Source organism: Rhea pennata, chromosome 2 (assembly GCF_028389875.1).
Source record: "Rhea pennata isolate bPtePen1 chromosome 2, bPtePen1.pri, whole genome shotgun sequence".
Lineage (NCBI taxonomy): Eukaryota > Metazoa > Chordata > Aves > Rheiformes > Rheidae > Rhea > Rhea pennata.
This window is the reverse complement of record NC_084664.1, coordinates 145,157,059-145,229,147: the sequence shown is the minus strand read 5'-3', so window position 1 is coordinate 145,229,147 and position 72,089 is coordinate 145,157,059. Positions and strand designations below refer to the sequence as shown.

General features: G+C 39.2%; 2 protein-coding genes across 2 annotated transcripts; both read left to right on the top strand.

Annotated features, from left to right (window-relative positions):
- The first annotated feature begins 3,598 nt into the window (after positions 1-3,598).
- On the top strand, positions 3,599-14,080 carry LOC134136487 (carbonic anhydrase 3-like). Its single transcript, XM_062568372.1, has 7 exons — positions 3,599-3,673; positions 4,016-4,213; positions 8,837-8,955; positions 10,893-10,985; positions 11,778-11,843; positions 12,356-12,511; positions 13,309-14,080. The coding sequence occupies exons 1-7, from the start codon at positions 3,637-3,639 to the stop codon at positions 13,426-13,428; spliced, it is 789 nt and encodes a 262-aa protein (XP_062424356.1). The 5' UTR covers positions 3,599-3,636; the 3' UTR covers positions 13,429-14,080.
- Positions 14,081-35,826: 21,746 nt separating this feature from the next.
- LOC134136486 (carbonic anhydrase 3-like) lies at positions 35,827-51,693 on the top strand. The gene is made up of 7 exons (XM_062568371.1): positions 35,827-35,872; positions 36,989-37,186; positions 45,013-45,131; positions 45,973-46,065; positions 47,906-47,971; positions 49,073-49,228; positions 51,574-51,693. The coding sequence occupies exons 1-7, from the start codon at positions 35,827-35,829 to the stop codon at positions 51,691-51,693; spliced, it is 798 nt and encodes a 265-aa protein (XP_062424355.1).
- The last annotated feature ends 20,396 nt before the right edge of the window (positions 51,694-72,089 follow it).

Here is a 72,089-nt window from a genome sequence, read left to right as displayed (position 1 = left end):
TACTCGATAACTCTGTTCTTCTTAGATGTTTAGAATATTGGACATTTTTAATCATAATGGCTTTTCCACGACAGAAGTGTTTACTTCCTAAAGAAAGAGATGTTATGAAACTTACATAATAATGTTAAGTACTACATTTTCTATTTTTGTTCTATCTTTGATGATGAAAGCAAAAGCAAAAGAATAGCAGCAAAAAGTCAGTGAAACACTGTGATATGACTCAGTGTCTGGGGCTGACTCCAAGTAATTACAGTGCTGATCCTAGCATTTGTCACTCGTATGTAAATCAGTGCCTAGAAGATGCAGTGTGCAAAAGCTGACAAAGAGCTTCCTCTGTGTGTGCAATAGAATCAGGTAAAGCTCACTGGAAAGCTAAATTATGAAGACTTTTGCTGTAGCTGTGGGACTCCTTAGTAGAGAAGACTGCAAATTCTCATTCAGAACAGCGAATTGAAACATCAGTGAAAGAGCTGGCTTGCATCTTTTTATGTGTAATACAAATCACGTCCTTACCTCCATAAATGGCTGCAGTAAGCATTTTTTGTATATATGAAATTGATTATACGTCCCTCTGAGCCTTCAATAAACAAACCTACTAAAGCTGTCTGTTTATACAGGCAGAAAATAAGCTGCTCCAATTAGAATTTCATGAGCTCATAAATGTTTCTGTCTAACAAGATGAGGTAGAAACCATTTCAAAAGGATTAATGACTAAGCTTTCTGAATTAAAATTGCAACAGGTGTCAATTTTATATGCTTGTCCTTACAAACAAATGTGACATTATTCATTTGATTGATGACAAAGAGTACTTTTGTTTAAAAGAGTTCTCTTTTAAAAGCAAAAGTTATTTTTCGTACTGTCATTTCTAAATCATTTCGTATTATTTTCTTAATTTAATTCTGCCTAAATAAGATATGAGGAACTAAATTTTATAAGGAGACTTTTACGATGAGCATGTATTTGTATCTTTAAAGATGACAAGAAGCACCTCTGTGGATGTATGTGTTTCAGTCTGATAAGATACACAGTTTTATATATAAAGACACTATATAAAACCTTTATAATTTAATTTGGTGAAGTTTCTTAATGTACTTTAACTCATGTTTGCAGTCAGCAAGCAAGGTGAAAAATACCTGCAGACATCAGGGAAGTAGTCACAGCTATAGCAGTAGGGCTCACTTTCACAAGTTTTGTGTGTTTACAAGAGCACTTCAATTCATGCACTACTTTGTTTTGGCAAATGGTTTGTGTCTGGTTGTGAATAGGATTTAATATCTATGCTACTGCCAAATATAAAAATCAGCACATATGTATTATCTGATATTTCTAGATCTGATATTTCTATTTTCTATTTCCCTTAGAGGCTTTTTGAGGTCTGCTCTGTGTCATGTTCTGCCTGGTCAGCCCTAGAAGGGCATCAGGCCATTTGTCCACAAAGTCTCACACAGCTTTCATATGATGAGCATCATTTGAGGAAAATATGTTTTACTTCTGATTCACTCCCAAGCAAGAAAAAGACAGGGTGTATATAGACGAGATGGTTTACTAAACAAGTAACTTCCAAGAAGCCATTGTAGCTACCCTAAATAAAGTCCAAATTTAGTTATTTATTAGAATGGCAATATAACTAGAAGTGTAACCCTTGCCTTCCAGCTGGTTGTGGGATATAAAACACAACTAGATTAATCCTATGATCTATGCTGTAGCTTCTGAACCTTTTCCCTATACCCCACCAATAGATGGGGTACAACTTCTGGAGTCTCAGAGCTGCAGATCTGGTTTCATGCTACTTTCTGGTGCTGACAGGGAACATGGAGCATTTGAACAACTTTGCTGCAACTCACAATGCCTCTTGGCAGACTCCAAAATATTTAGCTTGAGGTACTATCCAGCTCAAGGCAAGTAGTTTGAGGTAGATTTAGCTTGAGGTAGATTTGACTGTAGTAGCCATAACATGGAGTGAGGAAGGCATGGGAGATTGTGGTGAAGTTAGTATTTGAAAGAAGCTTTGACTATGTACAGATACAAAACCAGCTATCAGAGCTATAGTGATTACTACTTCTCCATCACCTGAAAAGCAGCTGTTTTCCTGACTGAAATACAGATTTGTAAGCTTACTAATATGACAAATGCTTGCTTTTGCTCAGGGGGATGAAATACCACCCTCTGTTCTGATTTCTCTCCACACAAAGACATATTCTATGATGGATCCAGTCTGAATTTCCACCAGTTATGCCTCATTCACATTCTTTTCCACTGGATGCTAGCAGACTAAACAGTTGTAAAGAGTTGTACTTTGGAGTTCGGCCTCAGTGTGGGTTTAGGCTCTGTGTGCCCACATGGGTGAATCACTTGCAGGATGAACAGCAAGCTAGCAGATGTGTGTAGTTTTGCACTCAACTTGTTGTAAAGCTCCCTGAATAAATGAGAATCAGCTCAACAAAATCAAACCTGAATTTGACGTAATAACAAGGTATGGTCTTCTCGGAAGCTGTTAAAGGCTAGCTTTACATAAAGCATTGATTTTGGAGATGAAGAGATAGCCTTTTAGGCAGACATAGTGTCTTTATGAGTTGCTAATATGGGAATTCAGGCTATACACGAAACCAGTGAGACAGAGCTCTGTAGTGCATTTGTGTTGGGTGCTCATCCAAACTCAGCTTCAGAACAGCTCTGCTGCACATGAAGAGGGGAAAGTATTGCAGGCTCTGCCTTGCTGGGGTATTGCATTCCCATCTGGCTGGCTCCTGTGGTTTGCTGGGCAGGTTAACTCCCCAGGAGGTAATTCCAGCACTGCATGCCTCTCCTGCCACTCGAGCCTTGAAAGGCTGGAGAGGGACTGCCAAGTGTGACAAACAAACAGAGCAGCAGTCACACCCTAAGCGTGAGCAAGCTCCTTGTGCACTGCCCCAGCCCACGCAGAGGGGCAGCTGCAGCCAGGCCACTGCGTGCCCTGGTGGTGGGGCTTCAGAGACCCACAACAGTGGCAGAGCGGGGGAGCTGTCATGACCCTGTGTCAGCGACATCACAGTCCTGCTGCCCCTGGAGCCATAGCCCCCTGCTCCTGCTGGCCACACCAGAGTCTGCTGCCTGGCCCATGTCCCTATCTCTACCTGTGGGACCTCGAGGCAGGTGGGCGAGCCCCTCGCCCTCTGCAGCGGCTGGCTGGTGCCCTGCCGCTCTCGCTGGGGCATCAGTGCAAAGCAGTCCCTTCCTTTGGACTCCTCGGGGCAGGGCAGACTGAGACATTTTACAGGACATGGATAAAATGACTATTGAGTGACATTAGCATCTCTCTGCCTCGCAAATGAGCATGAGAATTTGGTTTAAATCGATGGTTATCTCCTCGTGTGGGATTAAACGTGCTCCTGGAGCAGGAAGGGCCCGGGGGACCCCAGCTCCCTGCCTCTCCCGACGCCGGAGGCAGCAGGGCGGCGGGCGGGCGCAGGGCAGCGCGGCTCAGCCTGCCCCCGGTGCCTGCCCACCTCCTCACAGCCTCCTGCACCGCCCCCCCGCCCGCCGCAGGGGAAGTCGTGAAGCCGCGGGAGTCTATAAAAAGCCCCGGGGGAGGAGGGCGAGGATACCGCGCAGCGAGAGCCGGTGAAAAGAGGTGCCGAGGCGCGGGTAGAAAGACCATGGCCCAGTCCCTGTGGGGCTACGACAGCGACAACGGTGAGCGGAGCCCTGGGCTGCCGCCCTCCGTACCCCTCTCTTCTCCTCCCCGCTGCCGGCCCGGCTCCTGCAGCCCGCGCGAGGCGGCCGTTGGGCAGCGGCCGCTGGGGCGGCGGCCGCTGGGGGGCCGTTGGGAGGCGGCGGCCGTTGGGGCGGCGGCTGCTGGAGGGCCGTTGGCGGGCGGCGGCCGTTGGGGCGCTGCGCGCGGCGGCCGTTGGCGGGCGGCGGCCGTTGGGGCGCTGCGCGCGGCGACCACTGGGGCGGCGCCGTTGGGGCGCTGCGCGCGGCGGCCGCTGGGGCTGGCGGGGGGTATTTGTGACATTCCCTTGCGTTTCCAACTAGGACCTGAGCGCTGGCATGAAAACTACCCTCTTGCCAAAGGAGACAAACAGTCGCCCATTGAAATCAACAGCAAGGAAGTGCGGCATGACTCATCTCTCCCACCCTGGCATGCTAGTTATGATCCTGGTGCCGCTAAAACCATCCTGAACAACGGACGGACTTGCAGAGTTGTCTTTGATGACAGTTTCGATAGATCAGGTCAGTTTGTGTTTTGGCTTTTGGGAGTTTCTAGGAATTAAGGTTTGCAAAGTGCTTGAAACTGAAACACATCCTATAGTTACTAGCCTACACATGCTAGCAGAGAAGGATTGTTTGGGTATGGAAAAGAGGTGGCCCTGGAGTTTCTTTGGGTAGATTGAGCCATTTTTAGATGCACTGTATGTGGGGTAGGGAGGCTGCAGCTGCAGGGACTGCTGTCAGGTGCAGATTCAGCTGGAAAGAGGCTCTTAGTAGTAGCCAAGCAGTGTCCTTAGCTCTGGGTTGGAAGGTGGATTTCTGTTCCCCAAGGAACCTCCTTCAACGTGGACCCCGAATCCTGAGGCTTTGTGTAAGATGAGAGGATTTAATGTGGAAGGTTTTAATGTGCTCTCTTAGACACTGTGTAAGCACAAAACTTGCCCTCATGTTTCTTCTGTTCTCCACAATCAGGTTGATGATTATTTTGTTTGGCCATATGGCTATTTCAGGCTTGGAAATTTGCAAATGGACACTCCAGTGTATTTGAGTCCTTGAACACCATGGTAACTTTCTCCAGTGAGGTATCACATCCAGATGCAAGGTGTATCTTAGGTATTACAGTAAAAATTATACATATTTGATTTGATCTTTAGTTCCTTCTGGGTGCTTTTGCTAGTGCTGCAAGCATCTATTATTTTATCATATGAACATTAAATCACAAAAATCAGCCTTTGAACCTGGAACTTACTCCTACAAAATTTTCCTAAATCCTTTTGAACTGAACAGTTATACAAACCTGAGGTTTTACTGATTGTTCCAGGTAGGAGAAATTAATGAGGTAGTCAAATCACCAGTGCAGTTATAATTAATCTTAAGAATCTGGAAAGACCTATTTCCATGAATACAGAAGGAAGCAGCCAGCTAAAAAGAACTATTCACATTTCCCCTTACAAAATAGGGGCCTTCTCTTGACCTTTCCTGACAGTCATATTTACCATGCTTGTTCAAATAGTACTAGACTTTTCTCTGTTTTTTAAACTGTCACTACTTTTCATTCCCCCTTTTCTTTCATACATACAGACTATCTCTTCCTAAAACAATGCTAAATCAAAAATCTTGACCCCTTTATAAGGATCCTTTATAAACCTGTTCTTCAATGGCAGCTATTTCAATCCCTAAAGAAACTCAGTACACTTGCAGCTCTTCTGAATGCAGCAACTGTACCCAACATCCACTAGAGCCTAATATATATTTCTATGTACTATATAGTATTCTGTTTTCATAGTATGTGTATACTATGTGTGCTATAACAGTATCATGTGAAGACGTATATAGCCATATTAGTTTTGATAGAACAAACCAGCTGCACAGAGCCCAAGCAAAATGCCATAGACATACAGAATTTTTCACTTGAGTATAAACCACAGACCTAGACCTATAAGTGCAAAAGGAAGTCTTAAACTCTGACATTTTTTGATGATTTTTCTGCTGCACTTTATAGAACTCGCTCATGAAAAGCTAGGAAATGGTTTTGCTATTTAAGATCAGTCTTGCGTCTCTAAGTCAAGTTGTTCAAAACTTGATTCCAGAGCTATATCAGTACATAATTCTGGGTGCAGATGAGCAACAGCCACCAAAATGAAAAATAAATGTACAGTATTACGTAATGTGGAGACATCTCAAGAGCACACACTACTGATCAGTTCCTTAGCAAGAAGGAAAGCAATCTAATCTATGGAAAACAGAGTTACCTTCCATTGTATTTTTCTCATCAGCTTTGTTGGCACTTGTATTGGAATTCTATTTTTAGTAAGCTATATAATTAGTGACATATCTGCAGCCTATTCAAAGATCACGATCACTATTGTTTATCTTGATGAGCTCATTGTTTCCTTGAACTCCTCCACTTACCATTCCCCCAGCCTGCTTTTGTTCCACGTTGTGGAGATACAAAACTATTTGGGACCATCTCATTGTTATGTATTGATATTGTGCTTTAACATCCATGACTGCAGCCTCTACACAGTGGCCTCAGACAAATAATAAATTATACTTTTTTTGTAACATAAAATGCTCCGCCACAAATACTGCGTGACATCAATGCCATATACTTTGCTTGAAAGTATAAAAAATATTCTTTCAGATTAGCCACTCACCAGGTGTTTAATTCTGAAGTCAGAAAAAGCATCTATCTGAAAAAGCCTGGATGTTCTCAGATCAGTGCAAATGGTTTGTGTCTCTTGGCACTTCTGTGTTTGCACAAGTTTGGATGTGGTTACTGTTGTGTAACATTAACACCTGCTGTTTTTAGCGTTTAAATTTTCCTGATTGATGCTAGGCATTGACCTTAACATGTGTTTAGAAAAGGTTTCCACACCGCATGTATCATAATATATAATTTTCAAGTAACAGTTATGAGTGAAGGTTATTTTTTTCCCCACGAGGACACTAAATTTTCATTACAGAGAAATAAAAGACACAAAACAGCTTTTTTTCCATTCTGCTGGTGTTTCACGCCTATAAAACCATATCACAGCTCTGTCTATTTATAGGAATTCCTAAATGTCTGTAAGTGTAGGAAGGAGATAAATGCATTTCAGGTCAATACAAACATCAAAAACATGTGTTGAAGGAAACTGATTATGAACCTTCTCATGTGGTAGTTTTGCGCTGTCTTTACAGCTTCCTAAAAGCTGAAACTTTCAGACAAAGGTGCTCAAGGGGGTGCCTGCCCAGGAGATACTATTGGAGATATATCCTGATTTTGCCAAGTTTGGTGCTGCTCTTCCTGTAAACCGTCTTCCTTCCATTCCTTCCAGTCCCCGTCATATCTGTTGTTCCTCTGAGCACCCCATCTGCTCCTGTTACTAACTTTCTGCGGGCTGCTGGATAGAAATGTAGGGTTGAAAACTTTCATAGAAATGTGTCTCTTTGGAATTAGCTTCTGAATACAATGTTTAACGTTTCTGAAGAGCTGCATGAGACAGCATTTCACAAACACTTTATCACCTCACTTCATTGGCTTCTGTGATTTCAGCTGCTGAGGCTAAGTGCTAGTCACAGATCTGATTTTATTTTGAGAAAGAAATCTAGTTTAAACATAGCCTTTTATTTTAATTTAATCACTTAGAAAATTCTGAAAGTTAAAAACAATTATTTTTAATGCTAGAGAGATCTGTAGAACATTAGGAAGTGCTGTTTCTAAGATCTACCTGTATTTGAGTTTTGGAAAGGGCTGTCAGTAAGAAATCACTTCTAAAAGAATTTCCAACTCCGATTTATTTTGTAAATGTAGGTATATTGCATAAATTCAGTTCTTGAAAGAAGATTCCTGCTTCCCATTGATTCCATCATGAAATGACAAGCAAAAACTTTTGAAAATTTGGGCCTTAGCACCTATGCCTTATTTTTCCTTCCTTCCAAGGTGAAACAGGAAGGATAGTAATGATGTGATAGACATCGTATCTTCCATAGAAAGCATTCCAAAATATTTAGTTAGTTATGTTAGTTTGTTTATGTATTAACAAACTAAAAAAATAAGAGAAACTGCATGCCCAGATCTCATCACAGTGCTCTATTGCAGCCCTCCCAGTGGCTACGATGCATGCAAACTAAAAAGAGAAACTGCAAAGTTAAAGCTTTTGCTCTGTGCTTAACATAGCATTTATCTGTAGATACTCCAACACATATGATATCAAAAATTAATTTGAGATCACTGGACACAAAAGCATTTAAGTATGGTTTTATTGCTAACTTTGAAATTCTGAGCTGTTGTTAGAAGCTGAAATTCAAATTTTGTTTTAACAAGGTCTCCTGAGGCTGGAGTTGTGAACTGGTTTATCAGCTTTCTGCATAAGGAAACTCATCTCATTCCTGCCTTAGGTAATAAATGAAAAATACGTTTGAGAGCTTATCATATGTCCAGACTTTGTTCAAAATAATCCCAAAACTGAAAGAGTAGATGTGATATTTTGAAAGTCACAGTAGAGGTAAACTATCAGACCTATGTGTGGTCAGCACTACTTGGCTGAGAACATCAAATAATAGCTTCTTAATTTATCTCTTGCTGGCAGCAGTGTTCAGTGTGGCCTGTGGCCTATGGCTTTTGCTTGCAGTTTTCTAACTCATTTATTTTAAACTTTCTTCTCTTTCCTCATGTCAGGAAATAGATCTTTATTTTCTGAATGAGCAGACTAGGCTGTAAACATGCCTGAACTTTAAAAGCTACGCCATTTATGGAATATAGGTACATTTCAAGGCACTTAAATGACACTTTGGGGTTAATTTCACAGCCCTAATCCCAACAGAACATTTTCTTGAAAGGAGAAGCAGCTAATACTTTCTTTTTCTCCCTTATCAGAAACTATAATGAGTCTTGCTAGAGGAAAGGGGCTTGTTTGGCAGTTGCGGTTTGATTCAGTGCTTGAGTCACAGCAGATTTTACAGTTTTGAAATCAAATAGTACTGTCCTGAGCAATAATGGAATTCAGGCCTAGTCTCATCAACTGATGAGTGTTGTGACTCCCACTGCAATCAGCTGAATTTACAAGAGGTGCTCCACACTTTTAAAATATGGATCCCTATTCAGTAAATGTGTGTATCACCATTTTGTAGGCTAGTGTTGATGCAGATTATCAATTGCAGTGCTGAGAGGTGGGCCACTCTCAGGAGCCTACAGGCTGCGTCAGCTTCACTTGCATTGGGGTTCCTCTGATGACCATGGCTCAGAACATGTTATAGATGGGGTGAAATATGCAGCAGAGGTAGGACTTATTTTTGATAGCACTATGTGGTACTAACTGGAATATGACTGATTGTGCATCTGAACAGATTAACCATTCTCCCTTTGCAAGTATTTATTGATTTTTCTTTAAAATTTGTCATAAAACTTGTGAATATTCATCAAGGGATCGATTGTATCTGCCAACAAGCAAGTCTTTGCAAATATTTACTAACACGGAATTTGCTTCTTTAAGCAAGATTTTTTTGATTTTTTTTTTGAATGTTTTAAAAACATTTGTGACAAAATGATCTATTATTTCCAAATAGGGAGCTCTGGTTTTTGCTGACTTTTTTTTGGCTACTAACAGTTTCTGGTATAGCTTGAATTACTAAGTTAGTTTCAGGAAGCATTACTGATAAAGAGAAAATTTGATAAAAGCACATTTCACTGAGCTGATCATCTACCCTATAATTCAGAGCGGTAAGGAATATCTTCTAGCTTCTAAACAGCTCTGCTTTCAAATAAACAGAAGAACAGAATAAACACAGGTTTATCTTCAAGAACTGTGGTAAACAGATGTTTTATGTTTTTTGATGCAAACTACTGAACTGTTGTCCAAAGTTACTAAAATTAATGGCTGATTTGGGCCCTAAAGACTTCTTTAGGTAATAAATACGAGTGAATTCACTAGTGATGAAAGTGAATTGCTAACAAATGTTTTCTCTTTCCTCCGTATTACCTGAAAATAGGCTTAAAATATCTACTTCTGTCCATGAAAAGTCTGCAGCAGTGTTTTCCTGTTACACAATCATCTATAATGATAAAGTGCAGAGCTTACAGGGACTCTGCTCGCCTATCATAGAGATAAATGTTGGCAGATATTTTGCAGGGTCAGTGGGCACAAATTTGCAGAGATGACTTTAGGTGAGGCTTCCCCTCCCCCCCAATGTGTCTTAGCCACAGCCAACTGAATTAATATGCTGCCTTCTCTTGGCTCGCTGAATGGACAAATTCTGCTTCCTCAAACTATTTCTTAGTTACTTCAAGCAGAGAGTATATACTTTTGTTTGCAGTACTCTAGTGTTTATAGACAAGAGAAGTTTGTCTGCAATGTGTGAAACTTTGCTAGACCACAACCAAAAATGTATGGCTACCCTATCTTTATCCTTGAATATGATATCTTTATCCAAAAGAGAAAAGAAACAGAGCAGTTATTACTTAACATTCAGGGGAAATTATTTTGTTGCTATTTTAAATAATTATGACTGTTTTTCAAAAAAAATTGTGACTGTGTTAAAAATTTGCATTCAAAATATGCCTTAGACTCGTATTGTATGGCATTATATTCCAGACACTACTTATGCTGAGATTCCACATGGCTGATTGCAGCTATATACAGGAGCCAGAGATTTTCTGGAAGGAGATGTAAAAACTCTAAAATTTCCTGAAAATACAGCATTATTGAAAGTAGAAATGAGAAAGAAATGCCAAGTTACTACCTCTATTCCCTTCCAGTGCAATATGTAAAAAGTAGTAAGAGATGCAAAACAATATCATATGCACTATGTACAACCAAGAGTAAATCCTTGAGCTTATATCTGCATAACGTGATATCTAAGAATCTACTTATGATGAAGTGCATGTCATTAGGATTCCTGCATTGCATGTATGCATGTCACATGCATGAGTTAAACTGTTCACAGTTGAATTGTCTGATTAATTTTTTTTAATTGTTTGGTAAATTCAATTTTCTGTCTTTTATGCTTCAATTAAATACAAAGTGATGGTCATAGAAAATGTGAGGGTATGGAAGCATGGGAACGGGAATAAGAAACATTCGTGTGTAGTTTCCTTGTTCAAATTCATTCCTTTACTTACTGTGTATTGAAAACTTTTCTCAGTATAACTTAACAGTTTATAAGGTTGAGCTGTTAGCAAATTTTTTACATTTACAACTGGGTTTTTATTGCTTTTCAGTTACATATGGTCCACTGGAATCCAAAACATGGTAATTTTGCAGGAGCTTTGAAACAACCTGATGGTGTGGCTGTTGTAGGCATTTTTCTGAAAGTAAGTGACAAGTATTTGGTCTTTGTTTTCTATACTTTTCATCTTTTTCTAGCTTTGGGGAAAATGTTCCCATTGTTCTTCCCAGCACTGTATCATTTTACAGCAAAACATTCAGAATGATGCACAGACAGAAGTCACGCATGTCCTTTGCGTCCTCCAGATTCCATGCACAAACCCATTAAGAACAGACTTCTAACTGTTTTGGAACAAGACACAGCAACAAAAGCACATCTTATGCATACTCTGTTTACTCTTCTTGGATGCAGAGCCACGTCAAAGTGTTTGGAGGCGTTTAATGTTGTGAACACAAGTATAAAGTGATCTCTTACCATGAGGAGGCCGTGACAGGACTCTTGTCATATGTTTTATATTGAGACTGATCTGATTGCGTATATGCTGCAGAATGTTTTAAGTATCTGCAGGAACTCCAGCTCTTCAGATTAACAGCACTTGTGCTGAGTAACTGTACATAATTACACAGTGGTTGTGGCTTGTTTTCAAACCAGGAGCCTAAGGCTAAGCCCTGTGGGGTCTAAATGACATTTTCTGGATGTGCAGTTTGTTGCACAGACAGTGGGAGATGCCTTGTAGAATATTTCAGTATGTTTCCAAATTACAAAGCCAGTTACTTGAGTCTGTTACTCAGCATGGCCTTTTAACAGACATCATTTTGTGCCAGTCTGTACAAGATGTTCTGAGAATACTGCTGCCTTGACAGATAGGATGTACTGAATTCATTTTTCATACTATGGAACGTGGTGAAAAAAGCAGTACTTGTGCTCTATGTTACAGGTTGGAACAACTCCTAAACCAGAGATGAAGAGAATTCTTGAAGAAATTGATAAGATTAAGACCAAGGTATCAGAATGCTTTTTATGATACAATATAGTTGAAAGCAACAGAAGCAGGAACTAGAAGTTCAAAGTCACTCATTTGAATATCATTTTGGTTCCTAAGAGTAGCACCAGAGGATACGGTGAATTGTGGACTAGGATTGTTTCTTTTATTTAAATGAGCATATAGCTTCTCACTTCTGTAAGTATCCTGCAGCTGCAGTGCACCTACCCTTAATTTTTATCCCAGGTGGCCACAAAATAAAACAAAATGTTGATAATCCCTTTTGAAGGCATGGAGAATAGAAGAATGTAACAATGAATTTGCTTGGTCCTGCACAATTCATTTTGTATTTTCTTTTTATATGTTGATGGAATCAAAATGTCAGTTATTACAGGGCAGGTGCATGGCAGGAAGAAAAGGGGCTGATCTCTTGGTCTTGATATTTAATTATTTCCTCTGTAATAATATAGATACTGATATCTTTTAAGATGGCTATCCTGAGAATTACTGCAGAGATTTATTTTGTCTTTAAGGGGAAAGAGGCTCCTTTTCAGCACTTTGATCCATCAATTCTTTTCCCCAAATCTCGGGACTACTGGACCTACCATGGCTCATTCACTACACCCCCTTGTGAAGAGTGCATCACTTGGATTCTCTTGAGGGAGCCCATTGAAGTCAGCGCAGACCAGGTAAACTCCAGCTAGTTCTGCTATTCATTTTCCTGTTCTCAGTGATCTCTCACCATGTTGGTGGGATTTGTCAGCTGTATGTTACCATATGGAAGAGGTGTGTAAGGTGGTAGAATCCTGATAATGCTACAGGTGTACTGATAGTTGTTCTGAGTGCCCATTCTTTTTGTAGCTTGCAGCCTGTTTGCAGCCATATGGTGGCATACTGGTCTCAGGGGTTGGTATGGCACAGTACTGTTGTAGGAAGACTCAATTACTCTAGAAGTTACTGTGAGAATCTTTATTTAAAGTATAAGTAACAATCTTTAAAACATTCTCAGTTCCTCCCATGCAGGTAACATGCTCTACACTCTGCTGTTTTCTGAATACAATATGCAGTGAACCTGAAATTTTAGATTATTAATCCAGTTGATCAACTTCTTCAGACCAGCTGTTCCTATAAGACTGCCTTGTGTGCACGTAGACTTGCATCTGCTTTCATGGATGATCATTTTTCCAAAAGTGATCTGACTGAAGTTCAGCTGGGTCACAAAAGAGGCACCTACCCTTGTTTCACACTGAGTGTGGCTCAGCGGAAAATCCAGAAGAGCCCAGGCAAGGGTCAGATGATCTGCTGCTCTGTGGATGTAGGCTGTAAAGGTCCACAGAAACTATGCTAGATCCTGGGCTGAAGTGACCTCTACCAGTCATATTTGTCATTGTGTAAGAAAATTTCTCTTCTAGTTTGTTTTAGGCATCAGGGTCCACATTACTTCCAGATTAATTTATGCTAACACTTTGATTTTGCTTCCTTGCAGATGGCAAAGTTCCGTAGCCTTTCCAAGAACCCTGAGAATGAACCTGTGATCCCGCTGGTTGATAACTGGCGTCCGCCTCAGCCTGTGAAGGGCAGGATGGTGAGAGCCTCATTCAAGTAAATCTCCTGCTGAACCTGAGTGAGAAAATCCCTGCATCCCAAAGCATAGTTAGCTTTTGCCTTCTACTGCTTTTTCTCTGGATCTAGTTCTGTGTTTCTGAGCCTGAAATCTGTGTGGTGAAACATGACAGATAACTGAATTTGATTTTTAAAGCAGAAAAAATACTGTATAGAAGTACTAACCTTAATGTGGAAATGCAGGATATGTGATTCTTCATCACAAATACTTCAGCATTTGTGATAATGTTACTTCTCTGCCATATGATTTTGAAAAAAATAGGCTCAGTTTCAATATTTCAAATAAATTTCAAAGGAAATGTAGTAAAGGCAGACAAATGAACCAGTAGTTAGGAAGGTAGATTAACAGTGGATCAACAATGTATGAGCACAAGGTTAAGTGCCTGTCCCTACAGCATCTTTAGTAGTGATCTTCCTCAGATATCCCATCATGAACATCTGAAGAATAAATTCACCTTTAACAAACCACCTTTCTTTCTTGCTCTTGCGCATAGCTTGTTATCTAAGATTTGTATTCTGGAGATACAATCAGGCATTCTCAGCTTCTGTGTGTGAAGAAGAAAAAAGAGACTTTGTTTTCATTTCTGCATTTGCTGTCTTTGCCATCTTTAGCTGTTGCTCATTCAACTTGTTCCACTGCTGCTATTGCTTCACCCATCCAGCCATAGAGCGCTGCTGATGTCATGTTGCCTTGTATTTAGTATAACAGCTGTAGGATTGCTACCAAAGGGTGCCTTTTTTGCTGCTTTGGCTGTGTTACCCCTCAGGATGACACATTTCAGCTTTGATGCTGTGATGTGTGTGTGTATGTATGATTTTCCACACCTTAGTCTACCTAATAGTGATTTCATCCATTAAGAATTTTGTTCCATAAGGAAAGAAGTGTTGCTGGTGACTTGTATTTGTCATTTGTCTTTCCCACTACTAGCAAAACCAGGTTAAGTCACCTGAGCATTTTTTTTCCTATGACTCTGAGTAGCTGGAGACTTTAAGCTCTGTTTAAGTCTGTTTAGCTCTTACTGTCTGGGGAGACAGTTCAGCTGACAAACAGGATGCAACTAAAGAATCAGTGGCAGACAAAAACATCTAAATCATCTTTCCCTGTCCTTCACAATGTCAACTTTAACACTTTAGCATGCTCCCTAAGCAGTGTAACACAAATACCATTGAGATCAACCCCACATTCAGAGTATAAATAAAAATCTGCTACCTTATATTCACCATCAAGGTAATTATTCAGTATCCTGCATATAGGAGATTGGGTGTTCAAAGGTGTCATGATGGCTAAAGCTCCTGTAAATGAAGTTTCTTGGATTCTTTGTCTTTCTCTAACTCTTCAATTGTTGGCAGAAAGAGCTCCTTCTGGAGGAGGTGCCACAAGTACACATCATAGTTTACAGCAACATTCATAAGGTATATGTCAAAGGCTGAAAAAAAGTGACTAGAAATGAGTAGAACAGGCATTTCCCAATTATCCTTCACTATTTCACTTTTCAACTTTACTAGAACAAAAAATGTTCCACTGATGAAGTAATGATATGGGCGATAATGCCCAAATTCTGCTGTTATTACCAGTACAATTCAATGAGGATTCAGGAGTGAAACTGAGGGAAGAATTTGATCTTTTGTATTCATTGAGAAGGGATCAAAATGTCGCTGAATTCCCATTGGTATTTAGTATTGCAATTTATTAAAAGCATATCTTGCTTAGTATTGAGCTGTTTCATTTGAAAAAAAAAAGTTCATATTAGCAGAAAGTACTGTTTGACTCTAGTTTAAAATGTTTTAGCATTGGCTTATTCATATCAGATCAACTTTGGATTTTTACTAGTGCAGCACTTGCAAAAATTCTGAGTCTCTTAGATCTTCTTTAATCTCCTGAATATCCACATCTTCTCAACACACAAAAATCTTTCTATAGAGAACTCATAAACAACTTTTTTTTTAAACTATGCTATGTCTTACTTTTCAAATTTCTTCTTATAACTATGTGCATTTGATCTTGGTGTCAAGGAAATTTCTACACAAGTATGTGAGACCAGAATTTGAATCTTTCTATCTAAAAGCCATTGACCTTTACGTGTTAATTTCTTGTTATTGGGACAATAAAAGAGGATTATTTGCCTGCAGTTGAAGTAACGGCTTTTGTGTCTTCAGAGAACCAATAAATTCACTTATTTAAAAAACAATTTTTGGGGCTTTATTTCTAATGTTGAGTGATGATAGAAAGTAACAAGAACTTGCTAGAAAAACTTGTTGTATCTTCTTGCAATGTATAGATAGTTAGACACACTAATAATGGCCTGTTTACCTGTTGCAGTTTGATATCCCATATGACTTCTGTGTATCTAATAAAACAGCTTCTCAAAAATGTGAAGACATCTCCTAAACAACAGGAATCCCATTGCTCCTGTTTTCTGATTCAGAAATATTTATTTCTTGTTTGGACACCCATATTCTCTTGCATCTTCCCAAAATTTGTATATTTATAAATGATTTCTGTGAATATCTGAATTCTGTTACTTTTCAAGAAGCATGTGGAACAATTATTTAATGTTATATCATTCTAAATTTTCTGATTCATTTATACTTTAAGTACACAAATCAAACTTGTTAAAGTGAAATAATACCTTAATTTTCTGATACTGTGCTCTTCTTGCCCATAAAATCAGACTCTGAATGCAGTTTATTCTCTTTGCATCTTTCCTTTATCACTTCTGCCTTGCAAAATAGGCAAAAGTGAATTGACTACTGACATAGTAATTGTGGTCACAGCCCTAAACATACAGTTTATATGTTGACGCAAAGGAAGAAACTGCCTGAAGTGTATATTTCCCCCATACATTTGCTCTCATTCCATTTGTTTTCTGCATTTACTATTATTGTTCAAAAATACTAAGTTCATTGCTAATATGTTTTTTTTCTCTTGGAGTACAAAGCAGACAGTTTTGTCCCATTCCTTTTTTCCCTTTGATGAATGTGTAGATGTAATGATATTCCAGTGTAGTTTAGTGTTGATGACTTTGCTAATAAAGTAAGAATATATTAGGTGGACTCTAATCCTGCTCCCTTATTGCGTATAGAGAAAAGCCTCTGAGCACTGGTCAATTAAAACAAGAATCTAAAAATTACCCGTATCATTTGGACAGTGTGGTGCACTAAATGCTTGGCTACTTTAATGCACATAATAATTTTCAGCAGAGGAACAACAGATTCAGATGAATTACCAGCTATTTGGTTTTGACAAACATTGGAACTGTTGCTTCTGCATCTGTTTCCAACTATTCACAAGAGCAAGGACTAGAGAATTGAATCTTACAGCTTTCCTAAATTTTTTTTCATGTTATCTGAAATAGTTTCTTTCCAGCTATAGTCATTTTTGAGTCAGGTATAATTTTAAAACTGAACTATAAATTTTTGGTATTACCCTCGGTATACTTATATATAGCAAATGGCTATAGTTATGTATTTTTACTGCAAAACGACAAGATGACTTTATGTATGATTTTTACTGTATTTCATATTTAAAGAGGGACTTTCCTGGATGTGCTTGCTCATGTTTATTGGCTGAGTAATCAGTTAAAAAATATTCATACAATCAATGACTTTAGCAAAATAAAACATTTTGTCTCTTGCTGAGGCATTTTGTTCCGTGTTTACTGTGGGTCTCTTGCTAGGCTGCCTAACAGTCCTCTGAAGTTTTTCCTTCCAGCAGACTCACTTGCTCTCAGGTAAAGCATTATTTTGCCTTCCATCCAGAGCCAATGTGAAGAAGCCAGAGCAAGTAAAACATGCAGGCTTTCTCTGTGTTGCCACTCCCACAGCCTTCCAAGAGAACATCCAGTCATTCTTTGAAAAGAGTTACCACAACAGTACTGAACAATTAACAAAACCCAATGCTGTCACTTCATGTTACTAATAGGACAGCTAAATTTAGCTCATTGAGAGGAAATATCTGGGGCCTTGGTATTATAGTATGGAAATGAAGTAAATGAACATTTTATTTTCCTCTAACTTTATGTGTGTATAGAAGAATGGGCATTCAGCAATATCGTATGTTCAATTTGTGCTCCACTTTCAGTCTCTCACAGCCTGTTCTTTTGGAGTGCAGCTCACCCATTAAAACATTAACAATCTACAGAAATGGTAACATATTGTGATATGTTCTCACACCAGAAAATGTGTTTCATTATTGTTGTTATTTAGAAGTTTTTTAAAGTTTCTTGCAAGACTTTCCAATGTTTATTTCCTATATTCCACATGGGGGAGCCAGTTCCTCAATATTTACATTCCCAAGATCACTTATAAATAGAGGAAGCATGAGCTGCAGCACAGTGCAGATTTCCTCTAGCACTGCACAAGTAAATAAACATTGAAGCAAATGTAGTTTATCTATCTAATTAGTGAATGCAAATGACCCAGACATTCTAAAAGTTTCTGGGGAATGAACTTTTGTCACAAAATAATAAATTATATCTTGACCTACAAAATATTTGTTCTTCAAGCAAGCCAAGAAGAGGTTTCTTTATGTCAGTGATGGTGGTGATCTATTCCTGCAAAAACTTCTGATCATCTGAATATAACCCATTGTTAATTACAGGTGAAAATCAATATAAAATCTATTATAGAGTAATAGATACCATTCACCTATGGCTAGGTTAAGTTCAGCACCAGATACTGTGATCTACATTTCCTTTGTTGGACAGCCCTCATTGGTACTGTTTCTGTTGTTAGCTCTGGCAGCTTCCGAAGTCCAGTGTTCAGAGAGCTGGCCATTCTCAAAGCTCCAGCTGGACTCCAGAAAGAACCATTGTCCAGACTGCTTTCTCCTCATTCAGCTTCCCACTAACACACCACGTGTGCTTAGCCACCCACACAGAGAGGGATACGCACATGCATACATCAGAACCAAGAGATGACTTCTTGGGCTGGACGCTATCTTTTGTTCAGTCTGTGATTTGATTCGTTTGAATTCAGAAAGCTAAAGTCTGAACTCTTTATTGGAAAACTGATTACAGAAGAGTAACCTTTACTTCTACTAATCTCATAAACTTAGAAAGTACCTACCACCATAATGATTTCTACCAGGCAAATTTTTCATATCTCAAATTGAAGCACAGTATACCAACAACTTTGTATTAAGACTAGAGTTAAAATCTTTAATAGCTACAAACAAATTCATCATGTCACACATGTTGCTTCTGTGTTCCATTCGTGCCTGTACTGCTGAATGGTGTTAAATAGGTAGAGAGGAAAATATCTTCATTTCAAGGCTGGAATCTTTTCGTGTAGAGACACAGAAAAGAGACTGGCATTACATGAGAGCAGATTTTCTTTATAAATACAGGTATTCCTTGAAGGGTTTTAAGAAAAATACTGCTTGAGGCTAAAGGAAATCTGACCAACATAAAGGTTAGCAAATACCTCTTTCTACTATAGGGATTTGGTATTTGTTTAGAAAGGAAGCAAAAGACCGCAAATCTTGAGCAGAATTTTGTACATCATGCAGTTGCTAAAAATTGCACAATCCAAGGAAATCAAAGGGAAAAGACAGCACCAGGATCTCACAGGAGTTGCTGTGGGCAGCTTTTTTGGCAAAGTGTTTTGGGACAAAAGTGATACAGTTTAACTCAGAATAGTTGCCTTTACCTTGATGGTGCTTAATCAGTGCAAGATGGCAGGAATCTTATTACTGCAGAACTCAAATCTGTATATCAAGTTTATATTGCTGTACTTCAGGCAGAACATTCAGAATACTTAAATCCATAGTATATAGTTACCATAGTACATTTTAAATAAATCACAGAAGTGTTCTTTCTGTTGATTCCTTGTTTTGGGTGGCATGAATCCCTCCTTAACAAAGAACACAAACTTTATAGATATTAGCCATTGAATACCTTCATTTTTACAAATATCCGAGTTTTTTTGAGCCCCAGCTTTGTTGACAGTATCCTTGAAAAAAATGGTTATATTATAAGAACTGTAAGACTACTTGAGAGAGGAGAGGAAGAACTAGCAAGAGAGAAACTAGGTACTTTAATTATATTTGTCAAATGAAGCCTTGAAGTAGAGATAGGTATAAATGTTGTTCACATGATGAACAACAGCAGAAGATACTCTGTGAAGACAGTGAAATTCTTTGCCAGGCTAGCCAGCATCATACATATGGAGTGGCATACACATTTGGCAGCCTTGCTTGTCAGGCTTGGCCACATTCCAGCTGCAATCAATCACTTCCATGCAGCAGAATCACAAATCTGTGGCCCTTAGGCTGGCTTCCCCTGGTTTCTATAGACATGTAGCGCTCTGATACACTTCTTCCTGCTTTCTGGCTCCAGGCCATTAAGAAGTGACAGAAGCAGAAATTAAACTAATAAAAGGATCTGAGATCTAATAAGGGACTAAAATAATTTTGAGTGATACAAGCAATGGAACAGAATAAAACAGATTAATTTGAGGAGGCTAAATAGAAGGACAGTATGAAAGAGACTGCTTCAGCCTCATCCACAAGCCAACTCCCCTTTCACACACTGCATCTCCCACACCTTCACCTTCAGGATTCCTTGCGCTGTTTTGATTCTGTGTCAGTTTCTGACAAACCCTCCTGCTTTTGAGCCATTCAGTTACTAGATTCTGGCTCCTATCCACAGTTCTTTTTGTGAACCTTAACTAGGAAATTGGTGACTGAACTTGCAAGATACTGTATCTGGAGCTTCACAAAGTATAGCAGCCACTTACCTAAGGGACAGAGAAGACAGCTGCCTGAAATTCTGAGAAGATGAGGCTGGAGGTGATATCCACGAGAGAAGCTGAAATGTTTTTCTTCCTGTATTAAAAGCTCCCTGTAGGTGGCCTGTCTCCTGCTCTACTGATTTCAGTGGACTTAGGATCAGATCTGTGACACACAGGAGATTCTGCATGGACACTGAAAATTCAGCCTGCCTCATGGTTCATTTTACAACATTACTGATTTAATTATGGACATTCTAGCATCCTAAGAATGTTTCCTACTTGTCTTAATCACTGGTATTTACCTTAACATGTGAGGTTGTAGGGTTGGGGTCCTCAGTTTGAAAATGGCCTCACAACACTACAGTATGTAGTCAGTCAAATGTGACTTGCATTGGACAGATTTCACCTGTGCCACAGATCAGCTACTTGCTACATGCTGCTGTTAAGAGAAGCTCAATCCTGTGGATTTAATGGCCAGGGGGATTTCTCCTCCCCAGGCTATTTGCTGCTGTTCCCATTTGCAGTTTTAAATACACACACACACACACACACACAGAGAGAGAGAGAGAGAGCCAGGCACACAAGTAACACCTAGAGCAGTGCCTTTACCTGCACCCAGATGAACAGCAACATGAACAATAAAGAGGGCCCAGGCCAGTTCCTCCCCTCTAGCTGATTGGGATTAAGTTCACTAGGGAACATTTACTATGCACACCCTCGCTCTCTTGATCCACAGGCACACACATTTGTAGGTCCCTGAACCTAACACCAGGCCATAAGTCTGTCCAGAATCCATGCTTAGACCCTGGGCTCTGTGTTATTCAGTCTCCAGGTCCAACCTTAGGTCTCCTCAGATGTGAGTCTCCTCCTGCTTGCTAGCTAGTTCAGCTTGAAGTTCAACACCGAATCATACGTACACCATTCCAGAGAGAACAGGGAGTAAAGTCATGCCAGCAAAAGCCAGGAATAGAGTTTAATAAGAAAATAATGATGTCTTTATCTCAAAGAATACAACCTATTTTAATGCTTGTGCTGTAAGAGCCCTGTGTTTAATTAAATTCTGAGTGTAATAGATTGGTATCCATTTCTACAGGGAAAAAAATCTTATTTTTACCAGCATGTTTGTGCATGCAAAACCCATGTGTGTAAATGCTTTTGCTTCTACAGCCTGAAAACATTCCTGAAGTCCCAGAGAATCCTATTACAAGGTAAGAGAAGCTACAAGTGAAATTTTTCTCTCACTGATATGCAACAAATTGTTACAGGTCTGAATAATTATGAGGCCAGGACTGCAGGACACACTGCCCTGCATACTATTCATAGCCTGTCTGTCTCCTCTCTCCATTTCCCCTTTCTCTGTGCACATGATGTCTCAATTATTCCTCTGACTAATATTCTTGTATCTCTGCAGAATTTAAAATAAAGACATTGACATGAAACTATGTTTCTTTCAGAGAATAGTGATGTTTCTTTCTTCATAGTGTTGGCTTCCAGCCATTAAGTGTTAATCTAAGAGCTCCCACAGTGTTGAGCATTGTCTGTGTAATAAATCTCTGTTGGAAAAAGAATAGAATGAATGAATAACTTATCTTGTCAGACACAATACAGCAATGGATGGCATCAGGGTCTGCAGCAAACCTAAATTTATAGGTAAACAAATGCTACTGATCCTTGAATAAATAGAAGAAAGTTGATTTGTTGCCCACCAGTGTGTAAGACCTATAATTGAAGCACTGATTTCATCGTTTCTTTTGAGAGAGGTAGAGGATGTGAGTACAGGAAGAATAGTTTTCATGCCTAATGTCTTGGTGCACTTTGCTATAATTTCTGCTGAAATTTTTGAAAAATGGCAGAGTAAGTATAATCTAAATAAAGATGAGGCTATGGAATGATTTCTCCTGTCTTTAAATTAATAGTTGTGCTAGGACTTAGATTAAAGAAAATACAGTACTGTATTCATGAACAGTGAAAATAATTATGCTATTCTCATCAGATTATTTCAGTGCTACTGTAAGAAGTCTCATATTTTGCATATTCCCAACCAGAATTCCTATATGCACTTCCCATAGCTTTAAAAACCAAAAATCATATTTGCTGTGGATGCAGGGGTCCTCCTCCTCATCTTAGAGGAGATGAGGAGTGAGATCTAATGCAGAGAGTCTTGTTCTTTATAACAGTTCTTTACAAAAAATGACTTCTTGCAGGACCCCAGTTGTGATACTTTAATCATAGATATGATCTGAGTTACGGAGTTTTGCTTTCTGTTGCATTATATGTCATTTAATATGAATATTCAAGGTTTAAATTTAATAGTACAAATTTACATAAAAAGTTAAAGACATATTAGTTACAATTAATAAAGTGAGTGTTACTAATCAGTAGCTACTTTTAGTAACTCAACAAAATCTACTGCTCATCTTACTTTGCTGAGCTCAGCTCCGCTAGTTATCCTCTGTCACTCATACTGGAAGTGAGATGTTCATTTGTCACAGGATCTGACTGAAGGGTTAGCCATTCTTAAATACATTTCTGTTATCCTCTTACTCTGTAATTCTCTAAAAGTATCACAAAAAGCAACACTATTCCATGTTTCAAATTTCCTAATTCTGGTTTTGTCTATCACAGCACTTTATTCTATTTCATGTTATATTTAAGCACTTTTAATCAGCAAGTGAAATCCCATGATTCAGAAAACATTTGCCTGGAACTGGCTCACAATAGCATCCAGGACATATTATCCGTAAAGCCACAAAGCTTCCAGGCAGTGGATTCACTTACTTCACTTTTTTAAAATAATACTTGCATTAATATCTTCATATTACAGGATCATAATGTCCAGTTCATACCACACTTAGCCTCTTCGCTTGGCAGTATTTACCATGAGTGAGATGTTGAATGAAAAATTTCCTCTAAAACTTGCTGCCTAGATAGAAGTCACGAATGTAAGTGCACATATTTCCATATCAGCAAGGGAACTCAAGAATACCTTATGTGGCAGAAAAAGGAGTAGATGAATTCCACTTCCACATGCATAGAACATATTTTCCGACTAGCAGAAGCAGGATAGCAAGGGATGATTATAACCAGTTAGAAGAGAAACTGTTGAACATCTGCTTGCTTCAGCTTCTGACTCATTGTCTGGTTTGTCTTCTGCATGAAAAATGTTCAGTAGTTTGAACTGGGGAAGGGAATATGTGAGAACTTTCACTTAATTTTAAGTTAGGATATAGATGTTTGCCAACAGCTCAGATGGACAGAGCACTAAGATAGTACGACTTGCAGAAAGTTTTTCCTTCCAATCCCTGTCACTGATAATTATTATTTAATCCATCTGTCCTAGTGTTTGCTGGAATTTATGATCTATTTTTCCATCAGTTTATGGGCACTTTGTTAAAAAATAGAAATAACTTCACTATTTACGGTTACCCCACTTCTCCATTTGGAATCCACCCTGAATTGTACCCGCAGAAAGGGACAATGTGACTGGCACCACAACAGAAGCTAAATTCAACCCCATAAACATAGTTATACTGGTCTCAGTCCAGAAATCCCTCACACTTACATTTTCCAAAATAATCTATGACTCAGTGTATGGATCTTGCTTCTGATCTTGCGGTGGACATGGTTCCTCTTCCTTCTTCTCTATGTCCGTGTGTTTTTTTAAAATCCCAGAATATGTCACCGGGCTAGCCTGTTGGCTATTTATCATTTAATTTGTTCTAGGGCTTTCTGTATCAGCAGGCTTTGATCTAGTCTGCTCTTGTAATTTTTTTTTTCTTTAAATTTTTAAAGAGTTTGTTCTGGGTTCCTTCTGCCATTAATCTTTCTCCTGGTGAGATCTTCTTCCTTATCTATTTCTGTCTAGAAAAGCAAGCACGGAAGATGGTCATTCCAGACTGCTCACTGCACTGGCGGAAGCAAACATGCACTGTGTTGGATTTTTTTGTAGAAGCAAACTGACCAAAAGTTGCCAAATTTGTACTTTACATAGTTTATGAGCTCACTGACCCACAATATGAAGGCCAGGTAATCTTTTTCAAATAAGACCTTTCAATAAAAATACATGGTTTTGGTTTATGTTTCAATAGCATTGCCACTGCTGACCTAATACTAGCTATTATCCAAATCTAGCATGGTCCTCTGACTATCTAGCAAAATACTTACCAGGCATGTTTTGATTGTTGCACTAGCCTGCTGTTTTTTCAATAAAACAAACCTGCTCACTGCAACAGTTAAGCATGGGCCATGTGTATATGTGTGTCTATGCGTATGTGCAGAAGCAAATATTTTCCAAGACACAGAAAGGAATTAAAAGGCAGTAGGCAAAATAATACAGTTGATAGAAACTGCTGAATAGTATTCAGAAAGTATCCAAATGAGCTCACAATTATGTGTTGTGGGTGCACTGCATTGTAAAGTGGGTCGATGGGAACATATGCTGAATATTACCCAACATTCCAGCCAAGAGTGCCAGCACATTTTCAGCGTTCACCTAGATGTGTTTACTTGTTTTTTTCTGGCTCATTCACATATAAAAGACCTTTATCTGAGAATGTGACAGTCCCCTTATATACTTATATCTGAAGTTACTGATACTAACAAACTTTGTTATTTTCTTGTTTTAATATGGATTTTTGTTCCTGTGGGCTTTTAAATAGGGTAAGTGGTGGAACAGATACTGAACTATGTTACAGCAGCTATGGGATTTTGTAGATCAGTAACAGTAAAAACAGAATGACTCTGGCAAAAAGACATTTCATGCAGCTATCTACTTTTTGACTGTTAAGTATCAAATTCTGCTCTTCAGCAATAGAAAGTGTGAATAAACAGAAAAAATGTGACATACTAGCAACATAATTTGACTCAGTATGCTGTTCTTTTTATTTCAGTAGATCTTTTTACAAAGATTTGGCTGTTGCTAGGTTTCCATTCATGCCTACCATGTTTTTCATAGCCTGGCACAAATTTCAGTGAAGTGGAAGGCATATGACAATCTGGTTTCTTGGCTGTGACATGTCACATCCACTAAGGCATGCTCAATGAAAAACATAGTGCGGATGTCTTTTGAACACTGCCCATGTGCTATCCACAATCTGCTGCAAAACAATACAATGCTTTCTGCAGTTTCCATTTTGGTGTATTTTCTAGTTGAAACAGAGGGTATGCTATATTAATATTTGTACTAGACATTAAGCAATAATATTGAAACTATTCTGTGACATGGCACAATCATTCTGCAGTAAGGTACTGATGTGAAACAGAACTAAAGCATGTATACCTCTGTCTGCTCCTCTCTTGGCTGAACAAACCCAGCTCTTGGTTTTTCTTGCATGTCATGTGTTCCAGCCCACTAACTGTCTTATTGCTTTCCACTGGACTTGCAACATTTTGTCAGTGTCTTTCTTTCTTGCACTGGCAGGCTCAAAATTGGACTCAGTACTGCAGATGTAACCTCCCAGGTGCTGAAGAGAGGGAAATTATCACTACCCTCAACCTTCTGGTTGCACTCATGCTGCTGGAGCTCAGTATGTGGCTGGCCTTCATCACAGCAAGGCACACTACCAATTAACACTCGATTTGTTGTCCTCCAGGACCTCTGTGTCCTGTCCCTTACAGCTGTCTTTCTAGCCAGTTGGTCCCCCACCTGTACTGTTGCATGGTGTTATTCTTCCTCCAGTGCTCCAGGACTTTGCATTTCATTTGCTGAACTTCATGAGGTTCCTGTCAGCCTGCTGAGGCCCCCCTGACTAGCAGCCCTGCCCTCCAGCATATTGACTGCCCCCTTGCATTTGATTTCATCCTTGCACTTGCTGAGGGTGCCACTGTTCAAGTCATTGAAGTTTTGCAATTAAACAGAAAAAAATAAAATTTACTCAAGTACAACAGTTGATTATTTGTTCCCAAATCTTCATTGCTCCTAAGTAGCTATCTTAATTTCAGATGGGCTATTTGCTTTTAATAAGCAGACTTTTGAGTCTATGCATTTCGCATGATTGTGCCATTTAAATTATTAAAACTCTTTTACTTGTCTCCTTCATTTCCATCATAGATGTGCAAAATTTCAAGGTTGGAGATTCCTGGTTTATTGGTAGATTGTCCCAGTGCATTACTGATTTTGCTGGTTATATTTATTGACTTTGCTATGGACTCTTTTCAATTCTTTTCCACTCATAAATATGCCTCCTTTCTCTTCTCCATTCTGTTTTATGGACTTCTGGCAACCACCGTATCTTTTGTCATGCAAATAATTCTGTGCCACAAACCTTTTCCCATCCTTTTCTTTGTTGATGCCCCTTTCTGCACAGTTGCCTTTCTTTCTCCTTTCTGCCTGTCTGAGTAATTCTGCGTATTTTCTATCAGTCTCTGTTACCCTTTATTGATACTCAGCTCACATTCTTCTTATGGCAAGGGCTCTATATGTCCCTTGCCCAGACTATTCTTTCTCCTCCTCAATAATGCTTCATATCTCCTTCACATTATTTTTCTTTTTTTCCTGCTCAACCAATAAATCACTTGCTAATTTATCACTGAATATGCCTAATGTGAAAGACTGAATAGGGAAAACATTCAGTTTATAGCTGGACAGTATGGCATTAACAGGTGTGACCAACTGGCTATTTGATCTGGAGAAGACTGCAGAGGTATTTAAGTTGTTAGAGTGCAATGATGCTCCCCATTCCACAGTTATCACATTACTTCCAAGCGGACAGATAGAAATGTCATCAAATGATGTCACAGAGTTTAGCCGGCTGAGCTGGGTGATGCGTAGTCCAACACATTCTTGAAATATGCTGCAGTTCCTGGATTAGTTCTTTATATGCTATTTTCAGGCAAGTTTTTATACATAAAGTTGCTTGTACTAAAATCTCTCCCTTTAGTTAGGAAGACATCCCTATTATATTCTTATTTTCTTGCATAGGTACCTTTTTTGGATTTATTGAAAAACATACCTACTGTATGAATACCTGTAGTGTTGTAGCTGACCAACAGTTTAGCAAGAAGGCTTTCCTAGTACTTAATACAACTGGGATTTTACTCTCTTAATATCCTTTTCATGCATAGTTACGAGAGATAGGACTTTCTGACTACATCCTCTTCAAAAGCGATGTTTCATTCACTTCTTTATAAAGTCATGCCGTTTGCATTATTATTTTTTTTAATTTTTTTTTAAGATAAAATATGGAATACTTACGGTATTCTGTCTATTTACATTTTATCATCAAAACACCAGAATGCTTAGCCATAATCATGAAATGACAAATGGGAAAATATCTGCTTAATATTTATTAAGTCAATTATTTTTATGGATGTGACCAGTTGACTTTCAAGTTTTTTGGGGGTAATATTCAATTAATGTGAGCAACTGAAGAATTTGTGCATCTTCATTTCTGCAAGCGAAATTAAAGATAACAACTTTACCATCATTCTTTACAAACAGTTGATAGCCATTCTTCTGACAGAAGTCTTTTGATGTCTTCTTTGCATTCTTCTGATGATCCTCAAACTATCTAAAGTACTTTCAGCTCTCAAATTCTCCGCACCTAGAGAGGAATAAACCCAGGCACCAGTACAGGCTGAAGGCTTATCTACTGGAAAGCAGCTCCATGGAGAAGGACCTGGGGGTCCTAGTGGACTGCAGGCTGACCATGAGCCAGCAATGTAGCCAAAAAAATCCAATGGTATCCTGAGGCGCATTAGGAAGAGTTTTGCCAGCAGGTGGAGGGAGGTGATCCTGCCCCTCTACTCAGCCACACCTGGAATGCTGTGTCCAGTTCTGGGTTCCCCAGTAAAAGAGAAACATGAAGCTACTGAAGTGAGTTCAACAAAGGGCTACAAAGATAATTAAGGGACTGGAGCATCTCTCATATGGAGAGGCTGAGAGAGCTGGGACTGTTCAGCTTAGAGAAGGCTGAGGGGGGATCTTATCATTTAGTATAAGTATCTGAAGGGTGGATGTAGAGAGAAGGGGCCAGACTCTTTTCAGTGGTGCGCAGCAACAGGATAAGAGGCAATATGCACAAACTGAAACACAAGAAGTTCTATCTGAACATGAGAAAAAATGTCTTTACAGTGAGGGCAAGACAGCACTGAAACAGGTTGCCCAGAGAGGCTGTGGAGTCTCCATCCTTGGAGATATTCAAAAGTTGCCTGGACATGGGTTGGGCAATGTGTTCTCAGTGACCCTGCTTGAGTAGTGGGGCTGGACTAGAGGATCTCCAACCTCAACCATTCTGTGATTTTGCTTACAATTTGTGGACAATAGATAGGTTAGATAACTTTCCCACAGATCTCCTAGTTCCACCTTCTGTTTTTATCCCATTTTGTAAATGTTATGCTAAATGTTTAATTTCTGGGAGAAACAAGTAAATATGAGTTGTCATGCCCAGTGTCTTGCAGAAGCACTATTCAGTTATTATAAATGTAGATATAAACCTAGAGAAGTAAGCATAGCTTTAGTAAGCATGGCTTTTTGGCAGAAGTATTGGATCAGTTCTTGAGAGAGATGTTCTTCCACTGCCTTGCACTCCCTCATACAAGTGACTTAGGGATGGAAAGGAAGGAGCAAAGAGGAAAGAAAGGCAGAAGCATGAGGAAGGGAGTTGTGAAGTTATTCACTTTGCTGTTATTCTGTTTGCGTTATTCACTTCTATACATGCTACCTTTAAGTCCCACCTTTCTGAATGTGATTTAGGTCCAGATTAGGACAACTGCTTTTTGGTATCTACTTGTGCATGAGTACATATGAACCATGGACTTGACTCAGTCCAGATGGGCACAAGCCCACTACCTATGGGCAGTTCCTGCCATTTGATATGCTCTTGTGTCTCCCACCGGACCTCCAACAGCAACCTCAAAATGTCCTGGTGCTCCCATAGCTCCTGTGGCATATCTGTGAGGCCTGACGGTCTCTCTGGCCTGCGCCAATGTGTCTCAAATGTCACCAGATATGTAGGCAACAAACTGAATCCTAAATTTCCACTGACTCCAACTAGAGTTTAAGATACCTCACTCAGCTGCAGATACCTACATATGAACACCTAAATTTAGATATCTTAATCTCCAGCTGAATACATTTTGTCCCCAAAGGATTATAATACTTTGCCCAGAAAGGTGGTGTGAAGATACGGTTAATTAGTAATTGTATTGGTCTATCCAAAGCAGTGACGGGGCAGGGATTCATATCTAAAATAGATCTGCAAATGGCCTGGCTGTACCTCAGTTCGAGTTTGTATAATCTCATTTATTTCCTACAGCATAGTGCATCAGATAAAACCCACTTAAGACACTTAAAAAATATAAAAAACTTTTTCAAGTGCAGTTCTGAATTTGGGAAGTCTTGATATTCTACTTAAATTTTAAGTTTCATTTTGTCTTAAATGATTTTTGGTACCCTTACTAACTTAATTTTATGGTAAGTTAAGCTATGTTGACAAGTGAACTTTGAATCTGTTTTAACAAACTGAATCCTAAAGTTCCTTTAGCATCAGTAAATATTAAAACCTACCACTAAACAAGTCTTCTAGAGTAGTTTTTTTATAATGGCAGAAAATATACGAGCTTCTCAAAATGAAATAGAATACTTCATAAGCTGTTTTCATCTTTCAGTGGGTGGTCAAGAAATAATTTCAGAAGAATTGCTGTCTGAGAAAAAAATGATTGAATTAAAAACACAGTATGTATCAGTGTTTATATGAATATGTCAAAACTGGAAGAGGAATACTTTATATAACTTATAGCATATAGTGAAAAATAAGTCTTGTCTTATCTTGTAATTGCTATTGATCTTACAATGAAAAAAGGAATTTCTCTGTTTTAATAATGGATTTTCTCAGTCACTGCTTTTTTTTTCTTTATTTAATTCTGAGAAGAAGACATGCAAGGAACAAGATTCTTTGGAAGAAAATCCTGCAGCAGGAATTGATCCTTCCTAGAGCTCACAACAGGCATTACGAAAGTATAACAAAAATATGCCACCCTTTACAATTTCATTAAGAAAGAGGAAGACTGCAACGTCATGAATTTCCAGTTATCTATTAAAAATCTTTTTACTGTTTTGACTCTCTAATGCAGCTAGGTAGTGCCAGAGCTTTGTAAATTCTTTCTCATATTCTCAGTAACATATCACTGTGAAAAATTTCTGTAGTTAAGAGACAAAAGTATCTAAATTGGTAAGACTTCTGGGAGACAAGTGATTATCTTGGAAGAATAAATGGCCTTTTATATTTATATGGGAAGCACAACTCATACACACTAACTAGATTAGTTTGGGGAGGGCATATTTCTAGATTCAGGTATGAAGACACATTTATGCTACATTAAAATATTTTTGTGCATGCCCTCAACCTAAATTCAAAATAAGCTTCTTACAATTTCTTCATCCCTCTCAACACAGCCCAAGTTCTAACAGTAGTTAGCATTATGTGGAAAAGATATTCAATTGAAGTGTAGAGCCCAAACAACATACATATAAGAAGTATATACAACCATCCAACTTAAATCGCTTGGCCAACTATGCGCCTTTGCCCCTTTGAACTGGAATTATTCTCGTCCTTGCTCAAAATTAGGCTTCAGACACTGAAGATAATGATCTTTTGTCTTATGCATCTGTAAGTAAATAATCAAGAGGGATGAAAACAATATAAAGAAGTTACAGTTTGATAATGAATTGGTGACCTTGCCCTAATTCCTGCTCTCTTCAGTAAAGTCTAAATAAAGCCATTTGGGAGGAATAACGATCTCAGGATTACTAGAAATAGCAACCTCCTCCACTCTTTGGAAGTGGGTTATGAAACAAGAGCAAAGACAATCTATTAGCTATTTCTGGAAGTGGAATTTTTTTATCTTTGTTCCCATCACCATCAATAGCATCAAGGCCTTGGCTAATGGGTCCTCACAATTGCAGATCTGCCCTCCCACCGTTTTTCTCAGAATTTTTGGTTAACCGACACAGAAGATGCTTTTGATGAGCACTTCTCCATGACATGTAAGGAATGTGGATTCATGCTGTGCTTCTCTCTTTGGAGTTTTCCTCTCACTTGCTGTATGGTAGGACTATTTCAGTTCTGATATATTTCGGATCTTTTAAAAAAGTAGGGAGAGGACAGGACTTAGTCAATAATTCTAAGATTTCTCAGTTTAGTCTTACACCTGAGCCATTTAATCAAATATTTAAAGGCATTTAAACCATAAATACCTTCTGATAAAGAGATGCTACAGAGAACATAGTCAGGTAGGGAAAGGGTGAGATTTGGAGGATTTTAGACTGGAAAGGAGGACTGCCATTTAAGTTTATAAACAGTGGGGTTTTTTCCAGTCACTTTTGCTTATGTACATTTGAATCTTTTGAATCCAATGGTTTGTATAAACTTTAGCAAATTATTCTGGTAAAATTAATGATATGTTTTACACTTGACTGTCCTGAAAGAGATTTTTATATCTCATCAAGCCATTAGGACAAAATTCTTTGGAAGTCCCAATGATCTAGTGATACTCTAATGCATGGGATGAATCATTAAGAACCCTGGAACCCTATTCTAACTATATAGCTAATCTGCTTTGCAACTATGGGTTACTCTCAGTGCTCCTGACTATCTACTTGCTTCCCATCTGTCTTGCAGAATTGTTAAGAGCATAGGCTTAGACTCACTGTCGCACCTACTGTGTAGAGGTAGAGGAAGAAAATAATTACATTTAAGTTATAGAATCACAGAATCAGTAAGGTTGGAAGGGGCCTCTGGAAATCATCAAGTCCAACCTCCCTGCTCAGCAGGATCACCTAGAGCATGTTGGACAGGGTTGCATCCAGGCGGGCTTTGAATATCTCCAGAGAAGGAGACTACACAACCTCTCTGGGCCTCTACAGTTAAGGAAGTAGAGCTATGAAGAATTCCTACCCAGAGCCACCGACTGACTCATCAGGAAGATGGTTGACTAACCTACCAGCTACATGATAGTGGTTTTCCTGGGCAAGTTGGCCCAGGATACCAGCCTCCACCCATCTGACATCCTCAGTGAAGATCTCAGCACTACTGTGCAACAAAGCCAAGTACTGTCTACATCCAAGCCATTACCATCCTGGGAATCTTGGCCTAGCATGAACAGCAGTATCCTCTAGTCTACTATTCTAGATGCCTCATAATGACTCTTGATGGCTTTTTGGAGATATCCTCAACATATAGTAATGCAGTGACATCTCCACATAAAAGAGGACCAGGCAGGAATTTGATAACATCATACTCTTCCTAGCTGTCCTGGGAGCTGTGCATATGTGTCAATGTCATAAAAGCTGAGCCCAGACTTTCAGTCTCTTCCATGAAGCAGTTCGACTGGCATACTTTGAAAGCAAAGCAATGTCTTGCATCTTGTACAGCTCCTCACAGTTCCTGCAACTCATCTTTTTCTGACAATCTGCGCACCTCTGCAATCTGCAAGCCCTTATGAATGCACATTTTCATCCTAAATTCATGCTTCACCACAGAGTTTAATCCTGTTCCACGGACAGAAATACTGAACGATTGAGGTTGGAAGGGCCCTTGAAAGATGTGGGTGCACATGAGAAATGGGCTGACTATTGGAAAGAGGTGACCTAGGACAGACACAGGGTAGAAAGGTAGAGAAAATAGTCAAAGAAATGGTGTTTTCTCTTCAGCATCCAGAAGTTTTACACAGTGAGCATTCCTCCTCAGTTTGCTGTAGATGTTGCTGCAGACATGCCAATGCTGAGGGATGGAGATGGGGAGAGCACAGCTGTCAGAAGGAAGTGAAACAGATATAGGAGAAGTCTTCAAAAGTGCAGGCACAGGATGATTCCAGAAATCCCAGTGTGTATAAACACAAATCACAAGTGGTCAGTTATTGGTCACTGAAGGAATGTAACCCTTAGAGCTGAGTAGATTCAGTTTTAGGGCACAATGAAGAGAACAGAGACCATGGTGCTTATAACTGTTCCCCAGTGTGCTTTTCACAGCCCTGAGCTACTACAGGTAGACTGTGGTTACATTTGGAGTGTAGCTCCCTCTGGAATTGCACTTGGAGTCACTGGAAGACGGTCGGGATTTGGAGATTTGTCTGTAGGTGATAGTAGTGAGATCGGGGGAAATAGGAGTAAAAATGAGGAAGAGATGGGAAACTGTTTGTGCTCTTAGGACATAAATACATAGCCCATGCATACCCTGTTCATGTCCCCACTTTTCCTATTGCAGAGTTACTGGAAGACCTTTCAGCCTTCACCTATTATCTTGCCTGAATATGTTCATGGCACATGTATACATATTTGTTCTTTGGCTGACATTGCTCTTTAGCTTAAATAACTTTTTTTTTTTTTTTTGTATTTACTTCTGTGATGTGTACATACAGACAGCTGTCACCCTCTTACTGTTTGTTTTGCTATGCTAAACACACAAAGCTTTTCTAATCTCCTCTTGTAAAAAATACTCTTCAGTTCCCTGATCTCCTCTGCACCTGCTACAATTAATCTTAATTATTCTTTACTGAGCATACGTGACCAGAACTACCTATTTCGGAGGAGGTCACACTAGTATCTCTCCAGCACCAGTGAAATTACCACACCTGATATAATCTCAGTTTGTACCTGTTTTTTCATGAGCCATTCCTGACTGGTAATCTTTATTATCATGTTATGACAAACAAATCCCACTCTTTATTCTCCTTCATCCCTATTTCAGATCAGAAAAAGTGAGCCAAGACTTAGGACTATTGTCTTACACTTTCTGCTACTAAATTTCATCCATTTCATTTTATTCAGTATTGAGGGCTATTGGACTTTTCTGTATAACAACCCTGTACTTCCAACCTATGCCAAATCAATTTTTCATTAACAGACTTGTACTTTTGTCCCCACTCATTTCTATTAAATAAGATAATCTCAAGTCCCATTGTTCAGAAAGTCTACTGAAAAATTAAATCACTGTAATATACCTTTCAGTTCAATGACTATTCCTGTTCCCCTCCCCCCTGCCCCCGGCCCCAGTCAGTCTCTCATCCATTTTACACAGCTGGTACTAATGTCTATTTCTCTAACTTGGCTAACAATTTCCCACCTGTCAGGAAAACAAATATTTTTTAGAAGTCATTTGACTTCAATGTTTCCCATGTGAGTTACCTGTGAAATGTGCAAATGTTACAATCTGAAGCACAAGTCGATGCATAACTCCCTGCTAAATGAAGAGAATTAGTCCCAAAGCAAAACAAACATCCTATGCTTAATTTGATAACAAAGGCTTTATCTGAAGCTGGCAGGAATTGGATCTTCAGCTAGCATAATGATTTTCAGTTCCCAAGAATCTGTGTAATAAGAAGTAGTGCCTTTTTAAAGGCCAGAACAATTAATGTTACTGAATTTTTGCAGGGAAGTTGTTTATAAAGACACAGGGAGACAGCTCTGCCGGCAGCAGTGCTGGAATCCATCTGTATACACAGGAATTTTATAGGGATGGGTGTGAATCTGTGATAACCGTTGGCAGAGAGTTGTTGGACTCATCCCTAACTGACCTCACAAATCACAGTTATGCTGCACATAAAGTGGGAAACACAGTGCCAGTGTTGTCTGTTCTTCATTCTGATCCGATCCAATCTTACGGCAAACAGCCCTTCTAGAAACGAACACCACAAGAAACCCAGCAACCCTGCCCTGCTCCGCAGGGCACAGCCTAAAGCAGTAAGTGACATTTAAAAACTGGGTACAGAGCTTTATCTGCTGTGTAAAGGTGAAGAACTGTTAACACATGGCAGCTACTGGGAAAGAACCACTTTTATTTTAAGTAGAAATTTAGACTACACAAAAACCAAGCCAACTGCATCACTCTCTCCAGCGTCATCTGCTGAGAATGAGAACTGTTCACGTCTGCTGCAAGTAACAGCAAGGGTTACTGCTGGGGGCTAACATTTTATTTCCTATTACTTTATCCAATTTCAGAAAGCAGCCAGGTTAGACTTCCCATGGTATGTGTTTGTGAATATGTATGTGTGTTTGCAAACACATATACATTTGCATTTGAGTCCTTCATCAATTAAAAAAAAATCTGTTTTCTACATGCAGCACCAGACCTCTGGGGTCGGGACAGGTGGTAAGAGAGGTTAGTCCCTTTTCCCTTGCGAACGCTTTCCAGCGCTGTTCCCTCTTGGCTCCATTTTCCCAGTTAGCCATCTAACGGGAAGATGTCTGGGATGTGGGGCACTAATGCCCCTTCTTCTTTGTCCCCCTGCACTGCCCCCGATCACTGCCTGCCCAGGTGCTATGCCGCATTCAACTGTTAACACCTTGCCCGCACACACGCACGGCGGAGGTGCGCAACCCCTTCCCGCGCTGCCACCTCCGGGAGAGGCCGCCGCGTTCCCCCGAGGAGCGGCCGCGGGGGGCGCCCCTCCCGGCGGCGCTCCCCGCCTCCCCCCCGGCGGGCCGCCGCCCGGGAGCCCCGCGGGGGCGGCGGGCGCGGGGGAGCGCGGCTCTGCCCGCCCCCGGCGCTTGGGCGCCCTGCTGCTCCCTCTCAGCCCCGCCGGCCGCCGGGAAGGGCAGGCGGGTGGCGGGAGCCTATAAAAAGCCCCCAGGAGGGAGAGACGAGGCCACCGAGCTGCGGGATCCGCCGAGAGAGGCTGCGGCACAGGGCGCCGAGGCGCGGGCAGTGAGACCATGATCAACCCCAACTACTACCCGTGGGGCTACGACAGCGACAACGGTGAGCGGGGGCGCGGTGTGCCCCCCTCCCCTCGCCCCGCTGCCCCACCGGCCCGGCCCGCGCGCGGCGGCCGCTGGGGCGCTGCGCGCGGCGGCCGTTGGGGCGGCGCCGCTGAGGCGCTGAGCGCGGCGGCCGTTGGGGGCTGCGGCCGTTGGGGCAGCGCCGCTGAGGCGCTGCGCGCGGCGGCCGTTGGAGCGCGGCGGCCGTTGGGGGCTGCGGCCGTTGGAGCGGCGCCGCTGAGGCACTGGGCGCGGCGGCCGTTGGGGCGGTGTTGCAGAGGCGTCACAGGCCCAGGTAAATACTTGGTGCAGTGGGGGAAACCGCCTTGAAAATCAGTGACATGGAGATGGTAAGACTGTTATGGGTACCTTTGTCACACAGTGGCTAACGAGAGACAGCAGTTCTTGAGTGCTTTCTAGGAGGCAACAGTATCAGCTGGAAGAGCAAAAGTGAGCTTGGATCTGTGGATCCACAGCATCATTGGGTAGTGTGGCTTGTTAAGATGTTCATGGGTGTGGAAGTTGCAAAGCTGGTGGAAAGAAAGGCCACAGCAATAGTTTGGTTACTAGACAGCAAGGCTCATAGTGTGAGGTGTAGGACATACAGATCAAAGCAGAGGCTGAAAGAGTTGAACACTGAGTTGTGGCTCTTATGCTTGAGAAAGATATTTAATAATGAACTATATTTTAGTCTTGAATACAAGAATTTTAAAATGTTATAAATTAAATAAAGTCAGTTTTCTTACTGTTAGTGGCGCAGCTAGAATCATCAGGATATATTCCACCACATTTTTAGCCATTGCTGGACTTTGGGTATAAACCTTTCTTTTTTCTGGTGTGTTATGCATCTCCTGATAAGCAAGTCTTCAGCTTTTTATGAGTGCCTGGATTCAGCTGAGTAACTTGTGTATCTAACAGTTCAATTAGGATATTCTAACTGTTGTTTACACAGTGAAACTCTTGACAGATCATGACTAATGACCAGGGTTTAGTAATGCACTTGTTAATACATTTTACTGATGTTCTGTAGCAAAACAAAGCATTATATACTTGTAACAAGTGTAATTCATACATAGCTGACAAAGATTTTAATACTATTTATCTGAATTTTTTCTAGGACCAGATCAGTGGCACAAAAACTACCCAATTGCCAAAGGACACCATCAGTCGCCTATTGAAATCAATAATAAAGAAGTGCATTATGATCGCTCCCTACTACCATGGTTTGCTAGTTATGATCCTGGTGCAGCTAAGACCATCCTCAATAATGGGAAAACCTGCAGAGTTATGTTTGATGATTCTTTTGATAGATCAGGTTAGTTTTGTTTTTATTTCAAGGTGGTATATATTAGTATTTCTAAAGTTGCCTGGAAGAAAAAGTGTGCTTTTATGTTCGTTGCTGTCAGAGGGTCTCTGTGTAACATCAGCATGTGACATACAGGATTCTGTCAGTAGCCTGCCCAGCTGATGAGAAAGGCCTATGGCTACTGTTTCAGTCCGTAGGTAAAATCCTAATGAGTGGAGGGAGCTGCAAAAAAGCTTAGTGTAGGATGAATTAAAGTGTAGGGTAAATTCCCGTACTCATAAAATCGACTGCTGCTGTGTTACTCCAGGAGCATGGACTCCAGGCTTTGTCTTGGAAGAATGAATTCCATCCAACGCTATTTGAGATGTCCTGCACAACATTTTTAACTGTGCATGTGTCTGAAGTTACAATATTTGAAAACTGTGTCCATGTAATTTTTGATGAAGGAAGTAATGAAGCAGATGTTACCATAAAGTCACTGTATTTAATCAGTTAAAACTACTTGTGGCTGTCATGAGATTTTTATCTTAATGGGGATTATGGGATTGAGAAATTCCAGTGTTTCATCTTTATTCTCCAAAATCTTTTTCTCATCACTCATGCAGTGTGCTGCATATGTAATAACTTTTAAGAGTTAGCAAGATTATATATTTTGAAGAAATTGTTCTGTTTGACATGTGCTAGACATATTTAGCTTCTGTAGGTGTAACCACTAAGGTTTCATGTTGGTATTTTGGGCTATGTTTCAAAGAAAAAAAATCACTGAAAGAAGTATGAAATCATTTTGCTACTGAGATAAAAAGGAAAAAATTAAATCATAATTTTTCAAAGCTTTTAGGATATATGCTGAATACAGACAAACAGAAGTAGTGAGCATGTTCATTGATATTCTAACCTGTTATGCTAGGATGATATCTCACTCGTTATTTGTAGGATTGACAGAATTGTGTTATTATTTGTAGTACATGAAATGGTAGCAAAAGGAAAAAAATGTTTTCAATTTTAGTAAAATATTAAAAAGTCTGTCTTCCACAGTGTACAGTGTTATTTCTTAACTATACTGTAAGCTTCAATAACTATTACAGCATAACTAGGATTGACAACTATAATTATTAGGACCAATTTTACTAAAGAGTTATTAGTCTTAAATATCTATGTGCATGGATTTAATTTGGATTTTTAATGACTCTTTGGTTTCATGAAACTGAGCATCAAAATGCATGAGCTTCATTAATTGATAAAATAACAAAAATCACAAATGACTGCACAGTCCCAAGTTTGATTAGTTTTCTAGCAGGGTAGGAATCTTTAGCTTTAATTGTGTAAAAATATTATTCTTAATGTTAAGCATCAAGATACATCATTAAAGACATGTAGCTGTGATACTGGAAGACTTCCATGACTGTTGTTGACCACATGCAAACAACTGTAGTTGCCTCATCATCAGCTACCTGTTGTAGCTCCTAATGGATCAGTACTCTCATCTTGCTTTTGTTTTATAGCTTTTTTTGTGGAGACCTGCGTCTCTGTTATTTGTTGAAACAGCATCAGTATATCTATTGCACCCCGTATGCATCCATGTCAAATTAACTGTTGTAATAATTACTCTGTGCACCGTATGGAGTATATAGGCATAGCTGTATGCATGGATGCAACACTGGGGCCACAAAGAGCAGGAAGTTTTGGAATATTCTGAATTTTCAGATTAACTGCTCAGTAGGTGTATTCTGATCTCAAAAAGAAAAGGTGATTCACTGTAAAAAAAAAAAGTAGGTGCATTCTGAATTCTTGGAAGGCAGGAAACATGCAGTGTTTATTGTAGTCTCTTTTGTTATAGCATTATCTGCAGAGTCTGTGGGTGGTGTTCCTTTTCTAATATAATGGTAATTGCAGGACTAATTCCGCTGTGCAAACTCCTACTGACTTGATCACATGTTTTAAGTTTCTTAAGATATGTACAGTGACTTATTTTCTGTGTAAAGAAACCACCTTTTGCATAATATATAAATGTGGAATAACAGTTGTATCTGAATGAAGATTTTTTCCTTTGAGACAAAGCCTATATGTCTCTCTATCTAATTGGAATTATTCCTGATTTAGTCAGAAAGCTTAGAGGTTTTCTCCTACTTCCCTAATGTTTCCAGTTAGTGTGGTCATATCTGTATCTGCTGTCTTATCTAGTTTTCAGAAGTGGTAGATGAAACAGATTTATGATATACTTTCCAAGATTTCTGAGTAAATTGCAAAGAAAAGTGATAAAATGAATTTATTATGGACATTTCAGAGTTTTTATTTCCATTGTGTCTTCTCTGCTAGGAATACTTTGAATGTTCAGTTTGTAGTTTCTTAAGTACAAATCATTGGACAGACACCTTTGTCAGTAGCCTCTCTCTAATGTAATTCGCATACTATGCTGGAAAAAGGTGTTATTGCTGTGGAGCTATCGTAGTGGATGGGATTGAGAATTTATCTCCAGCTATTTATAAATTCTGGTTGATTTTAGAAACTTGCTATATCATTAAATGCTTTGACACATTTATTCTGGGAGCTGTGTCTTGTCTATTATTACATATGACCAATGGGAATTATTGAATGTATTAGCTTGCATTCAGATGGGTAGACTGCAGTGGATATGGTGTAGTCTCATGTGATGGGTAATGCTGAATTGTTCCTTGTCACAGCAAGTTAATGTATTGATGTGGACTTAGTGGCCTGTGTACCCATACTTACGTGAAAGGAGAAATTGAAGCACCATAACCTTTGTTGCAAATGGAGGCTGGAGTCTCAATACCTGGGAAAGAATAGGCATCTGAAATTAAAACCTCCTGGATGATTGTGCTTTATAGTAACGTCCCTCAGGGTGATATTGGGCAAGATTCTTGAATCTATTAATGAGTGATCCTAATTGAGGCCACTGTCAGAGTCCTGTTGGACTTCTGTTTGAAGGAGAGGCTACTTGATTGCAACTTCTTTTGTAGTTTGTTCAAATCACTTAGCTTTATGAGCTACTTTGCCAGGATGGCCACCAGAAAACCCATCCCAGAACTCTGGGGTACTTTGGTAGCCTTCCTGTTGTTTGTCAGATACACACTTCCATGTTTGTCAGCCAGAATGCCAACTCAGATACCGTTTCAGATCCAGCAGTAATTAACTCTGGTTTTGTTTTGAATTTGGGCTACAATCATATTTCAACTGGCAGAGTCTATTTCCTTTTAAAATTCCAAAAAGATTTGTGCCAAAGAAGTGTCCTGAGACCATCTTACTGGAAGGACCAGTGTCATGATTTTGGGTGAGATCTGTAGCTCGTAACTTCTTTTAAATTAATTCATATTTGGCTTTCTGTATAATACCTGTGAATAGATGGTTAGATCAAAGAGGTCAGTCAGAACAATGTAAAGATATTTAGCCACAGCAATTGAAAAAGATACAGAAAATAGTTTATTCTTTGACCTCTGCTATTGGAGCTAGATGATCCTTTCTTAACTAATGGCTATCTGGAGAGTATCCCAGCAATCAGTGAGGTTGTCACACCTGTTTATGGAAGATAATCTCAGAATATTCTAAAACTGGAATGTCTAAGAGTAGAAGTTTGGATAAAGTGGAGTACTGCCTAACAGAGGAGAAATGGAACATAAATAGATACTGATCTAAATCCAAAGGAGTAATAAAAATGCTGAGAAAACTGAAATGGTATACAAGTCTTTACTAATTTATTTTTTGCTGTCTAAAGAGTGACTGCATTTTAGAAATCTTTTTATAAAATTTATCTGCTTCAACTAGAGCATAATATATATAATGTTATATAATAGAAAATTTCAATGGAAACTCATTAACCAAACAGACTATTGCTTCTTTTGCTGGCTTTCTGATGGATGATGTTTGAGAGTTTGGTGTACCTCAGCACCGGCACATTTTCCAGTAGGATTACCCTGATCCTTCTGCAGACTCTTTGTGTTTCTTACCATATCTTTTGATTTCTTGTCAAAAGATTATGTGCCTTTGGAAGTGGGTGATGCACAAAAAAACCCCACAGAACATTGTATCATAACATCAATAGTTAGGGCTTGTTGCTTATCAGTCTTTTGTGGCATGACTAGTGCTTGTATACACCATCTACTAGAGTACCACTTTATGCAAAATCTTATTTATCTTTGCAAATGAGATTTTGATTTTCAACTTCTGATGAATAAAAATTTACTTGTTGGTAATGTTGTTAAAAGTACTTTTATTTACTTCTTAAACAAAGAGGACAAAACTTAATAACTTTAATTGGAACTGGGGGAAGCCTGTCCATAGGCAGCCTGGTTTTGACTGATTCCTGAATGAAGATTTGACTATTAAAATAAAGCTATGCATGTGTGAAAGAAGTTTACAGACCTTTAAAGAGTGCAATTTGGAAGTATTGATGTGAATTGCTATTGTAAGAGTTAACATTGTCCATTCATTGGCTGGGAAACTGTGCTAAAAGTTTGTACAATAAGCTACGGATTTATAGTGTGAGTTTCTCTAGAAGCTAATGTCCAGTGTTCAATTCTCCTCTCTAAAGTACACTTACTTAGCTTTTTGTTTACTGAATTTACATTTGAACAAGTCAGTAGGTGTACAAGAATAGGACAGCTCAGTCTCAATACTTGTGTACCCCAATAGCTATGCTGCATACCATTCAATAGCTCAAATGCTGCAAACTGCTAGAGATGGCAAAGTTAAATTCTTCGATTTGTGCTTAACACATCTATCATTTGCAATATCTGCGTGAAAAGTATTAAACATTAATATGAGCACAGCAGAGCTTGAGCACAGGGGATTTAAGAGTTGAGTTACTATTAACTTTGAATTTCCATGCCTTTGTTAGAGGTTAAAATGATTGAACAATCAGGGCCATCTGAGGCAACAGACATGAGATGGCTTATCAGCTTTCTGCCCCTGGAGGTGGGGATTTCAATCCTACCTTAGATCACAAACAAAGATAGTTTGGGAGTGTATTGAACAGACTCTGATCAAGAGGCACAAAACTGAAATAGGTGTTTTGCAGTGCGGATGAAGGTTGATGGCAAATTGACAGAATTCTCTCAGATTTCTTTTTCCCTGTCTGTCCCTTCAAGAGCACCAAATTCAAATACAAGCCAAAGTGAGTATTTTTTCTGCATACCTAGTCAGTGTTTGCTTTTAAAAAATCAGTAAGAACTGTGTATAGTCTGAAAGCTTTTAGAAAAGATGTTTTATCTCCACAATTGACTGGAATGTTTAAATACTGAGATTCTCTTTTGAGCAGAGACGTTTTTATAACTTTTTAAATGTGTCACTGCTATAAAAAAGTACTTTACTGTGCTATTATAAAACAGGCGTTTATAAAACAGAGGTGACATTTTCCAACAGTCATGCAGTAATATGTTACTAAGTCAATTTCACTGTGGATTACCAGTTCATTTTATAGATGTGGCTGCACGTGCATAAATCTTGCAAGAACAATTGGTTCTTCTCATGTTTATAAACACAACTCACCTCCTGAGAGTGTTTGTTGATCCAGGCATTTTTTCCACTTGACTGTCCCAGTATGCCTTCACAGCAAACAAGGAAAACATTTCTGTAGACGTAACTTTACTAGTTTTAGTTTAGTGAGGATGAATGACAATAGACATTAGCACAGATTATGTCCAGAGCCCTACCTAAGTTGCTAAGTAAATGGTTATACACTGATTTCAAAACCTTCTGGTCATATTTTTATAGTTAAGGATACCTTGCTAACTAAGGTAAATTGGAATGGCCATGCCCACCCAAGCTGCATCACATCTTAATTTTACTATATAAACACACAGTGAGACAAGAGTTTTGTCTGGTCTTAGCTATATCCTCCTGTGCAGCACTTACCTTCTGTGGGAACATTTGCCTCAGTGATTACACCGACAGTGGAAAAAGCATTCTTTAATGAATCAAATACTATCTCATGCTGCTCAGTTTATAGTGAACCAAACATATTTAAACAACATAAAGATTCCTCTTATTAACTTAGAGCTGTGCAGACATAGTGTTAGACTTGTATGTTTTAACTATTGGAGATCATGATCCTTGTAACTATGCATTTTATTTATCTAACATATATGGAAATTTAATTTACCATCATTATTTCTTTTCATGTTGTCATTAATTGGCATGTATTTGTATGTTTTATATCAAAACATCCATAAATAAAAGAAAACTCCTTTTTGTCCCTTGGGAAATGTTGGTTTATAGGCATCTTAGTCTTCGTATCATTCTGTCTGCTCAGAACGTGCTTCAAGCTGCTGTCTATTTATAGATGAATGAAGCATGAATGTGTTGGCATGAGGTTATATAGAGGTTCACCTGGTGTCAGTTTGAAAATGACTGCTGATGGTCCATCAGTGGAAATAATGACACATTTTTCCCTTAAACTGGATTATTTGGTCTTACAGATCTATTTTAATGGAGAATTGATGGCCTTGTCAGCTACTAGTGTTACTGTGTCTACATTAGCTACAGTACTGAATGTCTGTCCAAACAAGTAAAAGGAACTTGTTAAGCATAGCAGCTTGCTTTTAATATTTAATAAAGAATATTCTTAATATTTGTAATACTTCTTTCTTGAGATGAACATGGACTTCATGCCTTGTCTTTTCTGATGTAAGGATATTTTTGTCTGACATGTAAACACTTGTTCTTGAGAGCTGCTCAATGGTTTATAGGGATGTGTATTAACTTCTATGCCCAAATAAAGTCAATGAGAATTGGTTATTAATGAGTATTTGGTGAATGTCAAGGAGTTCTTCAGTTTTTCCTTTCAAGTATACAACATAGTATTTAAACTATTTGATTTTATATTTGAAAAATTTGATTTATAAACCATATTTAAATCATTTGGGGTATAATGTAAAAATGCTAAGATTATTTAGAATACAGGCTGTTGTTTGTCACAGGAATTGCACAGGCTGAATTCCTTAAGGAAAATAGTTTGCATTCTCAATGACTGCTTTTCTGGCTCATTTGTCATTATCTTTCTCCTCTTCCATATCCACAGGTAGTAGCTATTATGGCAGAAGTAGCATCATTACTTTCATCGTTTTTTAAACAGCATGTTGTCTTCAGTAAGAGACACAAGTTGTAAGATTTTGTGGGAATCTTTTTCATATCTGGCATTTTATTAGTTGATCTTCATCATGGCTGTTTTTCATATGCTTGGATATGGGTTGGTATTAGATGGCATTCAGATGGCGATAAAGACTCCTAAGTTTAGGTGTCTGTATGTGGGCTTTTAAATGTAAGTGTGATGTCTGTCCAAATTTCCATTCTAGTCAATGGAGATTTAATTAATAGAGTCCAGAGAACAATTCAGGTGATTATCTGTTGAGTATATACTTTAAGACAAGCATGATTATTAGTTGACTGTTTTGATTCATGGCTTAATTCAGTTACCCAAACATACGTATCTCATACCATTCTTGATGACCTAATGTATTCCACCTTACCTCCAGATACTGCTTTAGAAAGATACAGTTCTACTGCAGATCTGCAAGCACTGTGCAGATGTCTTAGAGATACCTCTAGATGCTCACATTTATGCAGCTGAATTAAAACTGTGATCTCCAGTGACAATAATGGAAGCCTAGACGCATATAAATCATTTTCAGATGCCTGTAAGTGAATACAGCTAATTGAAGATGGTTGCTTGAAATGCTGCCGAAATCAATGCGGATTTTCAAGAGGTACTCAGTCTCAGAATGTAGATCCTCTGTACAGTAACTCTGTATAAATATTTTTTTAAAATATATTATTCCTGAAAGATACCTGAGTCTAATGCTGATGTAGATTATCAATTGCAGTGCTGAGAGGTGGGCCACTCCCAGGAGTCTACAGGCTGCGCCAGCTTCACTTTCATTGGGGTTCCTCTGATGACCATGGCTCTGAGCATGTTGTGAATGGAGTGAGATATGCAGGAGAGGTAGGACTCACTACTTTTTACCTTAAAATATGATATAAAGTAACATCTGTCATCATTCATTTGGACAAAAATGTCGTTTTTGTGCTTTTCAGGTAGATATTTTTATTAACTGATTTTTCTGTGGTGTTTTCTTTTACTTCCATATATGTTCATAATTGGGAACCTGACTGAAGTAATTCTTATAAAATAACAACAGAAACTACTATAGAAAACAAAAGTGTACACATTTTCAAACCCCAGATACAAACCTGTGCAGTTTGAAAGACAGGACAACAACACTGAATTTCCGAGAAGTAATGCAAATTTAGTAAAACACTATTCTAAAAGTATAATACTACTGCAAAAGTGTAAAATTATAGGTATAGAAGTGAGGAATAATGTGTTACTTTGATCTTCTGACACTTCAGTATGTTAAGGAAAGCTGAGCACTGTAGATTAACAATGAACAAAGCATACATCCACGAGGATTCTTTATTGGAATTACTTTAATTTGCAAGCCAAATGTAAAATTTATGATGTATCAGTAGATGACTTCTGAACTACATGTTTGTATTCCACCTACCTACTTAAAAATCTCTTATTATAAATGCTGTTCATTTCTAAGGTGAGATTTCTGTTCTTTTTTACAGTTTCTATACTGAGATGTGTATAGTCTATTAAAGTACTAGTCAAAATGATAATAGATAGCCAACATAACTCTTATATGAACTGCTCCCTCATTTTTATGACAGCCTAGCCCACGTTCTTTGTTGCCCAAACTCACTTACATACATGAATTCAGTCTGTAATGGCTTGCTACTCAATATTAGAAGATTTTACCTTTATTTTTCTTTGTTTCCAGCTACATTTGTTACACTGGAATCCCAAATACAGTAATTACCTTGATGCGGTCAGAAGAACTGATGGCATAGCTGTTTTGGCCATTTTTTTGCAAGTAAGCAGAAGCACTCATTCCTTCTTTGAGTTTTCTGTTCTTAGTGTAAAAGGAAAGCACTACCTTCTCAGTGTATTTTCTAGGGATTGTACCACACTGCAGGAATATGCTCTGAATATTGTGGTATAATACACCCGTGTGATTTAAACAGCTTTTTCTGGTTGAACTTTCAGTAATGTATGCTTTTCAAGTTACAGAGCATGAGTCATGTTATTTTAAATGGTATCAAATACTATGCTCATTTGTCCCTGCAGCTATAGTGTCACTGCGTGGTCTGTGGATACTGTAAATCCAGGTGTATTTTCCCCTGCTTTGGGGACAGGATGTCAGTAGTAGCTATCTGACCAATAGCAATCAACTGTTTTTTGTGCTAATCATGGACTGATTTCAAAGACAAATATCTCTGCTAGGCTTTTCATGAACCTTTTCCAAAGCAAAACTGTCTCACAAACAATACATGTAACTCACCCTTTAAAAAAGTCTTCGAGATTTGCTGTCTTAGCCTGAAATCCTGGCTTTCGCTATCTCTTCATTCATATTCAACAGAGATAGACAGAAAGATGATCTGAATGAAGATTTTTTCCTTTGAGACAAAGCTGTGTTGAGATCAGCAATTACAAACATCTGACGATGAAGTTTGAATTTAAACTAGAATGAAACTTTTTCCAAATTCTGGACTTCAGTCTGAAGATTTATTTATCTGTATTAGACTAAAATTAAATGTCAGCAGAAATAGCTTTATTGTGAAATTACCCATGATGCTGAGTTTCTGCACTGATGTCACTTCCTCATTTAGATCATAGCGTCTGTTGTAGGAGGAGGAATCAAGAGTGCAAATGGAAAACATAGCTGAATCAATTGTTCAAGCCTCATAAAGCATTTCTGCAAATGTACCTAGAGTTTAAAGTACAACAATACTGGTATGTTAGAGCAAGCTGAACAGCCTGTGGCACGCAGTCTAGTGATGGCACATTGGTAGATTTTGAATGAGAAATTGCAGTGCTAGGAACTAGTAGCTGTAGCATGTTGATTAATAGCTGGGTGAGATAAGGGTATCTAGCTTTCATACGCTTAGAACTGATAAGTTTGCTGAAAATTGCTGCCTGACGCAGGAGTAAAAAGCTTTCAATAAAGTGATTGGAAGCGTTTTGCTGCTTTGATAGGTGGTCCCTACTGAGTTTCTCTATCAGCATGCTTAGCTTGTAGTTTGAGAAAGAAAAATATAAATGGCATTCCAAGCTTGTTGCCAGTCTCCCCCTTTGAATACTGAAAGAACTGAAGAACAACAGCCAAATTATGCAGGAAATTTTAAAGAGTAATCTAGCAGGTATGCTGTCCAGCATGAAGTATTTTATTATGACTAGTTTATGCTAATTTTAAACTTACTCATTAAGAGATGAGAAGCTCCCTTGTATGGACAGGGTGTTCTGTCAGCATTATGAAACTATATATGTTTCAATATTATTTAAGTAACATTTTAGTTTGTGAATCCAGTCTATTGACAATCATCAGAATTTATATTTGGGACTTGTTTAGGGTCAACTGAAATTAGTGTGAATTAGGCTGTTCACTTTAACTGTTACTCAAAAAAGGTTTTTACAAGTTGAGAAAAGTCAGTTACTCAAGTATTAAGCATGGTATTCATTTTTGCAGATAAACCCTTTATTGTTCACTTTGAGATGCTCTGAGAATGTTGCTTGCTAAGCTGATGGGGTGATAGTTTGGTTTGATGCAGTATAATTTTATAGCTAATACATGTTTAGCTGCATGTACAAAAAGTGTGACAAAGAAGGAAACTGATCTGGCAGAACTCTTTGAACTCACGCTTTCTTCCTTACAGGTAGGGAAAACTCCCAAACCAGAGATGAAGAGGATTCTTGAAGAAATAAATGCTATTAAAACAAAGGTAACAAAGTTGGGCTTTTTATTATAGGATGGTTGCTGGGAATTCTCAGGACAAAAACATGAAGAGGCATGATTTTCTACTTTTCAGTTCTACTATGCAACATTGCTAGAATGTACTTGTGAATAGAACAATGAGTAACTTCTTATCAAAAGTCATTTTTTTTCATTTATATAAGAGTATTCATTGATTTAATATGCCTTATATTGTTCTATAGATACTAGATTAATCTTACCTAGAGCAAGATTTAGCTCAGTTGGTTAAAGTGTGGTGCTAATAATGCCAAGGTTGCGGTTTCGATCCCCAAACAGGCCACTTGTTTGAGGGTTGGACTAGATGATCTCCAGGGGTCCCTTCCAACCTTACCAATTCTGTGATTCTAATTTCACTTACCTAAAAGCGAGGTATGCAGTGTTAATTCTTCAATGGTCAATGAAGAAAGAAAGGCACCTCTAGATGGTGGTTCGTTCTGCCTTAACACAGGCCACATTACAGGCCTTTAGAAATGTCACTGACTAGACATCTGTCTTAGATAACATTAGGTGATAAGAGCCTCACTATAAAAGTACATTTGACAGACTATCTTCTTCGTAGAATGTCAGCACAAATATCGTTGCAAACCTGAAGTACATGTCTCTTAGTTAATTATATGGTGAATTATGGTAATTATATGGGGTTAATAAATATGGGATCCCATATTTATTAGATGAGCAGAATTTCCATAGGAAAAAGGCCAGAGGGAAGAGAGTTATTTCTGCCCAGAAATGAGTGAAGCCTCCTGGTACTTGAAGCTGTTCCAAATGAGGTAGCTCAGGTTCAAGAAATTGTGTCATGGAGCTATGTGTTGTGTCATGCTTCTCTGGGTCCATCTGCAAGGGTCATTTAGATCTAGCTCAAGTATCTCTACACCTATCATTAAATGTTGTGCAGATCTATCCTTAGATTCAGACCGTGTATACTGTATACTTTGTATATGAGCATGTACTATGTACAAAGGTATGTATACCTTTGTATTTGAGCCACTCTCTTTCTTAAAAAGTACTGTACCTGCGTCTTTACTAATCTTGACTAGAGCCATTGAAGAGTTTTCTGTTTTGTTTTAAGGGGAAAGAAGCTCCTTTTCCAAACTTTGATCCTTCAATTCTTTTCCCTAAATCTCATGACTACTGGACATACCATGGTTCTTTTACTACCCCACCTTGTGAAGAGTGCATCACCTGGATTGTTCTAAGAGAGCCTATCATAGTCAGCTCAGACCAGGTAAACTGCAAGTAAATAGCATTTTACCACTAGTTGTTGGTTACGTGCCATAACTGATTTTAAGTCTTTTGATAAGGAAAATGCATATTGGATTCTGTAAGAAACTGCATGGTTAAAAGGAGAGTAAAGAACTGTATGCCTCAGAAGTGTCTTGGAACTCCACAGAGGACATGTAAAAATCTTCAGAGGAGTGCAGTGTACAACCTGTTATATGCAATTGACTTGTTAGACGCATCTCTGTCTTGGCATGCCTTCTGTATTAACTAATTGGAGCAGAGATGATAGGCTCTTCTTGGAATAGCTAACTGTTTCCTACGCCATGTCAGTAAGGTGATTCAAATCAGGAGACATCAGAGAATTTTATAATCAGTGATATTATAAGAATGTAGAGGGTTAGGGTTTGAGTCCAATGGTTTGGAGCAGGTCTGATAGCAAGCAGTAGTTAGTATACATGAGAGTTCCTGCTGCTACTGAGGGCAAGAGACCTCTTTCAACATCAGTTTATGAAAAGAGGGACTTTTCTTCTTGTTTACCAGTGTCTGTATTCCCATGGCATTAACTCTTGCTAGTAGTAAAGGATGGAGTGAGATGTGGTTCACACCTATTATTGTACACAGAGCTGAAAATCCCACATTGCAGTTGGAATAATGCATTGATAAAAGAGGATCATATTACCAATTATTTCTAATTCTAGAAAGTGTACTACCATTGCAGCCTTGTTAATAGTACTTATTTTAAGTGCCTTTGCCTTTGTAATGGATCACTTAGATGCTTTTGCAGCCAGATGGTGGTAGCATACAAGCCACGAGGGTAAGTGCAGTAACTGTGAGCTGGCACTCTGCAGGAAGAATCAGTCCATTAGATATGCTTGTGAGATTTGAGGTGGATGGCCCAGCTGCTCAGGATACATTTAATGAAAGAATAAGATTTCAATCTTGGAATTCCTCTACCCCATTTCAGACAAAGTTTCTCAGCTTTGTGTAGCTGTAGTCTGGATATATACTTATATATGTGTACATATGTGTGTATGTATTTTTTTTTTTACTGAGTAAGGCAGATCTTCCACAAAATAATAGAAAAAGCAGTTTTTCAGCACCACTTTATTCCTGGAAGCATTAACAAAAATGATGAAACATTTGTGTTGCCACACAAATTATTGTTCCATTAATTCCAGATAAATAATACAATTGATGTGTATTTCACTGGTTTATTAATACAGCTTCATCATTGTTCAGGCAAATGAAGACATTTGGCTTTTCTAAGCTATGTAGTGAAGAACAATGTTGAGATACCTTAGCCAGCACAGTCTATAAACTAGAATATTAGGATAGTCATTGTGAATTTGGTTTTTTTAGCCCTATCAGAAGTTCTGCTTCCATTGGACTTGAAATCAGTACTATAAAAAGCAAACACATCAACATGTTCAAGCTATCTGTGAGCCAGGAGATGTGTGCCCTGCATAGGTCTACATTTTCAACTGTACACATGGGAAATTGTATGCATTTCCTTCCTGTTAAGCCATTCAAAGGTGTGTAAAGTTCTTTTCATCTAACGTCGTGCATGGCAGTGACAGCAAATAGACATAATTTATCTGTAAGTGAGTGTAAGTGTTACTTCCATTGAAAAACAGAATGCAGTAAAGGAAGAGCATTGTACAGTTCTGAAGAGTACAGGCAGAATTCTTCTTGTGACATCCTGCAAAGAGAACATACAATTGGAAAAAAAAAAAGAAAAAAGACTGAAAAGATTCAAGCTGCAGACTCTGTTTACAAAATGCCCTAACCAAATCATTATTCAGTTCATAATAATGGGCATTTTTGTTTCCTTGCCACAGAATACATCCTCTGCTACAGACCCACCTTAGAAGTGAACAATTAGTTTTATAATTTAGCCTTAAGGCCTTGAAATGCTTAGACTTTTAAAAAGATCAGATAGTAAAGGGTAACCCCCTTGGGAGGGGTGTAGGAATAGGAATAGAGTAGGAGACTTTTATTAGAACATTCTGTTCTATTCTCAGTTGTATTCTCAGTTTCTGAGGACCTTCCGCTGCTAAACAGTACATATTTCTGTAGCTGTACACATTTTTGTAGACAGTACATATGTGACACTGTGTATTTCTTACAATTCTGTCACATAGGACCCATTCTTTCTCTATTTTACTATTGCTAGGAAAAGAAGGTAGCTACAGTTCTTGTGCTGAAAGGGTGAAGGACATCATCACAACTTTGAAGGATGTTTTCTCCCCAGGTCTGGTACTGGGCCAACCTCCTGGGTTTAAATGTTGGGCTATGCATTTGTTCCAAAGGGAATTCCATCAGGACACTTTTTATTTTGCTCTCCTGCAGATGGCAAAACTCCGCAGCCTTTCCAAGAATGCTGAGAATGAACCTGAGCTCCCCTTGGTCGATAACTGGCGTCCAACTCAGCCTCGTCATTACAGGATGGTGAGCGCATCATTCTTGTAGGACCTGGCTCAGAGGAGGTGTCCCTGAGTGAGGAAACCTCTAGACTTAGAGATTTCGTTTTGTGTCCTCTGTTGCATTTTTACAGAACTCCAGCTGCAGGTTCTGAGGCATGAAATGTGAATCTCACTTTTAGAGGAAAAAATTTACTTAGGCAAATCCTGTCATTAAAATGGAAATAGAGTTCTGTTTGGTTCTTCATAACTGTTTTAACATTAGCTTTTCTTACTAATTTTAGAGAAGTAAAAGATGCTACTAACAATTGTAAAAACATTTTCCTGTTGCCCTAATGTCCTTTGGTGCTTGCCTTATTCCAAACTTATGGTTAAGTAATTGTTTTCAGCATAAAATTGCTCATATAAACCATATTCTGCATTTGGCATAATTTGCATTTTAATGTTACAGCAATCAAAGTGACATGGAGTTTGAAAAGTTGGTCTTAGTATTCTGAATATAGACATCTTCTCCATATATGCAAGTAGCTTTTCTACTGAAAAAATGTTTTAAGATGGAAAGAGTTCTTAGCTTTTTAACTGTACTTTTTGAGGCAGATTCTGGTTCCATCTGCAAATATAATTGATCCTGATATCCAAGAGATCTGTGCACAAATACCTGAAACCAGAATTTGACTTTTCTGATCAATTAAGTTGTTGACTGGGGTGCTAATGTTTCTTGTTATGGCATCAAGAACAATAAAATGGGATTGTTACTTTTTCTGCATTAAGAAATACAACATTAATAAATATATTTACTTAAAAATTTTTGTTTTGTATGTTTTTTCTAGTTCTGGGAAAAGGTAAAAATAAGAGAATTTAAAGACTTGTCAATGTTTTCTGTCATATATCTTTATGGAAATTGATGATGGATGGTACCTTTTTCTGATGTTTGCTTGAACTGCAAAAGTACTTGAGATATTTTATGTGGCTGCAAGGAAATAGCATCTTAGATATGCTACACCATCGAGATATACCCAAATCTGTTATTTTACTGAGATTGTCCTATCCTGACACTGGCTTCCCTTCAAGAACACACTTATCAACTCCATCACAAGTTGACTGCACAGTGGGGGAGTTAATTCTCTGTTTAAAAACATTAATCTCAATGGTAATTTGCATTAAACTCTGGAAATGTAGAACAGCTGCTCTTCTGGCAGTGAATGGGTTCTCAGCTGCCGTGTTCTAGGACAGGATGTTGTTGAGCTCAGTGACGGAACAGAGATGTGCTCCCTGACTCCAGGTTCCTCATTGTGAAAGTTTTCAGACCATTTTCTCACTTTGCTTTCTTTTTTCAAATAGGCAGTGGTATTTGTTGGGAGATTTCACTTAGTCATTGTTAATATTTCCCAAATAATTCCACAAATGAATGGCAATGTGCTCTTTACATTTGCACCTTTCATTTGTAGCCCCATTGGGAAGTGATTCAGATGGGTTAACACCTGTTTATGTTGCATTCATACACTGCTGACTTTTCAACAGATTGTCTTACAGATATTTCTACTTACTCAGATGAATGACTTATACCAGTAAAGCCTAGACTGGTTCCTATATTTAAAATCAAAAATACAGTTTTAAAATACTCAATTAAATGTAATTTCTTCCTACTTGGAGCCTTCCATGACACAATTTAGGTGAGAGCATAGCTTCGTGTTTTACCACTAGTACCCAACACAGTGTTAGCTGTAGAAATATGAATATGCTGCAGGATGTGCTGCATAATTTAAAGGCAGATTTTATCTAGAAGAATTTCTTCATCTCACACATCTGAGTGAATTTCCAAAACAACATCAGGAAGTATTCTATATCTGGTAACTGATGTTATGCAAATCACAGAACATTATTGACTGTGCCGAATAGAGTTCTGATGTTTTTTTGTGAAAGGAGCTGTCCAGATTCTGTAGATGAAGCTGATGTCAGCTTTGGAGGTTAGAGCCACGTTTAACTCTTTTAAACTTAAGGTTCAAGTAAACTTTCTAAAAAAATGTCATTGGACTTTCTCCTGCAGCTGGTTCCATAATATTTTTTATGTATAGTCAATAAAATGTAGACTAAATTAGATTCAGGTTTGTTTGTTTACTCAGTTGCAGATATGTGAAAGTGCGAATATTGCTGGATTTTAGCAGTCATTTTGAAGACCCCTTATTTCTAAGTGACTAACTGAGATAATGGGTAATATCTTGCGAAAATAATAGTTTGGCAGGCATCAGGAAAAAAAAAGTTTAGGAGTAGAAGGAAAAGGTAAAATAAAGAATGGGAGATCTCATACTTTCGGTTTACAGATTAATTTACATCTTCAGTGCAGGAGACTGGAGAGATTTGAAAGCAGCAAGGGATTAAATGGTGGGTGTTGTGAGCAGTATTTAGAGCATGTTTATGTCTGGTGCATTTTTTCCTTTCCCTCTAGCTACATTTATTGTTATTTTACAAATGTCCTCCTTTGCCTTTAGATACAGCTTCCTGTAACTATAGGAAAGGTTAATCACTGTTATAACTGAATTCAGAAACACAGGTCACTAATAATAACATCCCACTTATTTACACATTTCTACCACGGGATTGTGGTTCTAAGCATAGGGAGAGCAGGGGGCCATGAGTTCAGAGATACCTGACAAAAAGGGAGAATATCAATTTTTTATCTGAGTGGAGTATAAAACAAAGAATTATTACTATCTTGTACTTTATATACCTTGTATGCCTGACTATGCTTGCTTGTGTCAGGGCTAATCAGGAGCAGTCCCTCTAAAGTGGGAGTGCAAACATGAGGTATGTAGTAACACTGCATGGCTCACTGACCACCTCTTCTCTAAAATTACTTTTTATCTGCTGCAGATGGCAAAAGTAATTCAGTGGACCCAAGCTGAACAGCAGCACCTAGCATAGTGCTGTGAGTCCTCCTGAAACTTGAAACATTTTAAAGGGACAGCTATATACATATGTGTATATATATGTATATATACAGTTTTCTAAGCTTCCTGAACATAAGTAAGAAAATGCATACTGAAATAATTCCTGAAAGAAATCATAGTTTCTGTAGCTTCAGAGACGTGATTATACTCATCAATAACAAAGATGAGTTACCAACAATTTTATATAGGATCTGCCTGTCTAAACTTGATCAGAGTAAAAGATATTTATGGTAAACATAAGAAGGGCATTTTTTTCGTGTTGCTCACTGGGAACTTCTTCTCCAGTGACACTGTTGTGGTGGTCAGAGGAGCTATCCTTGTGTTACCTTTATGTATCCAGACAGGAAATGATCACTTAGCAATCTCACCTTATGGAATTATCTGAAGTTGGGAAAAAGATACCCAAGAGGAGGTATACATAGATGTTGCTATAATACTTTTTATGAAAATAGTTGTGGATTTTAGGGGGAATGGAGTGTCAAAAATTGTTCAAGTTATGGAAATCTTTGAAGAATTCAGACTCATGAAATCTGGTTTCAGTAGAACTACATTTATTAAATGAGATTTATTCTACATTCAAATCTGTGACTTGGAAATTTCAGAAGTCATTTATATAACAAGAGACAGATCTGAAGACCATGAAAAGAATTCTCAATTTTTTTGCCAAATTGTCAGATTTAATTGAAAGAAGAGAAAAAAGTTCAAAGTTTTCCTGGTAGTGAAGGAATTTTGAAAACCTTAAACAAATCCAAGGACTGAACCATAATGAATGTTGTGTTTTCAGAAGGACTTAAGCAATGTTGCAAAATGTGAATTGCTGTACTCATTTTGGTCCTTGCTACTTTAGATGCCTTCTTTATGTGTGAAAAGTGAAGATGAAGATGTTTTGTTGGTAAGTGTGACATTTAAACAAGAAATTCCATAGCACTGTTTTTCAAAGCAGAACAGACCATAAAGAAATAAAGTGGAGTAAGGAACACAGGCAATATAAACATGACTGACCCTTACATATTTCTGTATTTGTTCAGTGTTTCTAATCTCTCATGGCCAGCGCTTTGCTGCCTTCTTCATTCAATATAATGCCAAGGCTAGGCAAATGCTAGTATTACTTATGAATGAGAGAGATGAAAAGGTAGGAAAAGCAGATAACAAGCTGTGGGAAAAAAAGAATGATTCATCCCCTGGGAGCCTCTGAAGATTATTACATTCCTTTTTATTATCACTTGACAGATTATTTCTGTCATTATCTCTCCTGGTATTTCATGGTTTCTAAAGGATTACTTGGGAAGGAAAATGTTAACATATGGCCGTGCACAAAGAGAATTAAGTTTTCTTAACCTGAAGATTTGTGCAGCTTGATCATTAATACTCATTTGGTGTGGAATTCACCTCTCCCATCTTCCCCAGCCACCCTGGTCCCCTTACATTGTTCTGCAGACAGTGCAAAAGCCTATGTGTATAGCCTTTGTGCAGGGAACATCATATGCACAGCTTGCCTGGGCTCCTAAATTCTTGGCCTATGGGTGAATCACAGAGTTGCTCTGCAGTCTGTGCTAATTCTTGTGCAGGAGTCATAGGCTCTTTGCATTTGGGTTTTGTTTTTCAGTAGCCACGGTCTCCCATCTACTCTTATATTCTCTTTTTTGTCAGCCTGAGCATTAGTAGATGGAAACCTGTCAGTTTTCATTCCTTCCCTCAAATGCTTGGAGAAAATGTTAAGTTTAACTTTGAGCCCCTTGGAAGACAAGCATGTGAAAACCCACTTCATGGTTGTAACTTGATTTCCAGTGTTCTGGTTTTGGTTTCTTTTGATGAAAGAAAAAAGGGAAAGTTTACTCTGACGTCTTTTTATCAAAAACAACCCTTACAGCTAGAATCTGTTTGTCATGCATTTTTCTGCTCCTTGTAATAAATCATCCTGTGGGGAATGTTTGGGATCACAAGAAATGACTGACACAGACATTTTGTACTGTCCTCTGGCAGTGTTACAGCAGTGATAGCTCACTTGAGCCAAATTCTTCAATTTGTCAGCTGGGGAAACCCATCTTAGAGAGGAACATGCAGCTAATCCCTAACCATGATCATTAGAGGCCACATCATGCTATTAATAATGGAGTATGCTGAAGTCTACTTTGTTCTGAACAATGTTCTGCTCCATTGCCTCATAGCCTTTTTTACATCAAATAGATCTATGTTTCTGTATTTTACAGCTTACTGTCTATCTGTTGATCTGTATATATGTATGTATGTTCATACATCCAAAAAACACATGCATGCTATGTAAATACAAATGTTCTGTTATTAACTCAGTTTTTAATGTGTGATAGTATTTTGACTGCAACTACAGCCAATTTCAGACTGACAGGAGAGAAAAACATCCTTCTAGTAAAAGCTAGTCTTGCTTTGCTAAAAGCAAATCTTCGGTTGGCTGCCTGCCATATATGGCTGTCTTCCAGAACAAAGCAGCAAAGGAAACAGCACCCTTTCCTTCTTCTTCAGGAACTTGATATTATTCAACAGAAGGGGAGAAGGAGCCTATCAACCTGGAGCAGCTTTGCTTCTTTCTGGGATCACGGGGACAATTACCTTTTCTGCTGTCCAATCTACAACCTGAAATGTTAACTTTGAAGAGGCGAAGATGATACCTGATCAGGCTATTGAAGGAGAAGTTGATCCTGCTGCTCATGCAAGAAGAAGGGAGACAAAGATTTGCATGGGTGGAAGGTCTCATGGAAGAGCTGGCCAAGACTAGGCAGATAGCAAACAGGTACAGGCGACTGTAGATGCGTAGAACTGATTTAAAGACAGAGTTCACCACTGTGAAGTATTAGCAAAAATAAAAGTGAGGAAGACTTCAGAACCATGAAAAGGTCTGATCGCTCTCTTGAAAACCTGGAGTGCACCTCAAAGTGAGTGGTATTATGGCCAGACCAAAGGCATGGACTAACCAAAGACCACTTGAGGGAAGCTGAGCCAATTAATTCTTTTGAGAAGAGGAAGAAAAGGCTGTGACTTTCCTTCTTTATGTGCTACAGAGAGACAGAGACTTAGTGGTCCCACATGCAAGCAGAGAGCTACTTGGTAGTTCACACATAAAACTAGTTCACACTTCCACGGCAAGACTAGGTGGTCCCTTAGTTACAGAGAGTATGTGATTGCCTGGAATACAGATGTTTTGCAATGAGAAAGAGTCTTAGTTTGCACTAGATGATTCCTGGGAACTGAATTCTTTCCTTGTATTCCTGTGGGAAAAGATGTGTGTAAATTTTTTCCTGGATTTACTTCTCTCAATATCAAGACACTTGTTCTACTCTTCAGTAGTGGGATTGAGTATTTTCTAAAATTTGTGGTTCTCTACATAAACAAGATGCAGAGAATGGAAGCAGAGATCTGTGGAAATATGCCTGAGACTCTTCACTAAACACTTGGAAAGCTCTAGCCCCAGGATTTTTTGCTCTGGAAAATCTTCCAAGCATTACGGTATATGGCAAGGGAGGCTCTGTGTACAATGAATTATCAGATTTGTGACTTTCCAAAAAGAATAATGCATTTACTTTCTAAATGTGTGATTATTAGGAGTATTGGAAAGCTGAGGGAATATATACTAACAATGTGGATATAGCTAGTAGACTAGGACACAGATGAGGATACAGACAAAAAAACTTTTGTTGATTTTCTGGTTGCCATCAACATATTTTACTTGAGAGGAGAGGCAGCCAACTTTCCCAACCTTATGAATCACAGTATACATGTAACACTGGAGAATTAAGAGAAGCAGAGTAGATATATCAGTCTCAGCAGAGCCTTCTGCTTTACCTCTTTCCACAGACTAAACTTTAGATTACTCAGAAGCATCCAGGTGCTTAAATGCTGAACCCTGGCATGGAAGCCACAGCTGAACTTCTGACAAGACATGTCGGAACTCTCTCATGATGCCTGTGAGCCATCACTGGTATAATGACCCAGTGTTTTTATCAGTAGCGTGTAAGTTAATCCTTCAGTTTCAGAAAGGGATTAAACTCTTTTCTCCTTTCCTCACACCATAAGCCTGGAAAGTAAGTAGATTAAGGAGAGCTTTTAAATGTGTATTGTACTTCTAATGAATGAGAACCCTGACATGGACTTTAGAGACTTTAAAAAGAAAGCTTCTGGCCTCCCACCTAAGAAAATGTGGTTGGGCTACATATATGTTGAGCTTTGATCATGCATGCCTCAGAAGATGATAAAAGCTCTTTCATCAAGATGGAAATTCTCTACACCAACTCTTAAGACACAGAAAAGGCCTGACAACAAATAGTACATTTGCCAAAACAAAATTAAACTTGTTTCTTCCTTTCTCCAAGAGGAGATCCTCAAAGGCTTCCTGGCTGGTTTGTGTAAATTCTTGGGTAGAGTATGAAAGCCTCTGCAATGGTGTCAGGTGAAGACCAGTCTGGTACCAAAAGAAAACACAGGATAATGCCCCAAAAAACAACAAAATACTTGGTCAGATTTTCCATTCATCTCATCAGTGGACCATATGGGAGTCCTCCAGCAGGAATGCTCTTCCAGATCTATAAACATTCAAGGAGATCTATAATTCTGACTAACAGAGTATGGACTGAAATATCAACCTTTGCTAACTGAAGAGAAAGTTGAGTAATTTAAAGACATTGTAATTGGAATACTTTATGGAAGAAAGAAGGATCAGGTTGTCAACCACCTAATCAGAGAGACCTTCGTAATTTTGGGAGTTTGAATTTTAGGTTTTGTAATACGCTGCCATCAGCTTTGCTACTGTGAAGTGTTGCTGTTGGTTTTCAGATAATGAGATGCGGGATTTTTCTGATAAAATGTGTGAAGAATGTCCCTTTTATTCCTTTATTTTAGTAAAGGCTGATGAAAACCAATTCTTTGTTAGAAGAATTCTTCTACCAATTCTTTGTTAGGGAAGAAGATAGTCACTAATAATCACTAACTGACAGGGAATAAGACCATTTTGCACATCAGATATCCCATAGATCTGTGCTGTCATTGTAGGGGAGCATTAAGCTCACTTAGTTAGAATTGGGCTACCCTGATACTGGTTAGGGTAACAATTCCACTTGCGATCTCAGTGGGTTTACTGATGTTTTCTATTCTGAAGTCTGACACAAGCCTAGAAGTGCTCAAATCAACTTCCAATGACATTGAATATTAACACTAAGGGGCTCACAGTTCTTTTTACTCATCAAGATTTCACATTACTACAAAAAACCTGCTGCAAAAGAACATAACAACACTTTCTGGAATTTTACACTCTTGTAAAAATACTCATCAAAACCCTATTGCTCTATTATGTATCTCAGGTGCTGGTTTATGGTTTCCCATGTGTTTAAAGTCTGCTAGTGAAGGAGTTCTGAGACACGATTCAAACAAAAAGATGCTGATGCTATAGAAAAATATAAAAGTATGAGGATTGCCTGTAGCTGTCAAATAACACAGACATTAGAAAAATATTTGTGTAGGAATAGATAATGCTTCCAGTAATTTACTCAAAAGTGCTTATTATAGAACTAATAAATAATACAGCTTCTGCTGTTCCCCAAAATATCTATTTACTCAGTGCAATACTTACAACAGAAGAATTAAATTAAATCATTCTGTATTGCATATGATTAGGAAAGCATCAGTTCTGTCCCAGTCTTAACACAGCTCAAGAGCACTTCAGGAGGCTGTGTACTTCTTCCATTGTGGTAAGTACACTAACACTCACTATACTATAAAAATGCTGTTCTGTATTATTGCATTAAAGACTTCTCAATTTTTAATTGATCCTTAAATTTAGGTAGAAGTAGTTGGTATAATTTACAGCTAACTAAAAGAGAAAAAAAGTAGTAAGCATTGTGTCTAGTCCAAATATTTCACTTTCAGGTTCAGAATATGATAATCATCTTTACTTGTTGGTAGTATCGTGAAGTAATCTAAAGTTAGCAGAAAGTATAGTGGCATATTTAGAAAAATTTCTGTTCCCCTGATCTAGAATAATTCTATAATGGTATTACTACGTTTACTCTCCCAAAGTATTGAACACTGATTTTTGAAAGTAGCTACCATTTGTGGTTTCAGGACTTAATCTTTTGATTTTCTAAGTTTTAGATTACTTGGGTTCAGCCATCTATACATGCTTAGCTTTAATCTTGTTAGCAGTCCTACTAGATTAACAACATTTATAATGGCTTAACGTTTGATTACCTGGAATCTACTGGCAGGATCTTCCAGAGAATGCACAGGAAAATAGATGGATGTGAAAATGATTTAAAACAGGTGTCTTCCTAATGTGCCAGAGTTGTCAAGATGGATAAGGCATGCAAAGGAGATAAATCTTTTCTTCTATCAGAATATGAATAGGACTGCAAATTCTTGTTATACTGCAAAATTATGCTTAATGTATGCTACATAACACCATTTTCGTCCCTCCTGAAGTATCATCTGCACATGCACACACAAAATTCGCTCAGGTTAGTAGGCATACAAGACCAACCTGCACTGGGGAAGCTTGCTAACGACAGCAAGTACCAAGTAATTTCCTGTATGACAAACATTCTTCCAATCTCTATCCAAGTATGTGTATGAGGGAAAGATGCGGAAGGAGATGTAGTTGAAAGTTGTTTCCTAACTAGAGAGGTGAATAGAGGTCAGAAATTCAGAACTTGAGCTATAGCTGTTCCTGTTCTAAGGGAAAATGCAAGAAAGCAGCAGAGGTAGTGTAGAGCAAGGACGGAGGAAGTGAGGAGAATGTGGGGAGCTGGACTTGGTGTTGTGTGTAAGCATGAGCTTTTTTTCTCCACTGAGGCTAAGAGTACAAGGAGACTGGAGTGTAAGGCAAAATTAACTTGGAGAAAAAGAAAAGAAGAAAATGAGGAAGTTTTGGCACTAAAAGCTGTCTGAAATGATGGCAGGGTGCAGGGGGGAGAGGAATGAGACACAAAATAAAGATATATGGGGAAAAAACCAGAGGTGGAAGCTGAGGAAACAAGACTGAAGAAAAATTAAGTAGGGAAGAAAGACAGAGCTGGACCTCTTTTACTAGATTTGAACCATGATTACATGCAGCCAAAAGACATGTCTGAAGTGACTTGTCTTAAATGTAGGCATCTACATATCTGTTGGGCTGGTCTGTCTTAGGATCCATTCAATCCATCAATTAATTTTTCCTATTTCCACCTCTCCTCTTATTTTTTATTGCAATTTCAACTTCTTTTCTTGTAGTGCAACTTATCTTTTGATTAGATTTTATTCCCCTGTCCAAGGAAATATTATCACACACTCAAACTATATTTCTTGGAGCTTTACCACCTGGCATTGTTGTATGGGAGCATTTCTTAGGAGAGTAGCATCATCTTCTGTTTAAGGCAGGAATCCTTACTGCTCCACTCCTTCCTTTTCCTTTGTATTCCCTCACAAATCACATGCAGGAGGGATATTTAGAATCACATGCTCATTTAGCCACTTTTTTACTTTTTTGCAAATCTCATTCCTGAATTATTTTCCCCTTTCTTCCCTATTCATCTGCTGGGAAGGACATAGAAATATTGTTAGCTGACAAGGGGCTACAATGGCTGTGATGGGTCTGGCCCTAAAATACTGGGAGGTGAGTCAGTTGAAAGTTCACAAACCTTTCAGCAGTGGTTCTGTTCCTGCTTGAAACACACTGACCTTTGTTATCATGTTTCTTCTGGAAGTTCTTTTGATAGATTACTGATCTAGGTCCTTGGCAAGTTTAATAAAGTAAGCAAATGGCTGCAAAATAATTGTGAACTCATTACCTGTTTAGTTTCTCATTAAACTGTCTAATTTGGTCACTCAACTAATGATAGCCCATTGAGTAAGTTAACACGCATGTAGTATTCTTAGTAGTCTCCATTAAAAGTGGATAAGATAGGCTTTAGTTCAAAAATATTTTATAATAAGCTTTGGAGAGAGTATCTAATGAAGAGATATCTGCAGAGAAAACCTAACCCCCCCCCCAACATTGTATTTATCTGTAGCTTCAGTCATAAGTATCATGTCTTTATTTTGTCCATTTAATGATGAAGGCAAAAACAAACAAACAAAAACCCTCTCAATGCTGCCCTAGGGAAAATAACAAACTGTTACACACTTCTTTGCTGCTTTGGTATTGATTAATTTTTTGTACAACCCAGGTGATGGATAATACTGTTAAGTAGTTCAGGAATAATTCATTTTGCAATGAATCAAGGTAAAATCTACTATACAGGAATTTCAGAGGCTTCCCTATGATCTGTGAGGATTCTCAGAGGAAATGATTGCTCTTGCCTGGGTTCGAAACAAGTGACTGTGTGAGCAACAGAACCAGTGAAGTCTGATATTCTACAGACCTGCGCCCAGATACGTAGCTCCCATGTGGATTCCCTGAACTCCAAGAAAGGTTGTAGCCTTTCCCTATAGGGAGCACGGATGAGCTGCCTCTCTTCTTTTTGACTGTTCCATGGAACATGTAGGAAATTAAAACTTTGAGACTTCTTCCTTTTTGTCAAATTTGGTCAATAGGTTCAAACATGCCTAGGAGGGACTGATGATAAGATATATGCACATTGACTGTAAAATACATGCACATATGAATGTACACATGCAGATTTTGCTTTGGTAAGCAAAACAGCTTGCCTTGTCACTTCTTAAAGATCAAAATGGCCACTATAAAGAATAAAGAAACATGAGCTGGTCCACATGAAATTTCATGATCTCAGAAATGTTTCTGTCTCTTATAAGGTGGGCAAGACACTATTCCTGAGTGATTAATGTTTTGCTAAAACATATGAATTCAAATTGAATAATGTAAATTTTGTGGATATGGGCTGAGGACAAAACATGCATTTAATGGATGGCACATAATAAAGAGTGAACTTGTATTAGTTAATGATTCTTGTTTGAAACTGAAAAGTTTCTCCAACAATGAGATTTTTATATCACTGATTTTCCCCCATGATTGCTTCTGCTGTAAGAAAGTAAAAAGAATGAAGGTGTTTAGAAGATAATACGCAGCTCTTTCTAGATCAGTATTTCAGGAGCTTACACTTTCTAATACTTATGTTTTTCATAAAAAAAACTTTTTGCTTCTGAATAAGGCCATTAAGAGAGAGGAACGAATACCTGTAGTCATACTCTCCCCTATTAAAAACATTTGCAGGCTGCTGTTTGACCCTCCAATGTGGCAGAACAGCTCTTTTATAGCTTTTTACTCATGACATTGGTGTGGGAGGTTTCTGAGGCCAGAGCTGAATGTGTTTGAGCAGCTGTTCTGCTAGGGATCACTGCTGATCTTTGTGTGAAAAAGGTGATTCACTAGGAAGATTAAGTGTATATTTGGTCTCTATACAAGCCACATAACTTACATACATTCCTTTGTTTATTCTGGCAGACGTATGCAGAGATATAGATGGGTTTCACCTCAGACACTTTGATGTCTCCCTGTATCTTGCCCTGTCCAGCCAGGCCAAGATTTTTTTGCTACAGTTTCTTTGCGGAGTCTAACACAGCCCACTGACTAAAGTTGATGTTAGCACTGCATGACAAGATTATTCAGCCTAACAGTGCAGTCCAGTGGCTCAAGTCATGAAAGCAGTTTTTGAGCATTGGCAGGTTCTTCTTTTCAGCTGGATGCTGGAACCCAGAAACTTCTCTCAGGAGAAGGCATCTAGAGCCATGCAAACCCTTGCCCCAAGGAATGATTATGTTGAGCAATCATTTAATATAATGAATACAGCATCTCTTGGAACTGGCACACGGATCTCCTAGTATCCATATGAAATCCCCAATTAGGAGGCTACTTGTCATGGTAGGGGAGCCATGTTTCCTCTTTTTATGTTTCTGTCTCTCTAGTCTTTGAAAATTTGAACTTTTTCTTCAGAAATTCAGCAGCTTCAATTCTTGGAGAACAAAGAATTCTGTAGAACCTATTATTAGGATATTAACCTCAACATTCAAAGTTACCTTCACGGAACCTCCTCTCTCTGGAGAACTGCAAGGAATCATACACGCGCTGGTGAATGACAATGGCTGGTGAAGGCCAATGGTCTCCTGGGGTGCATTGGGAAGAGTGTTGCCAGCAGGTCGAGGGAGGTGATCCTGCCCCTCTACTCAGCCCTGGGGAGGCCTCATCTCGAGTACTGGGTCCAGTTCTGGGCTCCCCAGTACAAGAGAGACATGGAGCTACTGGAGAGAGTCCAGCGTAGGGCTACAAAGATGATTAGGGGGCTGGAGCACCTGCCCTATGAGGAAGGGCTGCGAGAGCTGGGCCTGTTCAGCCTGGGGAAGAGAAGACTGAGGGGGGATCTTATCAATGTGTACAAGTACCTGAAGGGAGGGTGTCAAGGGGACGGGGACAAACTCTTTTCAGTTGTCCTGTGTGACAGGACAAGAGGCAATGGGCAGAAATTGAAGCACAGGAAGTTTTCTCTGACCGTGAGGGGGAATTTCTTCCCTGTGAGAGTGACGGAGCACTGGAACAGGTTGCCCGGAGAGGTTGTGGAGTCTCCTTCTCTGGAGATCTTCAAGGCCCGCCTGGATGCAACCCTGTCTAACATGCTGTAGATGACCCTGCTGAGTGGGGAGGTTGGACTAGATGATTTCCAGAGGTCCCTTCCAACCTTACTGATTCTGTGATTCTATGAAGAGCACCCCCCCAAAATTTTTTTTTAGAAGACAGTAGCAAAACTTGTGTTTTGGATAGGATTTTATTCTGCTCTTTGTATTAGATTTTCTGAAAAAATGTTTACTATGTAGATCTTCTTTGGGTTTATGCAAGAAATATGGCAAAATTCTGAGGCTAGGGTGTGTGTATTCATTTGCATGTAGATGAAATTTCAAGGGCCATGGTAACTATTAGGCCAGATATGAAGGCTTGTCTATTTGCTATGTAGGATTTTTTTGTTTGTATTTTGCAATTCGGCACCTATATTTGACTTAGTGTTGTTTGGTATTTAGCTATAAGCAATAAATATATGAGAAGAAAACAGATCTTTGATCTGACAGCTGTACTTGCCATTGCACTTGTTCCAATTAGACTACAAGATCTTGGTTTAGTGATCATGTGTTCTATGTGTCTAGGTGATATGTATAGGTATGATTAAATTCGCCTCATGAAGGTGAATAAAACATAGATATTAGCACTAGATTGATTAGTGGACTATAACCCAGGTCTGTTAAGCACAGTACAAGCGAAAGCCTTTGAGCCAAGTAGCCTTTGAACCCCCACACTAGTCAGGGTTTCTGGGAATGGTACCCTCCTCCACCTTCCAGTGGTGAGCTCAGAAACAAGCATATCCACTTGGTGATCCCTTGTCTTAAAGAGTTTCTCTCTAACAGTAACACAGACAGTGGATGCTTTTACTTGTAGAACTACTGTTTTTTCAGTCGTCATTTTCTTACATTCTTCACTGTACTGGGGTACGTTACATTGAGTGGGGTTCCATGGCAAGTAAGGAATGTGGATTTACTTTCCTGTCACTAGCTGTGATCACAAGGCTGGCAAGAGAGGGTCTAATACCAGCAGAGAAGGACTCTCAAGGCTCAGAAGGGGTTAAACGGGATAGATTTAATAAAGGACTTTTACACTGCAAGCTGCATGGGGAGCCCCAGGAACCATGAGGACGGGTCGCCGATGGGAGGCTGCTGGAGACACGGGTCCGATGCATGGGTCCGATGCATGGGCAGGACTCCACACATTGTTCTTAAGGGCCCCTTAAATCTGCTAGAACAATTTCCTTGTGCCAGCTGTGCTAACCCTTGAGCAGCTTCTGCCCAGGATGCAGCTAGACATTGTTAACAAAATGGAACATGCATGTCTCAGCCTGGTCAGTGTGTAATTTCACACACTGGGGCTGCTACCACGTACTCTGCCAGTCACTGACTCCTCGTCAGATCTTCTGCAGGTGTTTTCGTTACACTAGCCATGCTAGAGCTGTCTCAGTTCTGATATATTTCATTCCTTTTGCATTCAGAAAGATAGAGAGAACATAGGATTTGGTGTACAGTACAGAAAAAGGTTACTATCACGTTTTCACATAAACTCCATGTGCTTCCTGAAAAAAGAGATATTGCACTGAAGATTATCAGGTAATGCCCACTCTGAGAGGAAATGTGAGTACTCAGAAGTTATATACATAGGTTAGGATTTGGGATCATTGTTTAGGTTTAGAAATGTTTATTTTTTCCTACTAGTCTCCGTAAGCACCATAGCCCTTGAGCCTATTTTGACAAGTTGATTGATGCTGAGGATTGTGAATGAGTGACCTTGCTTACACTCAGATGAAGTATCTATCATCCACATTCTTTCCATCCCTTGTTTTCTATTTTCCTTCTTTTAGTTGTTCTGAAATGGTTATGGATTCACTTCAGACTGCAGCTGAAGGTCAGTATTTGTAAACCTTAAGCTTTGCCTTGGGAGAAGAGGGTCACCGATCTGTTCGAATTTCACAACAAATAAGTCTGGAGTTGATAAAAACATCAGTTTAGGCCAAATTTTCATTCCTGGATTACTCTAAATCAGACTATGCCAGAGCATATTTGTGCAGATAATTCAGGTCAGATTTTCATACTTGACTGGAGTCTTGAGTTGCAGCAAGCATACCATTAAAGTGAGTACATATGACAACATGGCAATAATAACCTAAAGAAAGGGAGAGTATGCACTGTGCATTAGCTGTACCTGCTTTTGTTTTAAAGGAAGTAATTACAGATTAAGCACAACACTGGTTTCATAAAAAGGTTGGACATCATTGATGCATTATGCGTTTTTTTTCCCTATAAAAGTTTCTTAGGTTTTATTAAGTGTATGTTAAATGTTTTATAAATTATATCTTTGAGAAAACCTTTTGTTCAGTTTGCATTCTTTGCTTTCCTGCTAAATGATTCCAAAGACTGTTATCCACTAACAGAGGCTCTAGACAAAGGAAGACACTGGGGGCATGTGTGCAAGCGCCTCAGGGCTCCTCAGTACCTGGGGTCCTGCTGTTGTGAGCTGCACACAGTCATCCCATGACAGGACTGAATTGTCTGGCTTTAGAGCACTCCACCTCCCATCTGTTCTTACACATTTCTTGCTCCACATGGCCCATTTCACCTTTTCTCTCAGCAGTGCTCCTTGGGTAAAGCTTTTGGAAAGTGCTGATGGGTGCCATCTTCAAAACTTCAGAAAGCCAATCTGCACTGTAGGGGGAAGGTGCATTTTCAAGTGGGAAAGTCCTAGGCAAAAGCTGAAGAGCTGAAGATTTAGAATTGGACAGTTGCTGTAACATTAAGTTCCTAAAAATGGTTGAGTCTCTTTATGGAGTATTTTTATATCTCCCTTGCCATAAGTAATTTATAAGATTACTTACAAAATGATGTTTATAAAGATGTGTAGAGACTTGCATGCGTTTAGTTTTACTAGGGATCGATCAAGGGGGGCACTAGTGGACAGAATATGAAGTGCTACAGATGACAAGGCCAGAGATCAGGTAACAACTGCATGATGCTAATTATCTACTGTTTGGATTTTCATTCTACACAGAATCACTGTCATGAACAACACCACACTCTAACACAGGCTAGGGAGCTTCAAAGGACACAAGCCCCTGTCACAGATTTTCTACAGCCTGTGCAGCTGCTTTTACAGCTGGAGAAAGTGGAGTAGAAACGGGAGTCTGTTGGCCACAGGAGTTTTGCAGCGAGGGGGATCACTGTTTCCTCCCCGGAGGCTACCGTCAGCCGCCCTGCAGTGTTCTCAGCCTGGCAGCACTACAGACACCAGCAACTGCCCTAGTGACAAAGGACAGGCACATTAACAGCTCAAGTTCTGTCCATGCCGCCGTCAAAGCCTGAGCCATAACCCAGGCACTGCCAGACAAACAGCTGCCTGGGCAGGCTCTTAGGCCCCCTCTGCCTGCATGTGGAAGTCCTCCAGAAGCCGGCCGTCAAAGGAGAGCCTGCCCCTCACGGCCGTGTTCGCCCTCCCTTCCGCAGGCAGTGCAGAGAGCAAGCAATGCAACTCTACCACAACAGCCGGGAAACCGAGCGTTTCACATGTAATGATGACGTGTAATATTTAGTAATAATTTATGCTATATCTTAAGGACCATGGAATAAAGAGTATCCCATCAGTCTAATCAGTCTAAACCAGCTGAGTATAGCTCCTTAATGTGATTATTCATTTAACGATCTGCAAAGGCTCTCTAATATCAGTGATAAATCTATGCATTGATTTACAGTATGTGTTTAAATAGACTGGGTCTATTATGTGCAGCAAGGAAGAGTCATGCTTTGATTTGAAATGGGACCATTAATCTAAGGAGGTTAAAAATCTGAATATCAATGTGTTCATTATAACTGCTCCTAATATATTTGGCATTTATTTTAAAAACTTTTGCTATGTAGATGAGCATTTCTGTGATTACCACCTGCAAGAGAATGAGATCAAATAAATGTTTAACCATAATTTGGCCTTTTTTCTTGGTACAAACAGATACAATGGCTTATGTTGTGTATGGCATAGCAAACCACAGACATAAATTTTCTTCTCAGACACTTATCAACATAGCAATGAGAGATCATGTTATCGCCAGCAGACTTACCATATCAGTGTGGCCACATTTTTCATTCCACTTCATATACGTCACCTGGATCACAATTAAAAATATATATATATCTATATATGCACATATGCACATGCATATTAAAGCATATTGGTATTCTCATTGAAATTCTTGAACTTGAACATCTTTAGATAGGGCTCTATTATCTTTTAGAATCATTGTATTTACTAACCTAAAGTTACAGATATACAGCAAATTATTAAGCAACAGCTACACCTCCTTTCCTTTCTGATTTATAGATCCTGTATCCTGAGATGGAAGAAAGAAGGGAAGAAGGGAAGGATGGAGATTCAAACTGAGATAATTGCAAGCATAACAATACGCAAGACTGAATTTACTCAGATGATCCTCAGGAATTTGGTGTAGCTGGATCAGAAAATAGAGTAGGCAGAAGGAAGGGAGATAGCCTGCTACACTCAAAACTCCCAAGGAAGAGGCAGCAGAGAATAAGGCAGGCTCAGCTCTCTGGGCTGACTGGAAGGACATTTGCACAGGTGGGATCTAGTCTCCTACATGTACATACAGAGAGAGAGAGATGGAACTAGTGGGATTAGACTGATACTACCTTAGCTGGTCTGAAAACTGTTGCTTCCTGGCAGCTCTTGATGGCATATTAGTGACTGAGTATTGCATATACAATTGAACAGAGTGTTTGCCAAAAACAAAAAAACCCTAATTCATTGGGATCCAGACATAGGGTGGCACTTGCATGGGAAATCAAATTTCTCTAATAGCCTGGTTGGTCACTGTTTGGTGGTGACAGCCATCTTTGTTGCAAGGGTCTCTGCAGCAGTTTGCCAGAATCTAAATATGTCTTTACTAACTTTGGCAGCATGGGGCAGAGAGCAGAGCAAAGGGAGCATGTGAGTGAATATAAATCAGAACAGTTCCCCTGCTCTACTACACATGGGTACAGTCAGTAGAGCTAGAAATTCTGCATCACTCTGGGCAGTTGGAGGCCCAGAGAGACTGCCCTTCTTTGGGAGCTGTTCCTGTGGCTTATCCTGTGCTTCACAATATAGAGCTATAGGACCCACAGTGACCCCCCATCCACAGCTGCCAGCATCTCCTGGTGTGGCACTGTGCCTGTGCAGGGCAGCACTGGTGAGAGATTGGCTCTGACCAGACCAGCATGGCCCCAGAGCAGGGACACCTCTTAGCCTTGTGCAGGCCTGGCTGGGCCTTGCATTTCATGTCAGTGAGCACTTCCACAGGGTACCTGGCTGCCTGGCTGCAGCAGCTGCTCCAGGGATGTTTCTTCTCCAGCTCTGTAGCAATTGGGAATGGCCTGGTTCCCATAGCAGTGGTGTTTCTTATGCCCGTGATTGCTTTGCAGGAAACCTTCGGTCACACTGAGCAGCACACATTTGTGTCCAGCAGAAATGCCAAGCTCCTGTTCAGTGAACCCAGGATCAGGACATGAAGGACTTACGCTTTTTGCTGTTCAAAGATTCAGTTGCTATCACTAAATTCAAATAGGAATATAAGATCATGGCTGTCTTTCTTCCCAACCACCACCTCTGACAGCAGGGCCCACGAGACATCTCCTGAAGCCTCTTCCAGCTTATATTTAGTCAAATGTCAAAATCACTGTGCAGTTTTCTCGGTAGGGTCAAGGGTCAGCTTTTCCCACCACTGCCAGAGTTGGTCTTCATTAGGTTGACAGTAGTGCATGATTTGTTGAGTAGGTGTTACTCAGTCACAGACCCTGTCAAAGGATCTCCCTGAGTGGCTCTAGTAAATCCAGTGTCATGACACTGTGTTACTTCAAAGGCCTTACTGGATCAATGGGAGGAGAACTGAATGCAGAAGTAAGCCCTCTACAGCTGCAGCCAGAGGCAATGCTTCTGGTTTTGAACACGAAGAAAGCTGCAGTCACTGAGTTTTCAAGTGAGAGGTGAAGTACTTGAGGAGCTCCCGCAGGAGTACCTCCTTGCTGCTTATTGCACAGCCCCCATCCTTCAGTAGACCTGCTATTTCATTCTATATCACTTATAGCCATAAAAGCAAAATGTCACATGCCTGAATGTAAAAATGATATCTAATAGAGGTGCCTGTAGCTGTGCAGGAAAAGGAATTTTAGCCAGACTCTTTACATCTGTTTCCTATTGAACAACATATAGTGTATAAACCATAAGAATACTGTTAAAGATTGTTTGTCCAAGCTTCTAGGATGCAAAAGACCACAAAAGTCATACAGAAGGAGGTCTCACTCCCATCGTTACTGTTTATTGAATGTATGGATGTCCGTTTGTTTCTTAGGAGTACTCACGATCCCAAATGGTGACTCTTGATTCCTCTGTGTGTGTGTCTCCACACTATGTGTACGGATATAGGAAATTTATCCAAAGCAGAGTTTTCTCTGGATCTCCTTGAGTTTACAGTGACAACCATGGCAGACCTAATGGTGGTCTGAGATCTGGCATCTCCAGAACTGAGGAATAACAGCCTCTATCTACCTGTGCTGTGTTCCTGCAGTGACTCCCTAGTAATGCCACAACCAAAACTAGTTACACACACCATTCCACAAATGAATACAGAGATGTCACATGCACCTGTGATTTCAGTGTTTGATACCAATGTTTGTATTAATGGTACACTGCTGGAAGAGTAGCGATGTTATGGATCAGAAATTAGGCTCGTACCAGTCAGCATGTTTCCATGGTAGTTACAGTTGCTGATTTCTAAGACCTGAGACTCTGAACCACCGTTCCCAAGGCTCTGCCCTGGTGAAATGCCTCTCCCAAGGCGAATTTTCATGGTTTCCCTCAAGAAAGCAACCTAGATGTTAGTCCTCGCACTGACCCATCGGCTGTGGCACAACCTTCTGGCTGAAGCCTTGCATCTCAGCAAGTTGTGGGCAATGTACAGCTAGAAGGTGGTGT

Bases quoted from the DNA above. Each gene is read 5' to 3' on its own strand.
- LOC134136487 (XM_062568372.1), top strand. From the start codon at position 3,637: ATGGCCCAGTCCCTGTGGGGCTACGACAGCGACAACG. The intron at 3,674-4,015 runs GTGAGCGGAGCC...GTTTCCAACTAG, and splicing joins GGGCTACGACAGCGACAACG to GACCTGAGCGCTGGCATGAA. The intron at 8,956-10,892 runs GTAGGACTTATT...ATTGCTTTTCAG, and splicing joins GGGTGAAATATGCAGCAGAG to TTACATATGGTCCACTGGAA.
- LOC134136486 (XM_062568371.1), top strand. From the start codon at position 35,827: ATGATCAACCCCAACTACTACCCGTGGGGCTACGACAGCGACAACG. The intron at 35,873-36,988 runs GTGAGCGGGGGC...AATTTTTTCTAG, and splicing joins GGGCTACGACAGCGACAACG to GACCAGATCAGTGGCACAAA. The intron at 47,972-49,072 runs GTAACAAAGTTG...TTTTGTTTTAAG, and splicing joins TAAATGCTATTAAAACAAAG to GGGAAAGAAGCTCCTTTTCC.